Here is a 72,089-nt window from a genome sequence, read left to right as displayed (position 1 = left end):
AAGGGCCCGCAGTGGAGCAGGCTGGGGCCCAGCCACCACCGGAACCGGTGGCGATCCTCTGGGGGTTTCAGGGGTTCCCCATGGACGTGGGTCCCCTGAAAAGGACAGAACCCGCTCGGGCAACTTGTGCTGGACTGGGGTCAAGAGGTGCTGCCTGTTTGCTTAGGGGCAGCATCAGGGCCAGGTTGTATGGGTGGGAGAGAGCGGAAGCCGTAACCGTTACGCAACGTTTTAAGTAAGAGTACCTCCAGATGTGGGAAGATGTTATTTTACTTGTAATCATTGTTTTACCGTTATCTTTTCCAGTTGTGAAAATAAAACCGGTGATGGACGGGCAGCCCGCTGACGGTCTGCATTTTACTAAGGGGGAATGTGGCGCCCTGGACAAGCCAGGGGCCACAGAGAACAACACCTACACACCCCACACTCTCGGTCAGGCACACCTAAGTCAGACACAAAACCCTTGTTGCCTTCCTCCAGGGGCTGATGTCCACACCAGGGGGTGGAGCCAGGCGGTTGGTCTCCGCCCACCGAGGAGTTCACAGTCCTGGAGGTAGGAAACTGTAATCAGTTTAGCTCAGGCAGAGTTTGAGTGCAGAGCAGAGTTAAGTGCAGCGAGTAAAAGTGTGCTGAGCTACTGCAGGTGTCCGGGTTGGAGCCCGGGCACGTCCAGCAAGGTTGGCAGACGGTGGTGACCGTCTGCAGGAGTGGCCTATTGGAGCTAACCGTAAGGACCGTGGACGGGCGGTGGCCCGGCGGTACCGGCCCGGTACCCAAAGAGAAGCCACCACCATCCGGCAGGGGCTTACGGACCCCGGCAAGACTAGGTGTCGCCGTGAATTTGCCAAATCCGTTAGCAAAGGGAACCTCCTCGGTTTCCCAGCAGCCAAGTCCCGACAGAAGGCAACCGTCCAACCGAGAGAGGGAAACACAGTCACCGCCAAGGCTAAAGTTCCCAGGGCCAGAGCCTGCGGGCAAAAGGGGCTCCTTCAGCACCCATCCAAGCTGGGGAGCGGGTTACCGGTGGGAACCCATTGGAACCGTTACACTACATAAGTGCAGGGAAAGGCAGTCACCATCAACCTGCCGGGAGAAACAACACCGCAGCCGTCTGTGGGACCCGTCCATCCAGCCGTGTGTTTTACCGAGAACTGTGTCCTCATCATTGGCTGAGTGAGTACCACCGTGCCGTGCGGCACAGCGCTGCCCCCGCGACCCTGCAGCTCACCAGGCCCTGTAACCCGCCTGTCATCCATCCCTACCCCATCACCGGGTCTCAGGACAACCAACCCCCTACCCACGGAGGGGAGAACTAACAACAAAGCTGCTCCTTGTCACCGCTCCCGGGATTCCCGTCTAGAGCAGCGGTGGTGTCACCAATATCACCACAACCGTGGGTGGCGTCACGGACAGAAATCAAATCCCCACAATCAAAACCCCCTTTTCACTCACGGGCGAGGAACGCCGCTCGAGTCCCCGGGATCCGGCCCACCGCTCGAGCCATCACCGAGCAGCAGCGGCAGCAGCAGCCGGACCCGAGCAGTGGGAGAGCGCAGCGTCCCCTCCTCCGCCCGCGACAGTGGCGCTACAAAGTATTAACTTACAGCGGATGAATAATATTGCACGCCCCAATTTTCAGTTATTTAATTTTTACAAAAATAAGCAATAAATGTCGTTCAACTTCACAATTGTGTCTGACTCGCCCACCCCAGGGCTATGGGACACCTGGTGCCGGGCCGGACCAGTCTGGGGGTTGTCAGTGGTGGCGGGGCCCGACTCAGTGGCCCTGGTGGGTGTCAGTTTAAATATGGCTGGTGACTTGGGAGCAATTAAAGTATTTGTTTCGTGACGCCACCTGTGGTTTGCGGCTATTAAGCCGCCGCTGCTGTGTGAGGCCTCCGGGGTGATGATATGGCAGCAATGGTGGTACTGCTCCCCACAGGTGGAGCCGTGCCCCGGTGACACTGTTGGTGCTCGTGAAAGTCTATGGTGTTGTGTGGATAACACGGTGCAGGGCCGACAGGCAATGAAAGAAACAGGCACAAACAACAGTCTTTTTACCTCCTCCTCTTTTACTTTAAGAACAGTCCAGTCCTGGGAGACCGTCACAGGTGGTGAAGGGGATCCGGTCGGCCTGGAAGTACTTTCCCTCTGTGGTAGGCTGCGCAGGCCCTCTCTGGTGCTTCTCTGCTGGAGTCCACACCGGGCCCTGATGAGGCAGCTGTACCTTCGGGCTGTTTATGGGCCAGGTGCTTGCAGCTCTCCTGCCCTTCGGATTCGGCTACCAGGAAGTATTTTAGGCCCTGGTGGCCACAGACTCCGATGTCCGAGTCTCTTCTGTGCCTCTCTGCTACTCCTGCTTCCCTGGGCCAAGCTGCTCCAGCTCTAGGCCCCAGATCCACAGGACAGCACACTCTGCGTCTGCTTGCTATCACTTCTCTCTACAGACTGAACACTACTTCCTCCCTCAGGTCGGACTTAAGGAATGCTCCCTGGAATTCCAGGTTCAGAGCTCCCCCTGCTGGCCGGAGGGAGAACTGCGTTGGATGTTAAACTTACTGGCCAATAGACTTCCCAATTAACTCTAGGCTCAGCATTAACCCTTTGGGAGGGCAATGCTGTTGTGGCGACCAGGTCCTGGGGCGCCACATGTCCACTTGTTGTTGATTCTTCACCAGAACATTAACATTTTTATCTTTATGTTTGAAGCCTGAAATCTGGGAAAGGTTGAAAAATTCAAGGGTCAGAATACTTTCGCAAGGCACTGTATATGCCTACTGTGCCCTTTGGCGATATAATAATTTAAAGGTAATGACCGAAAGGTATCTAATTTGTACAAGTCCGACCAGTAAGCACGATGTAAGGAATAGGACCTAAACTGTGATTATCTGCCAGGAAGATAATCCCAAGAGAATGTCCCAAGAGAATAAGAGAAGCGAGGAGGGAGGGTGTAGCAGAATTAGGTGGGGGTTGGTCTGTAGAGCTTAGCAGAAGACTCTTTAAGTAATTAACAGTGTAGGGCATCTTTTTATCACTACTATTATACAAGGTCTGTGTCTGGCATAACATGTACTTGAATGGGGGGGGGTCAAATACTTTTTCAAGGCACTGTAATATATACAGGAGCGTACATAGAAATCATAAGGCCCCATAGCAGAATTTCTAATTGGGCCCCGCCCCCCAAAAAAATAAATTAATAATAATAAATAAAAATATTCAGCTGGGACACAGAAGAGCATATTTCACAACTTTACAGCCCTTACCAAATAATTTTCCTCCTATTGAAGCCCCTAGATTCCCCTTTCATTGCAGCCATAAAATTTGATTACAACAAAAGTGCCCCCCAAACGCGGTCAGTATCTTACATCAGTATTTGTAGCCAAATCCAGGAGTGGGAGAATAATGCAGAAGTGGTGCCCGTGTTTCTATTATACTTTTCCTGTGATTGTTCCACTCCTGGTTTGGGCTACAAACACTGAGGTAAAATACTGACCAAATACCGTATTTTCGGACTATAAGACGCATCGGACTATAAGACGCATCGGACTATAAGACGCATCGGACTATAAGACGCACCCTGGTTTCAGAGGAGGAAAATAGGAAAATAAAATTTTAAGCAAAAAATGTGGTCAAGACACACTGTAATGGGGCGAGGATCTGCTGCTGACACTGTTATGGGGGTAATGTCCCCAAATTCTCTACTAAGGTGCCGCATCCTGGTAATGATCCTCCTGCCTTGTATATGATCTGCATCCTTGTATATATGTCCCTCATCCTGGTATAGCCCCCATCCTGATATATACCCCCATCCTGATAAATACACCCATCCGGATAAATACCCCCATCCGGATAAATACCCCCCATCCTGCTATATACCCCCATCCTACTCATATACCCCCATCCTGCTATATACCACCATCCTGCTCATATACCCCCCATCCTGTTCATATACCCCCCATCCTGCTCATATACCCCCATCCTGCTCATATACCCCCTATCCTGCTACTGTATATACCCCCATCCTGCTATATACCCCCCATCCTGCTCATATAACCCCCATCCTGCTCACATAACCCCATCCTGCTTATATACCCCCCATCCTGCTATATACTGCCATCCTGCTCATATACCCCCATCCTGGTATATGGCCTGTATTCTATGGCACACAAAAAATAAACGTTTATACTCACCTTTCCCCACTCCCTGCAGCATCGATCGTCTAGGTAGGACCCGGTAGGAGGGGCCGACTGTGGACAGAAGAAGACAGTAGTAGTAGTAGTAGTAAGACAGTGGAGGTGAAGGAGAGAAGGTGAACGGGAAGTGACTGTCCAGTAGTGAGCAGTAACCTGGAGCTCAGGAGAGTAGTTGCCGGTGGAGTACGATGGAGTACTCCCGGAACTACGCACCGACGGGGTACAGGACCCTAGGACAAGCAGAAGCTCCAGGCAGGCTTGTTAACACCTGCACAGCAATGGGACCATCAAGGACCTTGCTGACCCTAAGAATCCGAAGACTTAGTAGCAAAGGGAGAATCCGGGACAGGACCAGAGACTCCAACCCCACAGGGTTCACACTACCGTCAGGTGGACAGCAGTGCAACAACACCACCAGATGGGGACCCCCAGTTGCTCTACGCCACGAGGACCCACTAACCAGAGACAGGTGCAGGGGAAGAAGGCACCAGATTACTAACTGGCACTGGAAACAAGAGAACCTGGAGGTGAAACCAGCCGGCTTTGGCTAACCAGTTACCATCAGCAGTGAGTAAAAACCAGTTGCACTGAACTTTGGTGTGGACTCCCTTCTTCTAACATCTGTCACAAATCCTACCCTCTGGGGCCCGGGCCTGCTTGCGGAGGGCTTACCATCCAGGCTGCCATTAACACCAGCCCCAGCAGTGGTCATTGTGCAGCGGTGGCTCCATACACATAGCCGCAACACTGCAAGTGGCGTCACAAGTGAACACTATTCTAATCCCCTGTAAATATCCACCTTTACAAAAAGGGACCAGGGCACGGAACCGGGCAACGGCCACCAGAGTGACATTTCTGTTATACACCGAATATAAATGACTATAACATCCATCTTACTTATCAGGCTGATCGGAATTCTGTTGAATTCCTTGATGTTATTGTGAAACGTGACAATTCCAATTACCTTCATACTGACCTTTTCCGTAAAAAGACTGCGACTAATTCCCTCTTACATGCTGATTCTTCGCACCCCCCAGCTTTGATTAAGTCGATTCCCGTTGGACAATTCCTGCGGTTACGCAGGATTTGTTCAGGTGATATGGACTTCATCAAACAGTCTGCTGAACTCAGCGAGAGATTTCATGAGAGGGGTTATAGTCGCAGACTAATTAAAAAGGCATTTAATAGAGCCAAATCTACTCCAAGACAGAACTTATTATATAATTCTGAACCATGCAAAATTACAAACAACAAGGTGAGGTTTATTACAAAATTTAATTCACAATATTCCTCCCTGTACTCTTGTCTTGAGAGATTTTGGCCAATATTGACTACAGATCCAGTGTTCTCCCAGTACCTTAATACTAGACCCAACATTACCTTCAGGAGGTCGACTAATTTACGTGATAGATTAGTTCAAAGTCATTACACCAACAGATCTATCACCTTCCTTGACCAGTATCGTCCACCTTGGGGTTGCTCTCCTTGTGGGAATTGTGTTGCATGTGTGAATATTATTAAGGCCAAAACATTTACTGATTCAAAGGCCAATAGGATCTTTAATATTACACATTCCATCACATGTACCACTAAGGCTGTTGTATACTATGCCACGTGTCCATGTGGACTGATTTACGTTGGGCTCACCTCTCGCCAACTTAAGGTCAGAACACGCGAACATGTAAACGGAATTTTGGCAGCTAAAGACATTGTTGACATATCCACTTTAAAGACTATCCCGAAACATTTCAAACTTCACCATAATTGTGATGCTTCACAATTTTTGGTGAGGGGGATAGATCATATTCGCCCCCACATAAGAGGTGGGAATGTTAAAAAACAACTAGCAAGACTTGAGGCCAAGTGGATATGGACTCTGAACACGGTTTCCCCCCTGGGACTCAATGAGAATCTCAGCTTTGTCCCCTTTTTGTGACCACTAGTGAGTCTATATCGTTTTCCATCATGTTATATGGTTTTAATTGATTTTAATCCATTTTGGTTTTTAATTTCTATATTTCTTATTTTCTTATTCAGTTTAGCACTTCTGATTATATACGATTGAGAATATTCGAGTTTGCTGTATGTATACATGTTGGGGAAATTGGATAATTATTCGGAAATACAACATTACGTCTGGACTATCTCTGGAATGGACTGAATGATCTATCAGATTGATTCTTCTTTATGCACCGCAATTTTAGTGCTGGTTTTAGTGGTAGTATAACTACTGGGATTTATTCTCTTATTGCTAGTGACACTATGCTTGCTTGATTGTGTGTTATTCATTTTGCATGTGTATGGGTGCGCGCATATATATATGTATATATATGTGTGTATATATATGCGTGCACATATGTATATTAATTCATCAGTTCGAATTGTGGTATGTGCTCCCTTGGTTCGGTGTGTTTCAACCTTGGGCCTTGGATTAATGTGCGCTCTTCCCTTTCACTTCCTCCGATTGCCACTTCCCTCCCCCACTGTCCCACACTATCACATAGGGATGAGCGCTGTTACTCCTTGGCCCTGATGTTGACGCTCCACTTTATATCCATTGAAATGTATTTAGCTGGATGTGCCTTGACCATACAGGTTTCCCCCCCCCCCCTTTTCTCCTCCCCCCCCCCCTTACCTTACATGTTATATATATTATATTTATTTATTTATTTATTTATATTCATTACCAGTCATATGTTCATATGTCCAAGCACTAATTTCAATTTCATCATTTTATTGGTTTCATATACACTCTATTTTATCCACTCTATTCTATTCTATTTTATTTATTTATTTATATATGAATGATTTCATTAGATAATTATATATATTTTTGCATCTCTCCACTAATCTCGTTATTATGCGTTTTCGCGTTTACTTCACCTGACCTTCTATATGCAGGCCTAATTGCACCAGTTATTAATATAAAACATATATATTCTTTATATGAGGTTTCACTTTGTCCATATAGGATATGCACAGTTTATCTGATACGTACGGCATGCTTTTTATTTAGCCTGTGACGTATTAATCACGTGGGCATATGTCCGGTAATTTATTCCTCCAGCTATGATGTGATACTATTTTCCTTGCTAGTCCCCTCCTCTTATGAGATACCTGTTCTATTTGCTTGTTCACACTATCCTTATTCCATTGCCATCTACACGTAATTTTCCGTTTCCACCTACCCACTGGATGACGTACACGGACTATTTTACATCTTATTTGACATATATGGCATGTGCCCGCCTAGTATATGACGTGTTTATCACGTGATATATGCTGACCAATCACAATAATATCATGATGTTTTCATTAAAAGATGAACTGCAATTTTTCTATATATTAAGATTCAATTATGCTTGCTATGTTATAGTGCACGTAAAATCTGTCCGGATGAACTAAGGTGTTATTACTTATGCTATTTCCTATGTCCCGCTTGTGACTATACTACCCTGTTGTATCTTCATGTCCATCTCCCTGTCTCTAACCAATGATTGGATGGTTCAGCCATGACACTCGCTGACACCTTCCCCACGTGACCTCTTACGAGTACGATCTAAGACGCATGCGCACAATCTTTGCGCTTATTGGTCGCGTGTATACACTTAAGCTTAGGCATCTCGTAATGACTCCACCCCCTTGAGGAAGTCGCTACGAAACGTGCGCGCGTCGGGGCAGGCGTCGCATAACAGGAGGTGGTCGTGCTCCGTGGCCATTGGTAATTACATTAGTGCTTTATATTATTGCTTAATATTTCTATTGACCTTTACTGTGTCGATTCTGACACTTGCTCAATGCTATACAGACTTGAGTATACCTTTTTCTCCTCTGGCCATTAATATCTGAGCCGCCCTCCTCCTATATCTCACCTGCTTTTTTAGGCCATTGGCTTAGTAGTTTGTGGAATTCATGCATAATATGCTTATAATGTGTCAGCAGCTGTAATGTTTCTGATTATAAACTATATATATTTTGTAAATTTTACTGATGATAGTTCCATTGTGATATTACTGCTGCTATAAACCTTTTGCACTTGACACTTTATTCCATACATATATATACATATATAATTTATTGTTTACTACGCACATAGCCTCTGAATTCCCATATACTACCCTCTGTCCTATTGTACTTGTCTGAGAAACTATGATTAATTAATATTGTTATCACATGATATGCAGGTTTTTGACGCCGTTTTTCCAGTTCACAGCTTTGTGTCTTTTAATATTTATTTTATTTATTTGTGTGTATTTTTACATTAATAAAGATATATGAAGTGACCATATTGTTCGGTTTTTCTTCTTTGGTTCAAAAAGGGCCCAGGGCACGGAACCGGCCACCAGAGTGACATTTCTCAGTTATACACCGCCCGGGACCGAGTACCCCATAACCCTGGGCGACACAACCCTTTTTCCTGGCGTTATGAACAGGATTGAACTGGACTCGGCTAAACCGGGTGACATGTGCCTTCAAGGGAAGGTGTCGTCCAACAAAAAGAAAAAGTCAACTGAAAAGATGTGAAGTATTAATGTTTTAATGTTTTGCTTAAATATTATTATTTGTTTTTAATTGAGCAAAATATAAAAAAAATAAAACGTTTGATATTTTCCACTCTTAAACACTAAAAAATGCTGATCCCAGGAGGCCAAACGAACCAGATGGCCCCTTTTCCAACACCTTGGTAGCTATGACCCGTTGCACTACCGCTTGTTTGTTTATTGTTGACTGTTCCAGATAAATGTGTGCTGAAAAGTTTTGAGTTGATAAAAATTGACCCAGGCTGCAGGACTGGCAGCAGCCAAAAACATTAAATGTAAAAAGTTGCACCAATTGTGCATCACCACAGTACACCCTAACCAGTGGACCCTGTTAACACCGCCTCCAAGCAGAGGAAGATGGGAGGAAAGGTCTGCGGTGGAGTAGGCCGAGACCTGGTCACCAAAGAGACCGCTGACCTTCCTCCGAGAGGGTTCTGGGAGCAGGACTTTTGGGTGGTGGGTGAAGGGAAAGGGGTACTCCAGTTTATGAAACGTTAAAGTCTGAACCTTCCCTGAGTGGGAAGACCTGTTATGTTATGCGTGAAAAATAAAAAGTGTAACCTGTATCACTTGCAGCCCGAGGACGTGCTGGAATTAACCAAGGGGGAATGTAGTGCCCTTGAAGCCATCAGTGAGCTACAAGGAACTGCATCCCCACCGGGATGCAGGGCATACTCCCTAGGGATCCAGAAAACCAGTGCCGGTAACACACAAACACTCCAGAAAATCCCAGTTTTTCCTCAGGTATCTCCCATAGAATGGTATAAGGCTAGGGTCGGACCAATGGATGGCCGCCTAGAGGTGGAGCCATACCAGTCCACTAGACAACCAGGTGGGAGGGGCGGACGGTGAGGAGTCAGACAGAGGAGACAGTGAAGAAGTGACCTGAGGGCCTAGGCGGTTAGTTGCCGGTGGAGTACTCCCGGAACTATGCATCAATGGGGTACAGAATCCTAGGTCAGGCAAAAACTCCAGGCAGACCTGATAAAATCTGCACAGTTAGGGGACCATCAAGGACCTCACTAACCTTGAAGTTCGGGACTCAGTAGCAAAGGGAGAATCGGGGACAGGATAAGAGACTCCAACCCCACAGGGTTCACGCTATCGTCATACGGACTGCTGAAGAAGACAACCAGGAGGGGACCCCCAGCCGCTCTACGCCACGGGGACCCACCAACCAAAGACAAGTGCAGGGGAAAGAAGCCACCAGGTCACTAAACCGACACTGAGACTAAGGGTACCTGCGGTTAAGACCAGCCAGTCTCGGGTGACCAGTTACCAGCGTGCAGTGAGCAAAAAGAACCAGTTACACCAAACTCCCATTATGGCCTACCTTCTTTCAACACCCACCTGCAACACCTATCCTCTGGGGTCTGGCCCTGCTTGCGAAGGGCCTAACATCCAGGCTGCAATTACCACCAGCCCCAGTTGTGAACATTGTGCAGCGGCGGCTCCATCCACATAGCCGCAACACCGCAAGTGGCGATACGCAGGGCCGGACTGGGACTAAAATTCAGCCCTGGCATTTGGGGGTGCACACGCCCACGTTTCGCGTGTTGAATGTGTAATATCTTTGTGCACTTGTAGATTGTGTAACACGACCATATAAGATGTAGTCACGGCTGTGTCCAGTATTACAGCTCAGGCCTATTTATTGCTCTTAGTAGCAGGACCTGGTGAAGCCGCTATTTTCCCTACAGAGCTGGGTCTCGCAGATAATGAATCGGATGCTGCTCTCCATATAATTCTGCAGTCCAGTGGCGTAACTAGAGTTTGAAGGGCCCCGGTGCAAAGTTTGGACCTGGGCCCCCCCTCTACGTACACTGACACTCGGGGTATGGGATAGTGTCGCTGACACTTGGCTCTTTCCTTCAGCACCCAGGTTTCCCATGATCTGAAATCTTTTTCTATCAGCAGCTTTCCTATGTTCTGCTTTACATCTTGTCCTCATCATGTACCTTCCCCATGCTCTGCTATACATCTTTCCCTCAGCACCCAGCTTTCCCATGCTCTACTATACATCTTTCCCTCAGCACCCAGCTTTCCCATGCTCTGCTATACATTTTTCCCTCAGCACCCAGCTTTCCCACGCTCTACTATACATCTTTCCCTCAGAACCCAGCTTTCCCATGCTCTGCTATACATCATTCCCTCAGCACCCAGCTTTCCCATGCTCTGCTATACATCATTCCCTCAGCACCCAGCTTTCCCATGCTCTGCTATACATCTTTCCCTCAGCACCCAGCTTTCCCATGATATAAGAGCATGAGAAAGCTGGATGCTGAGGTGCTGAGGGAAAGAGCTTCTTTTCCTCAGCACAAAACCTTCCCATGCCATGCTTTATCTTTGTCCCCTTCATATATAGTTCTCCAAACACTATATTGACCCCCACATACCCTTCCATATAGTATAAAGGGTCCCACATAAACCTTCATATATTAGAATGCACCTCTCATAGTCCTCCATGTATTATAATACACTTCACATAGTCCTCCATATAATACACATCCCACAGTCCTCGATTTAAGATAATACACATCCCATAGTCCTCCATACAGTATAATGCACACTCCATAATCCTCCATATAGTATAATGCACACTCCATAATCCTCCATATAGTATAATGCACACACCATAATCCTCCATATACTGTAGCAAAATGCACACTCCATAATCCTCCATATAAATGCACACCCCATATTCCTCCATATAGTATAATGCACACTCCATAATCCTCCATATAGTATAATGCACACCCCTATAATCCTCCGTATAGTATAATGCACACCCTATAATCCTCCATATAGTATAATGCACACCCTATAATCCTCCATATAGTATAATGCACACACCATAATCCTCCATATAGTATAATGCACACACCATAATCCTCCATATAGTATAATGCACCCCCATAGACTTCTGGCCACCGTTTACTCATTGATTAAAAAAAATAAAAACATGTCCTCACCAGAGGCGTAGCTTGCGTTTCAGCTCAGAGCTTGTGTAGACACCCGTATTTTTGGCCCGAGTGTGATCTGACAAAACATCGGATCGCACTCGGACCAATGTTATCAATGAGGCCGTGGTTATGTTCAATTTTGTTCTTGGATCGAGTGGTCTGGGAAAACAAATTGCAGCGTGCATGCGCACAATGATACAGTTAAGTGTAGCGGCAGGGCCGTAGTTGGGGTTCATGCTGCCCCTACCAGTAAGTCAGTCTAAAGCCTCATGCCGATGTGGCTAGAAGTATGCAAATCGCACACTTGTGGTCACATGACGGCCGCTCTCACCGCCGGCACTGGAAAACCCTGACAGCTCGCTGTGCGCATGCAATGAGGATTTACATGTCTGCAGTCACAGGCCATTAAACTGCCAATCAGCTTCATATAATCAAATGGTCAATGATCATTTAAAGGGAATCTGACAGCAGGTATTTTCCCTCTAATCTGAGAGCAGCATAACATAGGGGCAGAGATCCTGATTCCAGCAATGTGTCATTACTGGGGTGCTTAGTGTAGTTTTGATGAAATCACTGATTAATCAGCAGCAGATTATAATTACAGGACTACTTGGCCTGATGCCAGGTAGTCCAGCATATTCATGAGCTTTTATCTGCAGCAGAGAAAACATTGATTTTATCAAAATGACAGAAAACAGTTCAGTAAGTGACACGTCGCTGGAATCAGGGTCTCTGTCTCTACATTATCCTGCTCTCACATGGGGGAGCAAATCCTGGTGACAGATTCCCTTTAAAGGAGGCGATTGTCCAGTATAAATGGTCCCTTAGATCCAGGTACCTTATTGGTGACTTCTCAGATTGTAATGGTCTCATCCCATTCTTCTTCATCTGGTCCAGACGCCATGATGACCTTGGACATCCACAGCTCGTCTCAGCACACTTCCATCTTCTCTGGTTTTCCACAACTTATCATAACATGATGCCCTAAAAAATTAGTGTCATTATTACACCTAAATAAAAAATATCCATACATACTGTGCACTAAATAACCCGTATACTGTGCACTAAATAACCCGTATACTGTGCACTAAATAACCCGTATACTGTGCACCTGAAAAAAATAATTCCCCCACTATGCTCCCTGACAAAAAAGTGACCCCGCATTGTCCCCCTTATGATACATGGCCTCCACACTGCCCCACTCATATACTATGACCACTGCACCATTCCTCCACCATGAATTATGCCCCCCACACTGTCTTTCCTTATGAATAATATTCGTAAAACCATCCCATCTCATTAACCCCTTCACCCCCGGGCGATTTTCCATTTTTGTTTTTTGCGCCCTTCTTTGAAGAGCCGTAACTTTTTTATTTTTCCGTCAATCTTGCCACATAAGGGCTTATTTTTTGCGGGACGTGTTGCTCTTTTAAATGAAACCATAAATTTTATCATATAGTGTGCTGGAAAATGGCAAACAAATTCCAAGTGCGGAAGAATTTTAAAAGAAAGTGTGATTGCAAGATTGTTTTTAGGATATTTTATTCACCGTGTTCACTATATGGTAAAACTGTTGTGTGGGTGTCGCTGTGATGCCTCAGTTCGGTGCGAGTTTGTTGACACTAAACATGTATAGGTTTACTGTTATCTAAGGGGTTAAAAAAAATCAGACGTTTGTCCAAAAAAAGTTGCACATTTTTTGCGCCATTTTCCAAAAACCGTAGTGCTCTCATTTTTCGGGATCTATGGCTCAGTGATGACTTAATTTTTGCGTCTTGAGCTGATGTTTTTAATGATACCATTGTTGGGCAGATGCTATATTTTTATCATCAATGAAATAGGCTGGCAGCACGCACCGATAAAACATTGCTTTTATTCATGCTTCATTCATGCATACAAAAGGGGGGAGGGAGCACGCTGGGCAACGGCACCGTTTCACACCACTAGGGGTGCTTCCACGGGTCCATCACACACACACACACTACACCCCCATATGTCACACATCCTGCTCCCCATACAGCCTGCACCCCCATATCACACACACTACACCCGCATATCTCACACACCCTGCTCCTCATACAGCCTGCACCCCCATATCACACACACTACCCCCGCATATCTCACACATCCTGCTCCCCATACAGCCTGCACCCCCATATCACACACACTACACCCCCATGTCACACATCCTGCTCCTCATACAGCCTGCACCCCCATATCACACACACTACCCCCGCATATCTCACACACCCTGCTCCTCATACAGCCTGCACCCCCATATCACACACACTACACCCCCATGTCACACATCCTGCTCCTCATACAGCCTGCACCCCCATATCACACACACTACACCCCCATATGTCACACATCCTGCTCCCCATACAGCCTGCACCCCCATATCACACACACTACACCCCCATGTCACACATCCTGCTCCCCATACAGTCTGCACCCCCCATAACACACACTACACCCGCATATCTCACACACCCTGCTCCTCATACAGCCTGCACCCCCATATCACACACACTACACCCCCATGTCACACATCCTGCTCCCCATACAGCCTGCACCCCCATATCACACACACTACACCCCCATGTCACACATCCTGCTCCCCATACAGCCTGCACCCCCATATCACACACACTACACCCCCATGTCACACATACTGCTCCCCATACAGCCTGCACCCCCATATCACACACACTACACCCGCATATCTCACACACCCTGCTCCTCATACAGCCTGCACCCCCATATCACACACACTACACCCCCATGTCACACATCCTGCTCCCCATACAGCCTGCACCCCCATATCACACACACTACACCCCCATGTCACACATCCTGCTCCCCATACAGCCTGCACCCCCATATCACACACACTACACCCCCATGTCACACATCCTGCTCCCCATACAGCCTGCACCCCCATATCACACACACTACACCCCCATATCCCACACACCCTGCTCCACATACCTCACCCTGCATGTAATCCAATTTACCCCTCTCAAAAACTCTGCACCCCTTCACATGCTTCTGTCACAGTCTGTAGGCCTCATATGCCCCTCACCCTGCACCCCCTCCCCCTCATGTCCCCTCTTTTCTCATTACCAGTCATGTGTCCCAATCTCTTTCAGGAATCGATATCAGTATCTTCTGTTTCTTTCTGCCGGCATCCTGTGTCTCCTCCCGCACAGTCACATGGGCACATGACATCATCGCAGGTCCTGGAAGGATGGCTTCCGTCTGCTAGAGCACTTCTGCTCTGCCGCACGTCAGAAACGCCTGGTGGCCTCTCCAGGTCAGGGGGCCCCTCTGTCCCCTGATGTCACCGGGCCCCCCCTGACTCACAGGCCGCCCCCCCACCCCTGACTCACAGGCCGCCCCCCCCCTGACTCACAGGCCGCCCCCCCCCCCTGACTCACAGGCCGCCCCCCCCCTGACTCACAGGCCGCCCCCCCCCCCTGACTCACAGGCCTCCCCCCCCCCCCTGACTCACAGGCCGCCCCCCCCCGACTCACAGGCCGACCCCCCCTGACTCACAGGCCTCCCCCCCCCCCCTGACTCACAGGCCGCCCCCCCCCCTGACTCACAGGCCGACCCCCCCTGACTCACAGGCCGGCCCCTGGCGGTCGCGTAGTAAAATATCCCCCCTCACACACACACTGCCCCTCTGGATAAAGTACTCCCTATTATGTGCCCTAATCCCCTCCTCACCCATCCACAGTGATTAAACCTTTCATCTTCGGCTCCTCCATGGAGCGCGCAGCCTGACGTGTCCCTGCGGCGACAGCAGCAGGGTGATGATGTCATCACGCAGCTGCACGTCGAAGCCCCTGTCCCGGCAGGGTTGCGTCTAGTTCAGAGTTGATTTTTTTGTGGTCCTCAAAAAATCAACTCTGATCTAGCTGCTTCAGTAGTGAGCCGGCTATATCGGAGTTGATTTTTGGAGGCCTCATTTTTTCCACTCTGATTTTGCCGGCTACAGTGCGGGAGAGGCGGGGGGCGGCCCCCCCACCCCTCCACCGGCCAGCCCACCGGGAGAAGTCCCGCCCCTCCCGCCTGTCAGTCCGGGCCTGGCGATACGTATAAACTTTATTCAAGAATCCCCTGTAAATATCCCCTTTTCAAAAAGCACCCAGGGCACGGGACCAGGCAACGGCCACCAAAGGGACATTCTCCAGTTATACACCGCCCGGGACCGAGTACCCCATAACCCTGGACGACACACTTGCACTGGGGCCCACGAGCTTTGTCACCACACTGCTTACATACAGGACAATGTGATGCTCCATAACTCTTCCTGCAGAGGTCGGGGGCTTCCCATTACTATTATAGTAAGTTGCTACTACTGTGCCAAAAAATAAAATAATATCTCCCCTCAGCTGCCTGAGATTCACATGACACAAACCTCAGCTGCTGCAGAACATCATAATACACACTGCAGGTGTTGTCAGTCTGAGTTGAAGAGGTTCTGCAGCAGTTGAATTGTGTATTGTTTAACAATAGTGTAGCACCCACAAGTAACATTATAAAGAAATAGTTGTAGTACCCGGCGTTTCCCAGGATAGTAACTGTCTCCCAGTCTCCGTCTCCGTCTCTGTCTCTTTCCATGTCTCTGTCCCTGTCTGCCTCTGTCCCTGTCTCTTTCCCTGCCTGTCTGTCTCTTTCCCTGGCTGAATTGTAACACGCCAACATTCTTCTGACGTTCTGGCTGCATTGTGGCTCCCAGCTCCATTGACTTTAATGGAGGCAGGTTTTTTGTCGAATAACTGGAAAGCGCGAGGTTAAAATTTCCCCTAAAAACATACTCTATGATGTTCCCTGAGTCACATGGAGTGTCTGTGCAAAATTTCGTGATTGTACATGCGACAGTGTGGATTCCTTTAGCGGACACACAAACACACACACACGCACGCACACACACACTTAGCTGTATATAATAGATATTCCCCATAGACATCTAATGTTTAATAATTAACAATTTATACAATAAATAATATATATTATCTACCAAGCAAAATATTTACTATTTACAAACAATGAGAAAACCTGTTTATATAAATCTTTTCCAATGCACAGATTTATATACATTTATATTATAAAAAAACAGACAGAATATTTATATTCCACATTCTCTGACAACATTCATCGGTTGGCAGCAAACATCGCGGCAGGCTGCTGTGATGTCACAATGCTCGGGGTTCTATATGATGATGTCATAATGGAATGGAATGCCGGAGGGTATATAAGCCCCCCGCACAGTGACATCACTGCCATTTCTTGAGTTGATGCTTTTGCTGACACTTCACTTTGGTTCTGGAAGAGTGATCTAGTTTGTGCTCCACATCTAGTGTTTACTTCCTATTACTTGTTATTGATCTTTGATCAGGGCACAATAATACCGGTGCCCGGAGAGCTCAATTCTCCAAATTCTATCAGCTTCAGGTACCTAAGACATGAGTGCCCGGGAGCTGCGTCAGCTGATCGCTGACAATGAAGCATGGCTGCGCCGACCACAAAATCGAGGTAAGTGAAATATTTGGGGACGAGAGACAATATTCACACCCTATAGGGCAGGGGGCTCAAACTCGGCTGGGTATAAGGGCCACACAGAAATAAACAATTGGGGGCCGGACTCTTTTCAGGACAAAGTGACATTTTTATTGGTACCATATTTTTTTCTATACAGCTTTGGATCATCATTTTTGAACTTTGTTTAGTTTATTAGAACAATGTACAGTTTTTGTTTTTTTTAAAAAAATAAAAGATATATAGTATATATACATACATATATATATATATATATATATATATATATATACACACACACACACACACACACACACATTTTTGCTGGTAAAAAAATAACAATCATGCTTTTTTTATATATTTGAGCCCATTTTTGTAAGTAATACAGATTTACAATTGGCACCATATAGTAATTTTTGCCAACATTTTGTAGTAGTGTTCCAGTCGTGGTCCTCATCTTTTAGTACTGTCACTATCCTGCTAACCATTCTGTAGTAATATGCCCATTCTTGTCTCCTTGTAGTAATGTGCTTATCTTTGTCCCCATCCTGTAGTAATGTGCAAATTCTTGTCCCCATCCTGTAGTAATGTCCCCATCCTGTAGTAATGTGCCCATTCTTGTTCCCTTCTTGTAGTAATGTGCCCTTGTGCCCAGTCCCTGTCCCCATCGTGGTCCTCACCCTGTAGTAATGTGCCCATCCTTGTCTCCATCCTGTAGTAATGTACCCATCCTTGTCCCCTTCTTGTATTATTGTGCCTCATCCTTGTTCCCATCCCGTAGTAATGTGCCCCATTGTGGTCCTCATCCTGTAGTAATGTGCCCATCCTTGTCCCCTTCTTGTTGTAATGTGCCCATCCTGGTCCTCATCTTGTAGTAATATGCCCATCCTGGTCCCCATCCTGAAGTAATGTGCCCCATCCTTGTGCCCATCCTGTAGTAATGTGCCCATCCTTGTCTCCATCCTGTAGTAATGAACCCATCCTGGTCCACTTCTTGTAGTAATGTGCCCCATCCTTGTCCCCATCCCATAGTAATGTGCCCCATTGTGGTCCTCATCCTGTAGTAATGTGCCCATCCTTGTCCCCTTCTTGTAGTAATGTGCCCATCCTGGTCCCCATCCTGAAGTAATGTGCCCCATCCTTGTGGCCATCCTGTAGTAATGTGCCCATGCAGGTCCTCTTCTTGTAGTAATGTCCCCTTTACTGGACCTCTTCTTGTAGCAATGTCCCATCCTGGTCCCCTGTTGTGCTATTCTACGCGGCTTGCAGGCACGTAGACCTGGTAATGTTCGCAGCCATTGTCAGAGCTTCATCTGAAATTCAGATAAATGTTCTGCCGGCGCAGCACAAGTCAAGTTCTCTCTGCCCAACTATTCCAATAGCGGCCGCTGGCCAATCAGAGGCAAGCAACTGAGGTCAAATAGGTCAGTTGCTTGCTTGCTTCACAGCTCCAGAAAAACGTTCATCTGAAAAAAAGCACTGACGGCTGCGGCCCCTGCACCGGCTGCGATCGTTACTGATCCACGTGCCTGCTGGCCGCAAGAAGCAGCCTGAGGATCTGCATGCAGCCCGCAGCCACATGTTTGAGATCTCTGCTACAGGGCATTCCTGGGAGGATATATCATGGTGTATGATGGGCCACATTTTAGGATAGAAACTGCAGGTAAACTAAAGTCCAAAATAAGGCAATTTGTTTCTAGTGTTCTCCTCTCCCTAAACACAGCAGCAGCAGATGGGCTGATCCCTATAGGCCATAAGTATTTTACAAAATTGGAAATAATTGTGATAATTTATCATTTCTTTATAGGTCAGGCCATAACTGTCCATAGGTTGAGGTCTCAAGAAAGACATCAGAGAAGACCTCCCCGTGGACATCAGAGAGACAGCAATGCTGTCACTGAGAGGAGAGGGAGACCTGCCAGAGATCCTCTACACCGTAGGGGACAAGAGGGCAGGGAAAGAAGCCGCTCTCCTCTAAGACCAGCCTCTGCCGAACCCTCCAGCTCAACAGCGGAGGGCAGCAGTGGCAGGAGTAGAGAAAGAAGCCGTTCTCCTCCTAGACCAGCCCCTGCCGGGCCCTCCAGCTCAACAACAGAGGGCAGCAGGGGCAGGAGCAGAGAAAGAAGCCGCTCTCCTCCTAGACCAGCCCCTGCCGGGCCCTCCAGCTCAACAGCAGAGGGCAGCAGTGGCAGGAGTAGAGATAGAAGCCGCTCTCCTCCTAGACCAGCCCCTGCCGGGCCCTCCAGCTCAACAGCAGAGGGCAGCAGTGGCAGGAGTAGAGAAAGAAGCCGATCTCCTCTAAGACCAGCCCCTGCGGGGCCATCACCATCCATCAACGCACCTATTCAACCGCAGGCAGAGCCTGTGATCCCACCACCACTGCCACAGGTGGAGCCACCTGTACAAAATGTACCTGTGCCGAGGAGAAGGCGTGGTAGGATTAGCTGGAGAGCTCGCCAAATTGCGAGACTCCCAACAAGGAATGTAACCTCACAGGAGGAGGGCGAGAGATGTCCCATATGTATAGAGGACTATCAGATCGGAGAGCAGCTCACAGTCATCCCGTGCAACCACTTCTTCCATCCAGGTTGCATTTCTGACTGGCTGCGCTCCAGCCCTCACTGCCCCCTGTGCCGTAACCATTGCTTCAGACGCGCACCACAATGACATCTTAAGATGTCCATGGTGCGGGCAGTGAAAGAGACCATCTTGAATTCCAGCCCAGGTAAGGGACCCTGCATTCATTACAACTAATTTGAAGGCTATAAAAAAAAATGTCGTCTTTAACTTCTTGCTGTTCTGTTCTCTAGTTTACCATCAGCTTTGGTCAATATCTAACATGAAGGGCTAAACACAGGACATACCCCAAACACCGGACGGTAAGTCATCACTCACCCCTCTGTCCAGTCATATGTATATTACATGTAACAGAAATAATCGCTGCTTTCTCCTCTTTGTAGAAGGAAAGTCAAAAAAAGTTTGGAAAACAAAGAATAATTAGATCAGAACAACCTGTACTTCATGTAAGTAAATATTAGGATTCCATTTCTTTTAGTCTCCAGCTCATTTTACTAGGAATTTATTCATATGATAAAATCAGGGGTGGAACGATCATGGTCGGGACCTCTGCGGGGCCTGGGGGGTACAGAGTGCTGTATAATACCAGAATAGGGACAAAGATACAAGCATGGGTTAGGAAAACTCTGAGTGAAAGAAGTGCTTTCCCTCATCACCCAGCTTTCCCATGGTCTACTCTATACATATTTCTCTCAACACCCAGCTTTTCCATGCTCTGCTATACATCTTTCAGCATCCAGCTTTCCCATGCTCTGCTATACATCTTTTAGCACCCAACTTTCCCATGCTCTGCTATACATCTTTCTCTCAGCACCCAACTTTCCCATGCTCTGCTATATATTTTTATTTCATCACCCAGCTTTCCTATGCTCTACTCTATACATATTTCTCTCAGAACCCAGCTTTTCCATGCTCTGCTATACATCTTTCAGCATCCAGCTTTCCCATGCTCTGCTATACATCTTTATCTCATCACTCAACTTTCCCATGCCCTGCTATACATTTTTTTTCATCAACCAGATTTCTCATGCTCTGCTATACATCTTTCTTTTATCCCCCAGCTTTCCCATGCCCTGCTATACATCTTTCAGAATCCAGCTTTCCCATGCTCTGCTATACATCTTTATCTCAGCACTCAACTTTCCCATGCCCTGCTATACATTTTTTTTTCATCAACCAGATTTCTCATGCTCTGCTATACATCTTTCTTTTATCAGCCAGCTTTCCCATGCTCTGCAATACATCTTTCTCACAGCACCCAACATTCTCATGTTCTGATATCATGGGAAAGCTGGGTGCTGAAAGATATATAGCAGAGGATAGGAAACCTGGGTGGTGAGAAAAAAATGTATAGCAAAGCATGGAAAAGCTGGATGCTGAGAGAAAGACATATAGCAGAGCATAAGAAAGCTGGGTGCTGAGGAAAAGATATAAAGCAGGGATTTAGGAAAGCTGGGTGCTGAGGGAAAGATGTATAGCAAAGCATGGAAAACCAGGTGCTGAGGGAAAGCGGTTAAGCAGAGCATGGGAAGATGGGGGGGTGAGGTCCAAAACTTACAGCGGGGCCCATCGAACTCTAGTTGCGCCACTGGATATAATGATTTGTCATTTTCTCTTCACAGAAATCTACATTATTTTGAAGGCTGGACAAAAATCCTCTTTATCTTCCTGTTGTTCTGGTCTCTTTGGTCACTTCTCACCAAGCATGAAGGACCATGAACATGGACATCCCAAAACAGCGGATGGTGAGTTCCCCTCATTTCCTCTTCTCTCTCCGCCCCATGATCTGTATATTACATGCAATATAATATTGTTTTTTTTTCCTTTTTACAGACAGAAGGTCCAAGTCTATAAACCATTGAGGAATTGGATCAGAGCGACCTGCGCTTCATGTAAGTAGATATTAGAATTTGCTTCTTTTCTTCCAGTCTTCAGCTCCTTTGTATTTCCTTTAGGAATCTGTTGATGGGATGTAATATCTTGTCGTCTTCTCTTTCCAGAAATCTACACAAGTTCCAGGTCATTTCCATCAAGATCCACAGATTCTCATCGGCTCAATGGAGACAGATCCATCATGTGCAGAGATCCTGAGATCGGCTGCAGCTCCAGACGATGTTCTCACATATTCCACATACGGGCGGCACGGTGGCTCAGTGGTTAGCACTGCAGTCTTGCAGCGCTGGGGTCCTGGGTTTAAATCCCACCAAGGACACCATCTGCAAGGAGTTTGTATGTTCTCCCCGTGTTTGCGTGGGTTTCCTCCGGGTTCTCCGGTTTCCTCCCACACTGCAAAAACATTCTGATAGGGAATTTACATAAAATATTCATAAAAATAAATCATATTAACCGTCTCTATGTCTGGTTGTGACTTTACTGTATAGAATTATGTTACATAATGATAAGTGACTGGAGGGAGTATTCGGGAGTAGGGATGAGCGGACCGCTGGATGTTCGTGTTCACTGGGTTCTGCCAAACTGTAGTTAAAAGTCCAGCTCGGCACCTGAACTTGACCCCGGACCTCAAACCCCATAGGAGTCAATAGGTGCAGAACCTATATAGGTTGGTGAGGGACATCAGGAGCCAGCGGTAGGCCTCGTGGTCCCTCACCCTAGACACAAGATTTCCTAGTGTTCTGTTTAAAGCACAGAGAGCATCATGAAGACCAAGGAACACAACAGGCAGGTCCATGATACTGTTGTGGAGAAGTTTAAAGCCGAAATTTGGTTACAAAAAGGATTACCAAAACTGGAAACATCCTAAGAAGCACTGTGCAAGCGATCATATTGAAATGGAAGGAGTATCATACCACTGCAAATCTACCAAGACCCGGCTGTCCATCCAAACTTTCATCTCAAACAATGAGAAGACTGATCAGAGATGCAGCCAAGAGGCCCATGATCACTCTGGATGAACTGCAGAGATCTACAGCTGAGGTGGGAGAGTCTGTCCATAGGACAACGATCAGTCGTACACTGCACAAAACTGGCCTTTATGGAAGAGTGGCAAGAAGAAAGCCATTTCTCAAAGATATCCATAAAAGTGTTCTTTACAGTTTGCCACAAGCCACCTGGGAGACACCAAACATGTGGAGGAAGGTGCTCTGGTCAGATGAAACCAAAATCGAACTATTTGAGCACAATGCCAAACGATAAGTTTGGCGTAAAAGCAACACAGCTCATCACCCGGAACACACCATCCCCACTGTCAAACATGGTGGTGGCCTCCTCATGGTTTGTGCCTGCTTTTCTTCAGCAGGCATAGGGAAGATGGTTAAAATTGATGGGAAGATGGAGGGAGCCAAATACAGGGCCAATCTTGAAGAAAACCTGTTGTAGTCTGTAAAAGACCTGAGACTAGGACGGAGATTTGTCTTCCAACAAGACAATGATCCCAAACATAAGGCAAAATCTACAATGAAATGGTTCACAGATAAATGTATCCAGGTGTTAGAATGGCCAAGTCACAGTCCAGACCTGAATCTAATCGAGAATCTGTGGAAAGAGCTGAAAACTGCTGTTCACAAACGCTCTCCATCCAACCTCACTCAGCTCCAGCTGTTTACAAAGGAAGAATGGGTGAGAATTTCAGTCTCTGGATGTGCAAAACTGATAGACACAAACCCCAAGCGACTGCAGCTGCAATCGCAGAAAAAGGTGGTGTGGCGCCCTGGACAAGCCAGGGGCCACAGAGAACAACATCTACACACCCCACACTCCCGGTCAGGCACACCTAAGTCAGACACAAAACCCTTGTTGCCTTCCTCCAGGGGCTGATGTCCACACCAGGAGGTGGAGCCACGCGGTTGGTCTCCTCCCACCGAGGAGTTCACAGTCCTGGAGGCAGGAAACTGTAGTCAGTTTAGCTCAGGCAGAGCTTGAGTGCAGAGCAGAGTTAAGTGCAGCGAGTAAAAGTGTGCTGAGCTACTGCAGGTGTCCGGGTTGGAGCCCGGGCACGTCCAGCAAGGTTGGCAGACGGTGGTGACCGTCTGCAGCAGTGGCCTATTGGAGCTAACCGTAGGGACCGTGGACGGGCGGTGGCCCGGCGGTACCGGACCGGTAAGCAAAGAGAAGCCAGCACCATCCGGCAGGGGCTTACGGACCCCGGCAAGGCTAGGAGTTGCCGTGAATTTGCCAAATACGTTAGCGAAAAGAACCTCCTGGGTTTCCCAGCAGCCAAGTCCCGACAGAAGGCAACCGTCCAACCGAGAGAGGGAAACACAGTCACCGCCAAGGCTAAAGTTCCCAGGGCCAGAGCCTTCGCGCAAAAGGGGCTCCTTCAGCACCCATCCAAGCTGGGGAGCGGGTTACCGGTGGGAACCCATTGGAACCGTTACACTACATAGGTGCAGGGAAAGGCAGTCACCATCAACCTGCCGGGAGAAACAACACCGCAGCTGTCTGTGGGACCCGTCCATCCAGCCGTGTGTTTTACCGAGAACTGTGTCCTCATCATTGGCTGAGTGAGTACCACCGAGCCGTGCAGCACAGCGCTGCCCCCGCGACCCTGCACCTCACCAGGCCCTGTAACCCGCCTGTCATCCATCCCTACCCCATCACAGGGCCCCGGGACAACCAACCCCCTACCCACGGACAGGAGAACTAACAACAAAGCTGCTCCTTGTCACCGCTCCCGGGTTTCCCGTCTAGAGCAGCGGTGGTGTCACCAATATCACCACAACCGTGGGTGGCGTCACGGACAATAACCAAATCCCCACAATCAAAACCCCCTTTTCACTCACGGGCGAGGAACGCCGCTCGAGTCCCCGGGATCCGGCCCACCGCTCGAGCCACCATAGAGCAGCAGCAGCAGCCGGACCCGAGCAGTGGGAGAACACAGCGTCCCCTCCTCCGCCCGCGACAACTTGGCGTCACGAACAGGATCCTACCGTTCTACCAACTAGTGGAACTGCGCCTTGTGTGAACACCAGAGGTGTCCGGCCGGAAATTTGGAGAAGCCGCCATCTTGGGCGCGAAAAATTCCCGCTCGAGCGTCTCGTCGAGCAGTGGAGGCGCGAAGGCCCAAACCCCGCCCCTATAGAGGAGGAGCCGGAAAGAGACTAAGGGAGACGGAAGCAAGATGTCTGCGCCCGACGGAGCCACTGGAGATGCGGTGGTCGCAGTCGCGGGGGCACCCGTAGATGGGAATGGGCCTGCCCAGGTCCCGGCCGCGCTGGCGGGGGGCGCCGCGGCCCCAGCTCTCGCTCAGGTGATGCCGTTCTCCTTGCCCTATGTGCCCGGAGCTGCCTGGCTACCGCAGTACGATGGGAAACCTGATGCCTTGCAGGTTTTCCGGAAGAAGCTTAGTCCGCTACTGGAACTGTACCCCCTGACTGATAAGCAACGTGCAGCGCTAGTGCTGGGGCAGCTAACCGGCGCGGCTGAGCAGGAGGCGGAGACAGGGGCCGAGGGGGACCGGTCTTCTGTAGCCACCATCTTTGAGAAGCTGCAGACGGCCTTTGAGACCCGTACCGGCGCAGAGTTGCGGATGCAGTTCTATCAATGTCGGCAACGGCCCGCGGGATAGCATTCGGGACTATGCCTTGCGCCTGCAAACCGCACTCCGGTATGGACCCCCAATCTGTTACAGGTGCAGCAAACCCGGCCACTACTCCCGACGGTGTCCGTTAAACGAGCAACCCCTGGGGCCACGGGCCAATTCTCAGGAGTAGAACCCCATGGCCCCCCAGACTGGCGGGACCGGTACATCGGGGCCCGGACCATCATCCCTGTGGCCGTGGACGGCATACCGGTGATGGCTCTCCTGGACACTGGATCACAGGTAACCACTATACCATACACACTGTATCAACGGTACTGGGGAAAGGACGAACTGGCTCCCCCAGATGCCAGCATAACACTGATTGCTGCTGATGGACTCCCATTGACCCAAGTGGGGTACAAACAAGTGGCCATGACTGTGGGGCGAGCTGAACTGCAACACCAGGGTATGATTGTGATAATGAATGAGCCCAGTGATCATAACCCGAAGGTAGTGCTAAGGACTAACGTGATGGAGCACTGTATGAGTGACGTGCTGACCCTACTGCAGCAGCTGGCCACCACGGCGGCGGGGAGCCGACAGAGCTGTGCAGCGTGAGATCCGAGCCCTGATGTACCGCCAACATGTGAGTTCGAAAGGAGGAGAGATTGGCGGGGTGCGAGTGATGGATGTTGCCCCTTTGATTGTACCTCCCCGGAGTGAGATGATGATTTGGTGCAGGGCAGCAGTAGGGCCACAGGGGCGAGACTACCCCGCCATGATAGAGCCCATGCCCTCGGAACACTGGCCCACAGTAATGGCCACCCGCGGAGTGGTAGATGTAAACAAGGGGAGAGAGCCCGTGAGGGTGCTGAACTGCGAGGAGGAAGAAGTCAGGCTTCCCCGGTACGCTACCCTTGCTAAGTTGCTCACTCTGGATCCCCACACCATCCACGAGGCCGTTCCCCCAACCTCACCACTTACTGCCAGCACTCACCCATCCCCAGGGGAGTTAGACGAGTGGTGCCGACAGCTACACATAGGCACTGACGATACCCCTACACATCACAAAGAAGGGGTATACCGGGTGGTACAGGAGTATGAGCAGGTTTTTAACAAGCACCCCCTAGACTTTGGGCAGATTAAAGGGGTCCAACACCATATCCCCACCGGTGAGCACCCCCCTATCAAAGAGAGGTACAGGCCTATTCCTCCTGCACACTACCAATGTGCTAAGGACATGTTGAGGAACATGAAGGAGGCAGGGGTTATTAGGGACAGCTGTAGTCCCTGGGCCGCCCCGTTGGTACTGGTTAAGAAGAAGGATGGCACCATGCGGATGTGTGTGGATTACCAAAAAATTAACCAGATAACACATAAGGATGCTTACCCTCTGCCCCGCATTGAGGAGTCCCTGGCTGCTCTGAGAACCGCTAACTACTTCTCCACCCTTGACCTCACCAGTGGGTACTGGCAGGTGGCTGTGGCACCAGAAGACCGAGAGAAAACTTCATTTACCACCCCTATGGGACTCTGCGAGTTTAATAGCATGCCGTTCGGGCTGTGCAATGCCCCTGGAACCTTCCAACGGCTGATGGAATGCTGCCTGGGGCATTTGAACTTCGAGACCGTCTTGCTGTACCTGGATGATGTGATTGTGTACTCCCAGACATATGAAGCCCATCTGGAGCACCTAGCCGAGGTGTTTGCGTCCCTTGCTAAATATGGGATGAAGTTGAAGCCCTCCAAGTGTCATCTGCTGAAACCCAGAGTGCAGTACCTAGGGCATGTGGTTGGAGCGGAGGGTGTCGCCCCAGGCCCCGAGAAAATCACCGCCATCCAGGACTGGCCGAGGCCGACTACGGTGAGGGAAGTGAGGCAGTTCCTGGGCCTGGTGGGGTATTACCGTCGCTTCATCAAGGGGTACACGAAGATGGCTGCCCCCATTCAAGACCTCCTCGTGGGACAGACCAAAGGTGGTAAGCCCCTAGGGGCCCCACTGGTGTGGGAAGAAAGGCATGAGGAATCCTTCCGCCAGCTGAGACCGGCCCTGACCGGAGAAGAAATCCTAGCCTACCCTGATTACAGCCACCCCTTCATCCTCTACACCGATGCCAGCAATGTAGGCTTGGGGGCAGTTCTCTCCCAGGTCCAAGACGGGAAGGAAAAAGTGATTGCTTATGGTAGCCGAAAGCTCCGACCGACAGAGGAACCCTGAGAACTACAGCTCTTTCAAACTAGAGCTCCTGGCACTCGTGTGGGCTATCACCGAGCGATTCCGCCATTACCTGGCCGCAGCTAAGTTCACCGCTTTCACGGATAATAACCCGCTGACCCACCTGGATACAGCCAAGCTAGGCGCGCTGGAGCAGCGGTGGGTGGCCAGGCTAGCCAATTACGATTTCACCATCAAATACAGGGCCGGCCGTACCAACGTTAATGCCGATGCAATCTCTCGCATGCCCCACCTGTCGGAAGAAGGGCCCGAGGATGACGACCTCGAGGAGGTTGAGTTGCCTGCATTTCATCGGCTGCCGACTGAGAAGGTGCATGTCCATCAACAACTGGTAAACCTGGACCCACTGCCCAGCCAGGAGTGGCAAGAAGCTCAGGACCAAGTGCCCGCTGTCCGCCTAGTCAAGATCCTAGTGGAGCAAGGTGCTGTTGGGATAGACCCCGCTGCCCCAGCCGAAGCTCAACGCCTGTGCCGGGAACGAACCCGGCTGTATCTGCACCAGGGGAAATTGTACCGTGAGCTGATAAACCCAAAGACCCATGAGAAGATCCGCCAGTTGGTGATTCCCCAAGCTAATGTGCCCACCATCCTGCAGGCATACCATGATGATGCTGGACACTTCGGATGGAAGAAGCTAGAGATGCTGTTGAGAGAGCGGTTCTATTGGAGCGGAATGTGGGAATCTGTGTAGGCCTGGTGCCGGGAATGTGGCCCTTGTACGCTGAGAAGGAAGGACGAGGCCAGCCAGAAGGCGCCCCTACACCCGATCGTTACACATCAGCCGCTGGAGCTGGTCGCCCTGGACCATGTAAAGCTCACCCCCAGCCGAAGTGGGTACACCTACGCTCTAACCATCGTAGACCACTATTCAAGGTTCATGGTGGTTGTCCCAGTCAAGGACCTAACCGGCTGCACCGCCGCTAGAGCGTTCCAGGCTTATTTCTGCCGACCACATGGACACCCTGAGAAGGTGCTTACTGACCAAGGCATGGCCTTTGAAGCGGATGTATTCCAGGAATTTTGCCAGTTGTACGGCTGCAAGAAGACCCGGACCACGCCTTACCACGCCCAAACCAATGGCATGTGTGAAAAGATGAACCACCTGGTCCTGGGCCTCCTTAAGACGCTGCCACTAGAAGAGCAGAACCTGTGGCCGGAAAAGCTACCTGACCTGGTCGATATGTACAACAATATCCCGTCCAGCTCAACGAAATGCACCCCAGCATACTTGATGAGGGCTCGCCCCGGCCGGCTGCCGATGGATTTGGACATGGGGTTGGAAGCCCCAGAAGCACTCCCTTCGACAGCTGAATGGGACACCCGGCGGAGGGTGCAGTACCGACAAATCTAGGAGTATGTTGAAAAGAATTTGAGTCGGAGCCGGGAACAGCAGGAGCAGCGCTTTAACCAGAAGGCGTCTGCCGTTCCTTTCCAGCCTGGAGATGTGGTACTGAAACGAAAAATGAGAACCCACAAGCTGGATGATCAGTGGGAGCAAACCCCGTATGTCATACAGCCCACAGGATGAGAGAATGGGAAGGCTTACCAGATCAGTCGTGACCAGGGGGGAACTCTGGTCACGGTTTCCCGGGACCATCTAAAAAGGTGCCCACCAGCATTGAGGGTGGAGGCTGAGGCTCCGCTTCCCGGACCGACAGAGAAGGCAAAAGAGGTAATCCACACCATGATGGGTGATTTTCCAGCAGACTGGCCTACGCAGAACGGCGTGGTGATTCTTCCAGTGATACTGTTCCCACAACCCGTGGATGAGGAAGTGATGGAAGTGGTCAACCATGAGCCAGTGCCCAGGGATGAACCTGTACCCAGCTCCCCTACGCCTCCGCCTGCCCCACACGATAGCAGGGAAGAGGAACTGATGGTTTCCTCTGCCCCACTGCCTGCCACCACTGACACCGGACCTCGAAGGTCCACTCGTCCCAACCTAGGTAGACCCCCACTTAGGTACCGGGAAACTACTCTTTAGAGGGGAACTCCGTATGTGTTAAAAAGTACCGTTTAACTGTTTTCAAAAGAATGATAAGTGAATGATTAACCGAAGATTTACCTGATTGTCAGCCCGATTGAAACCGGTCGTTGCCGGCACCGTTGTCCCCGTGGGGACTGTCTACAAGTTTTTGCATAAGGGACTCCTTATGGACAAGCCTGAGAACTAGCAAGGCAACCACGAACTAGTGGTCTGTAAATAAAAATGTTATTTTAAGGCTTTCACCGTTACCGCCTCCGGAGAGGCGGATTGGAGGAAGGGCCCGCAGTGGAGCAGGCTGGGGCCCAGCCACCACCGGAACCGGTGGCGATCCTCTGGGGGTTTCAGGGGTTCCCCATGGACGTGGGTCCCCTGAAAAGGACAGAACCCGCTCGGGCAACTTGTGCTGGACTGGGGTCAAGGGGTGCTGCCTGTTTGCTTAGGGGCAGCATCAGGGCCAGATTGTTTGGGTGGGAGAGAGCGGAAGCCGTAACCGTTACGCAACAGTTTAAGTAAGAGTACCTCCCGATGTGGGAAAATGTTATTTTACTTGTAATCATTGTTTTACCGTTATCTTTTCCAGTTGTGAAAATAAAACCGGTGATGGACGGGCAGCCCGCTGACGGTCTGCATTTTACTAAGGGGGAATGTGGTGCCCTGGACAAGCCAGGGGCCACAGAGAACAACACCTACACACCCCACACTCCCGGTCAGGCACACCTAAGTCAGACACAAAACCCTTGTTGCCTTCCTCCAGGGGCTGATGTCCACACCAGGGGGTGGAGCCAGGCGGTTGGTCTCCGCCCACTGAGGAGTTCACAGTCCTGGAAGCAGGAAACTGTAGTCAGTTTAGCTCAGGCAGAGCTTGAGTGCAGAGTAGAGTAAAGTGCAGCGAGTAAAAGTGTGCTGAGCTACTGCAGGTGTCCGGGTTGGAGCCCGGGCACGTCCAGCAAGGTTGGCAGACGGTGGTGACCGTCTGCTGGAGTGGCCTATTGGAGCTAACCGTAAGGACCGTGGACGGGCGGTGGCCCGGTGGTACCGGACCGGTACGCAAAGAGAAGCCAGCACCATCCGGCAGGGACTTACAGACCCCGGCAAGGCTAGGAGTCGCCGTGAATTTGCCAAATCCGTTAGCGAAGGGAACCTCCTGGGTTTCCCAGCAGCCAAGTCCCGACAGAAGGCAACCGTCCAACCGAGAGAGGGAAACACAGTCACCGCCAAGGCTAAAGTTCCCAGGGCCAGAGCCTGCGGGCAAAAGGGGCTCCTTCAGCACCCATCCAAGCTGGGGAGCGGGTTACCGGTGGGAACCCATTGGAACCGTTACACTACATAGGTGCAGGGAAAGGCAGTCACCATCAACCTGCCAGGAGAAACAACACCGCAGCCGTCTGTGGGACCCGTCCATCCAGCCGTGTGTTTTACCGAGAACTGTGTCCTCATCATTGGCTGAGTGAGTACCACCGTGCCGTGCGGCACAGCGCTGCCCCCGCGACCCTGCACCTCACCAGGGGCCCTGTAACCCGCCTGTCATCCATCCCTACCCCATCACCGGGCCCCAGGACAACCAACCCCCTACCCACAGAGGGGAGAACTAACAACAAAGCTGCTCCCTGTCACCGCTCCCGGGATTCCCGTCTAGAGCAGCGGTGGTGTCACCAATAAAACCACAACCGTGGGTGGCCTCACGGACAGAAATCAAATCCCCACAATCAAAACCCCCTTTTCACTCATGGGCGAGGAACGCCGCTCGAGTCCCCAGGATCTGGCCCACCGCTCGAGCCACCACCGAGCAGCAGCAGCAGCAGCCGGACCCGAGCAGTGGGAGAGCGCAGCGTCCCCTCCTCCGCCCGCGACAGTGGCGCTACAAAGTATTAACTTACAGCGGATGAATAATATTGCACGCCCCAATTTTCAGTTATTTAATTTTTACAAAAATAAGCAATAAATATCGTTCAACTTCACAATTGTGTCTGACTCGCCCACCCCAGGGCTATGGGACACCCGGTGCCAAGCCGGACCAGTCCGGGGGTTGTCAGTGGTGGCGGGGCCCGACTCCGTGGCCCTGGTGGGTGTCAGTTTAAATATGGCTGGTGACTTGGGAGCAATTAAAGTATTTGTTTTGTGACGCCACCTGTGGTTTGCGGCTATTAAGCCGCCGCTGCTGTGTGAGGCCTCCGGGGTGATGATATGGCAGCAATGGTGGTACTGCTCCCCACAGGTGGAGCGGTGCCCCGGGGACACTGTTGGTGCTCGTGAAAGTCTATGGTGTTGTGTGGATAACACGGTGCAGGGCCGACAGGCAATGAAAGAAACAGGCACAAACAACAGTCTTTTTACCTTCTCCTCTTTTACTTTAAGAACAGTCCAGTCGTGGGAGACCGTCACAGGTGGTGAAGGGGATCCGGTCGGCCTGGAAGTACTTGGGGTGATCTTTTTGGCCAGCTGAGTATGAGGCCTACTCCTGTTCTTTTCTTTACTATTATAGGACCCTGCTCTCTGGATTTAGCAATGGCCCTCTTGCTGCTGGGACCTGTGGTACGTCCCTTTCCTTCTGTGGTAGGCTGCGCAGGCCCTCTCTGGTGCTTCTCTGCTGGAGTCCACACCGGGCCCTGATGATGCAGCTGTACCTTCGGGCTGTTAATGGGCCAGGTGCTTGCAGCTCTCCTGCCCTTCGGATTCGGCTACAAGGAAGTATTTTAGGACCTGGTGGCCACAGACTCCGATGTCCGAGTCTCTTCTGTGCCTCTCTGCTACTCCTGCTTCCCTGGGCCAAGCTGCTCCAACTCTAGGCCCTAGATCCACAGGACAGCACACTCTGCGTCTGCTTGCTATCACTTCTCTCTACAGACTGAACACTACTTCCTCCCTCAGGTCAGACTTAAGGAATGCTCCCTGGAATTCCAGGTTCAGAGATCCCCCTGCTGGCCGGAGGGAGAACTGCGTTGGATGTTAAACTTACTGGCCAATAGACCTCCCAATTACCTCCAGGCTCAGCATTAACCCTTTGGGAGGGCAATGCTGTTGTGGCGACCAGGTCCTGGGGCGCCACACTCCCCCTTAGTTAAATTCAGTACTCCCGGACTGTAGAAACAAACATAACATGTTAGAACATTTCATCCCATTATGGGAGGCGCTTACTTAAACGTTACAAACTTAAACACTACTATAAGAGTCCAGTGTGGCTCCCTGCCGGGTGTCCATTACACTGCTCCATGGGGGACCCGCCGCTATCAAACCCCCAACGTAGGCTCTGGGCGTGCTTCAGAGCATTGATGACCCCACTCTATGCACGCCGGACGGGTTTTTCTTCAGGGGTGTGGAGCACACTGGTGCTAACTATGTACAATTAGAGTGTTGGCCACCCATAGTCCAGTGGCCCAATTGTCCATTTACTTAGTCACCCAAAACAAAACATTACATACAAGACATTTTCACATAACTATTTACACTCTGTTAGATATTTTACTTTCTATCTTCTATACCTTGGAGGGGGCTGTCCCCGAGTGCTACGTTGGGACCGGCGTAGCTCTGGGGTTTGTCCCTGACTACTTGGAGTGTCTTCCCCCCCCGTGTTATTGGTAGGCCTAACTCTGACAGGGATGCATGTTGGTTGCCTACGGGGTCTCAGATTCGCCAAGGGTACGGCAGGTTCACCACTGGCAGGGGGTTGAGCCCCCTGTTCTACTGCTGGCATGTCATCTTGTGTTGGAGCGGACGGTTCTTTAGGTGGATCTGGAACCTCTTCTGTTTCTGGCTCGACCAACTGCGGGAACGTCAAGACTGGTACCACTATGGCATTGTTTATTCGGGTCCAAGTTTTGGGGAATTTTCCAAGGATTGTTTGGATCATCTCTTTCTCTTTTTCTTGACTTTGGGGACTTTCTTGTACTTCTTCTACTTCTTTTTGGATTCTGCACCGTTCAGGGCACGCATTCAGGCGGTCTCGAGAAACTGCTTGATAGGTCTTGCCTTCATCTTTGCTTATGAGGCATACCTTACTATTGTCAAAGTTGGAGGGAATAATGGTGTAGGGTTCATTCTCCCACTGATCATCTAATTTATGCGCCCTCCGCTTTTTCTTGAGGACCTGTTCTCCAGGTGCTAAGGGAGTTGCCGGGGCTGTTTGATTGTAGTTCTGCTCTTGTCTCGTTCTTACTTGGGACAGGCTCCTTTCTACGCATTCCTGGACTTTGCGGTACTGCTGTTGTCGCTCTGTATCCCAATCTTCTATCTCCTGAACCGCTTCAGGTGACACAGTTCCCATCTCAAAGTCTACAGGTAACTTGCCAGGTCTTCCTCGCATCAGGTAAGCAGGGCTGCAGTTGGTCGAATTTACTGGGATATGGTTGTACAGGTCTACCAGATCTGGTAACTTCTCTGGCCATTGGTTTCTTTCTTCCAGAGGTAGAGTCTTCAGCATATCAATAACCACATGGTTCATCTTCTCGCACAATCCATTGGTTTGGGGGTGGTTCGGTGTTGTTCGGATTTTCTTACAGCCGTACATGTTACAGAACTCTTGGAACACTTCGGCCTCGAATGCAGGACCTTGATCAGTCAGTACCGTTTCCGGATAACCGTGAGGCTGACAAAAGTATGCCTGGAATGCTTTAGCTGCTGTTCTGGCTGTCTGGTCCTTCACAGGCACTACTACCAGGAAACGAGAGTAATGGTCCACAATGGTGAGGGCGTACACATAGCCTGACCGGCTTGGTGTTAACTTCACGTGGTCCAGGGCCACCAACTCCAGGGGCTGCTTCGTGACAATTGGCTGTAGGGGAGACCTCTGGCTGGCATCATCCTTCCGCCTCAGGTTACACGGACCACAGTCTCGGCACCACTTCTCGATCGTCTTTCTCATGTGCACCCAGTAGAACCGATCGCGGAGTAGGGTCTCCAACTTCTTCCACCCGAAGTGTCCTGCTTTATCATGGTAAGCTGCTAGGACCATTGGAGCATCCCTCTGTGGGACCACTATCTGCCAGACGAGTTCATTCGTTCGCCAGTTGACATATCTCTTGCAGAGCTTGCCTTGTTAGGTGAACAGTCGTCCCCTCTCCTTCCACAACTGCTGGGCTTCTTGTGGAGCGTCTGGACCGAGATGGGTCTAAGCTTGTGCTAGCTTTTCCTTGACCAATCGCACGGCCGGGTCACCGTTCTGTGTCTCTTCCCAATTATGGTGGAGTAATGGGTTGACCGAGACCTCGTGCTGGCTCGAGCGCTTCACTCCTACAGCATGCTCACACTGGGAAACACCTTGGTGATGGAAAGCCGGTAACTCTATCTCTTCGAGTTCATCCAGGTCTTCTCCAGACTCGGGTAAGTGAGGCATTCTGGACAGCGCATCAGCATTGTTATTCTTCTTGCCAGTCCGGTACTTGATGGTAAAGTCAAAGTTAGACAGCCGGGCCATCCATCGCTGTTCCAACGCACCTAACTTGGCTGTTGCCAGATGTGTCAACGGATTGTTGTCCGTGAAGATGGTGAACTTGGCCGATGCCAGATAGTGCTTGAAGCGTTCAGTCACTGCCCAAACAATAGCGAGGAACTCTAGCTTGAAAGAACTGTAGTTTTCTGGATTCCTTTCTGTGGGCCGAAGCTTCCTACTGGCGTAAGCTATCACCTTCTCTCTGCCTCCCTGCACCTGGGACAGAACTGCTCCCAGTCCCACGTTGCTGGCGTCTGTATACAGTACAAACGGCTGGCTGTAGTCAGGGTAGGCCAGAATTTCTTCTCCCATGAGAGCCCCTTTCAGCTGGACAAAAGATGTTTCTATTTGGCTGTTCCATTCAAATGGAGGGCTCTGCTTCTTAGCCTGCTTTGGCTGGCCCACCAGGAGATCTTGAAGAGGCGCTGCTATCTTTGTGAAACCATCAATGAACCTTCGGTAGTAGCCCACCAGCCCAAGGAACTGCCGCACCTCCTTTACCGTGGTGGGTCTTGGCCAGTCCTTGATTACGGTGACTTTCTCCGGATCAGGTGCCACACCTTCTGCGCTGACCACATGACCCAGGTACTGTACCTTTGGCTTCAAGAGGTGACATTTGGACGGCTTTATCTTCAGGCCATGCTCCGACAGGGACTCAAACACTTTTGCTAAGTGCCTCAGGTGATCTTCATAGGTCTTGGAGTAGACTATGACGTCATCCAGGTACAATAGCACGGTTTCAAAGTTGTGATGGCCCAAGCAGCACTCCATCAATCTCTGAAATGTCCCTGGGGCATTGCAGAGCCCGAACGGCATACAATTGAACTCGCAGAGACCCATTGGTGTCGTGAATGCAGTCTTCTCTTTGTCCGCCTCTGCCACGGGAACCTGCCAATACCCACTGGTGAGATCCAGGGTGGAGAAATAATTAGCTGATTTTAAGGCCGTTAGTGACTCTTCTATTCTGGGTAGTGGATAAGCATCTTTATGTGTAATGCGGTTAATTTGTCTGTAATCTACGCACATTCTCATTGTACCATCTTTTTTCTTTACGAGCACTAGTGGAGCTGCCCAAGGGCTACAGCTATCTCTGATAACCCCAGCCTCCTTCATCTCCCGTAACATTTCTTTGGCACGCTGATACTGTGCTGGGGGTACAGGGCGGTATCTCTCTTTAATGGGATGATGATCACCCGTGGGGATTTGATGTTTAACCCCTTTTACCTGCCCAAAATCTAGGGGGTGTTTGCTGAAGACCCGCTCGTACTCCTGTACCACCCGGTAAACCCCATGCTTTTGGTGTGAGGGTGTGGAGTCGGTGCCCACATGTAATTTTTGGCACCAGTCTTCCAGCTGCCCCTTGGAGCCATTGTCTTCCGCCTGGTCGGACGGGATCAAGGGTTCCACTGCTTTGATGGTATTGTTACTGACAGTGTACAGTTTTGCTACAGTGGCGTATTGGGGAAATTTGGCTTCCTCCTCCCCACAATTCAGGACACGGACGGGCACTCTCCCCTTGCGGACGTCTGCTACCCCTCTGGCTATCAGGACTCCAGGCCTACTTTCTGAATACACCGGTTCTACCAAGGCCTGGTAATCCTGACCCTTGAGCCTATTGCTGCCCGACACCATATCAACATTTCACTTCTTGGGGGTATTGCAATGGGGAGGGGGTCACTTACCCTCACACTGCCAATTTCTCCTCCGGCCAGCTCTACCTGCTGCCTTCTCATCAGGGCTCTGATCTCCCTCTGTAGGGCACGCTGCTGCCCGGAGCTGGCAGTTTCAGACGCCTGTTGCAACAAAATTATCACTTCGGCAATACAATTTTCTATCACATTTGTACCAATGGTTAGCAGTGGGTTAGATTCTTTGCGATCAATATCTACAATTATCATCCCCTGACATGGCAATTCTACCCGCCCCACTTTAATGGTTACTTCTTTATACCCAATTTGAGGCAAGGGCTGACCATTACTGGCCACAATTGTTAAATCATCACCTGGGCCATGGTCAATGTCTGAATCAGCCCAATATCTTTTGTACAGCTTATAAGGGATGGTTGTTACCTGGGACCCCGTATCCAGGAGGGCATTCAAACGGATCCCATCCAGCACAATAGGAAGGACCGGTCGTCCTCCCACATACTTGCTGCGACTGGGGGTTGAGCCGGGCTTCCTTACACCTGGGGGTTGGCTCCTGGCCCCAGGTTCGGCCCATTTAAAGGACAGTGTCGTGCAATGTGGCCCGCCTGGCTGCAACGGCGGCAGATCGGTTGTCCCGTTGAATCATACCGGTCTGTGTCTTTTCCTCGGGTCGGCGGAATCCTCCTCTGTCGCATCCATGGGACGTCATCTGGGCTGGAGGCCAACTCGATTCTTGCAGGCGATGGGGTCACTTGTAGAGACTGCACGGTCTTGGCAAGGGCAGCTACAGTCTTGGTCAGCTCCTGGACCTGCTGTCTGAGCTCTGCAGCGGGATCCTTATCCACGGACTGCGCCTCAGCCCCTGCAGTGGCTCGTGTTGCAGGCACCACCCCGGGGTACGTGATAGCAAGAGGCCGGAGAGGTACTGGGTCATTCGGTGTAGATTCCCTCAGTACCCGGATGGCCTGGTCCTTAAACTTTGCAAAGTCCAGAGCAGGGTTCTGCAGGACCATGATACGCAGCTGCATCCTGTGGGCATCTGACAGGAGCCCTTCTATGAACTGCTCAGTTAGGAGTTTGTCTTCTTCACGTACACTCGCTGGGTCCACCTGTTTAATTGCTTTCAGGGCCTCCTGCAAGTTTAAGGCATAGTCCCTTATGCTGTCTGTGGCCCGTTGTTTGCACCCAAAGAATCTCATCTTTATTTCTGCTGCGGTGCGGGTGTCGAAAGTACTCTTTAACTTGGCCAGTATCTGGGTTGCTGTCCTTTTATCTGTATCAGGCCAGGACTTCACTTCACGCTGGGCCGCGCCGGCTAGCTGCCCCATTAATATGCCCACCTTCTGGCTCTCAGTCAGCAGGTACACCCGGAACAAGCTGTGCAGCCTTTCTATGAAGTCGCTCAGGGTATGTGACTCCCCGGAGTACTGCGGCAGCCATTCTGCTCCCGGGATGTACGGCATTGTGATCGGCATTACCGGCGCTACCGCGGGGGCTGGAGCGACGGCGACTGGGATTACATCGGCCGGTGCTGCTGCGTCTTGAACTACTACAGCCACCGGCTCTCCCTCGGTGTCGGACATCTTCCTCCCCCTTAGTGAACCTTACCAGGCTCCGCTTTCTTTTTACAATCTCTTCCGGGTAGCGCGGGGTTAACGACCCTCCGCTCTGATGGCGCGCTCCCTTCTTCCCTCTTTTTCGGGCACGCCCCCCTTCTTCCTGCACTCAGCGAAGCTAATGGCGGCGGCAGTCTTCAAACAGTAAACACACAGTCTTTTCAAAGGCGCACAGTACCCGGTGGGCGCCAGGCACGAAATCCTGTTCGTGACGCCAAAAGTTGACTCGCCCACCCCAGGGCTATGGGACACCCGGTGCCGGGCCGGACCAGTCCGGGGGTTGTCAGTGGTGAAAGCCCGACTCCGTGGCCCTGGTGGGTGTCAGTTTAAATATGGCTGGTGACTTGGGAGCATATAAAGTATTTGTTTCGTGACGCCACCTGTGGTTTGCGGCTATTAAGCCGCTGCTGCTGTGTAAGGCCTCCGGGGTGATGATATGGCAGCAATGGTGGTACTGCTCCCCACAGGTGGAGCGGTGCCCCGGGGACACTGTTGGTGCTCGTGAAAGTCTATGGTGTTGTGTGGATAACACGGTGCAGGGCCGACAGGCAATGAAAGAAACAGGCACAAACAACAGTCTTTTTACCTTCTCCTCTTTTACTTAAAGAACAGTCCAGTCCTGGGAGACTGTCACAGGTGGTGAAGGGGATCCGGTCGGCCTGGAAGTACTTTCCCTCTGTGGTAGGCTGCGCAGGCCCTCTCTGGTGCTTCTCTGCTGGAGTCCACACCGGGCCCTGATGAGGCAGCTGTACCTTCAGGCTGTTTATGGGCCAGGTGCTTGCAGCTCTCCTGCCCTTCGGATTCGGCTACCAGGAAGTATTTTAGGCCCTGGTGGCCACAGACTCCGATGTCCGAGTCTCTTCTGTGCCTCTCTGCTACTCCTGCTTCCCTGGGCCAAGCTGCTCCAGCTCTTGGCCCCAGATCCACAGGACAGCAAACTCTGCGTCTGCTTGCTGTCACTTCTCTCTACAGACTGAACACTACTTCCTCCCTCAGGTCAGACATAAGGAATGCTCCCTGGAATTCCAGGTTCAGAGCTCCCCCTGCTGGCCGGAGGGAGAACTGCGTTGGATGTTAAACTTACTGGCCAATAGACTTCCCAATTACCTCCAGGCTCAGCATTAACCCTTTGGGAGGGCAATGCTGTTGTGGCGACCAGGTCCTGGGGCGCCACATGTCCACTTGTTGTTGATTCTTCACCAGAACATTAACATTTTTATCTTTATGTTTGAAGCCTGAAATCTGGGAAAGGTTGAAAAATTCAAGGGGCAGAATACTTTCGCAAGGCACTGTATATGCCTACTGTGCCCTTTGGCGATATAATAATTTAAAGGTAATGACCGAAAGGTATCTAATTTGTACAAGTCCGACCAGTAAGCACGATGTAAGGGATAGGACCTAAACTGTGATTATCTGCCAGGAAGTCCCAAGAGAATAAGAGAAGCGAGGAGGGAGGGTGTAGCAGAATTAGGTGGGGGTTGGTCTGTAGAGCTTAGCAGAAGACTCTTTAAGTAATTAACAGTGTAGGGCATCTTTTTATCACTACTATTATACAAGGTCTGTGTCTGGCATAACATGTACTTGAATGGGGGGGGGTCAAATACTTTTTCAAGGCACTGTAATATATACAGGAGCGTACATAGAAATCATGGGGCCCCATAGCAGAATTTCTAATTGGGCCCCGCCCCCCCAAAAAATAAATTAATAATAATAAATAAAAATATTCAGCTGGGACACAGAAGAGCATATTTCACAACTTTACAGCCCTTACCAAATAATTTTCCTCCTATTGAAGCCCCTAGATTCCCCTTTCATTGCAGCCATAAAATTTGATTACAACAAAAGTGCCCCCCAAACGCGGTCAGTATCTTACATCAGTATCTGTAGCCAAATCCAGGAGTGGGAGACTAATACAGAAGTGGTGCCGTGTTTCTATTCTACTTTTCCTGTGATTGTTCCACTCCTGGTTTGGGCTACAAACACTGAGGTAAAATACTGACCAAATACTGTATTTTCGGACTATAAGACGCATCGGACTATAAGACGCATCGGACTATAAGACGCATCGGACTATAAGACGCACCCTGGTTTCAGAGGAGGAAAATAGGAAAATAAAATTTTAAGCAAAAAATGTGGTCAAGACACACTGTAATGGGGCGAGGATCTGCTGCTGACACTGTTATGGGGGTAATGTCCCCAAATTCTCTACTAAGGTGCCGCATCCTGGTAATGATCCTCCTGCCTTGTATATGATCTGCATCCTTTTATATATGTCCCTCATCCTGGTATAGCCCCCATCCTGATATATACCCCCATCCTGATAAATACACCCATCCGGATAAATACCCCCATCCGGATAAATACCCCCCATACTGCTATATACCCCCATCCTACTCATATACCCCCATCCTGCTATATACCACCATCCTGCTCATATACCCCCCATCCTGCTCATATACCCCCCATCCTGCTCATATACCCCTATCCTGCTCATATACCCCCTATCCTGCTACTGTATATACCCCCATCCTGCTATATACCCCCCATCCTGCTCATATAACCCCCATCCTGCTCATATAACCCCATCCTGCTCATATACCCCCCATCCTGCTATATACTGCCATCCTGCTCATATACCCCCATCCTGGTATATGGCCTGTATTCTATGGCACACAAAAAATAAACGTTTATACTCACCTTTCCCCACTCCCTGCAGCATCGATCATCTAGGTAGGACCCGGTAGGAGGGGCAGACTGTGGACAGAATAAGACAGTAGTAGTAGTAGTAGTAGTAAGACAGTGGAGGTGAAGGAGAGAAGGTGAATGGGAAGTGACTGTCCAGTAGTGAGCAGTAACCTGGAGCTCAGGAGAGTAGTTGCCGGTGGAGTACGATGGAGTACTCCCGGAACTACGCACCAACGGGGTACAGGACCCTAGGACAAGCAGAAGCTCCAGGCAGGCTTGTTAACACCTGTACAGCCACGGGACCATCAAGGACCTTGCTGACCCTAAGAATCCGAAGACTTAGTAGCAAAGGGAGAATCCGGGACAGGACCAGAGACTCCAACCCCACAGGGTTCACACTACCGTCAGGTGGACAGCAGTGCAACAACACCACCAGATGGGGACCCCCAGTTGCTCTACGCCACGAGGACCCACTAACCAGAGACAGGTGCAGGGGAAGAAGGCACCAGATTACTAACTGGCACTGGAAACAAGAGAACCTGGAGGTGAAACCAGCCGGCTTTGGCTAACCAGTTATCATCAGTAGTGAGTAAAAACCAGTTGCACTGAACTTTGGTGTGGACTCCCTTCTTCTAACATCTGTCACAAATCCTACCCTCTAGGGCCGGCCCTGCTTGCGGAGGGCTTACCATCCAGGCTGCCATTAACACCAGCCCCAGCAGTGGGCATTGTGCAGCGGTGGCTCCATTCACATAGCCGCAACACTGCAAGTGGCGTCACAAGTGAACACTAGTCTAATCCCCTGTAAATATCCACCTTTACCAAAAAGGGCCCAGGGCACGGAACCGGGCAACGGCCACCAGAGTGACATTTCTCAGTTATACACTGCCCGGGACCGAGTACCCCATAACCCTGGGCGACACAACCCTTTTTCCTGGCGTTATGAACAGGATTGAACTGGACTCGGGTAAACCGGGTGACATGTGCCTTAAAGGGAAGGTGTAAGCCAACAAAAAGAAAAAGTCAACTGAAAAGATGTGAAGTATTAATGTTTTAATGTTTTGCTTAAATATTATTATTTGTTTTTAATTGAGCAAAATATAAAAAAAAATAAAACGTTTGATATTTTCCACTCTTAAACACTAAAAATGCTGATCGCAGGAGGCCAAATGAACCAGATGGCCCCTTTCCAACACCTTGGTTGCTATGACCCGTTGCACTACCGCTTGTTTGTTTATTGTTGACTGTTTCAGATAAATGTGTGCTGAAAAGTTAACAAGTTTTGAGTTGATGAAAATTGACCCAGGCTGCAGGACTGGCAGCAGCCAAAAACATTAAATGTAAAAAGTTGCACCAATTGTGCATCACCACAGTACACCCTAAACAGTGGACCCTGTTAACACCGCCTCCAAGCAGAGGAAGATGGGAGGAAAGGTCTGCGGTGGAGTAGGCCGAGACCTGGTCACCAAAGAGACCGCTGACCTTCCTCCGAGAGGGTTCTGGGACCAGGACTTTTGGGTGGTGGGTGAAGGGAAAGGGGTACTCCAGTTTATGAAACGTTAAAGTCTGAACCTCCCCTGAGTGGGAAGACCTGTTATGTTATGCGTGAAAAATAAAAAGTGTAACCTGTATCACTTGCAGCCCGAGGACGTGCTGGAATTAACCAAGGGGGAATGTAGTGCCCTTGAAGCCATCAGTGAGCTACAAGGAACTGCATCCCCATCGGGATGCAGGGCATACTCCCTAGGGATCCAGAAAATCAGTGCCGGTAACACACAAACACTCTAGAAAATCCCAGTTTTTCCTCAGGTATCTACCATAGAATGGTATAAAGCTAGGGTCGGACCAATGGATGGCCGCCTAGAGGTGGAGCAATACCAGTCCACTAGACAACCAGGTGGGAGGGGCGGACGGTGAGGAGTCAGACAGAGGAGACAGTGAAGAAGTGACCTGAGGGCCTAGGCGGTTAGTTGCCGGTGGAGTACTCCCGGAACTATGCATCAATGGGGTACAGAATCCTAGGTCAGGCAAAAACTCCAGGCAGACCTGATAAAATCTGCACAGTTAGGGGACCATCAAGGACCTCACTAACCTTGAAGTTCGGGACTCAGTAGCAAAGGGAGAATCGGGGACAGGATAAGAGACTTCAACCCCACAGGGTTCACGCTACCGTCATAAGGACTGCTGAAGAAGACAACCAGGAGGGGACCCCCAGCCGCTCTACGCCACGGGGACCCACCAACCAAAGACAGGTGCAGGGGAAAGAAGCCACCAGGTCACTAAACCGACACTGAGCCTAAGGGTACCTGCGGTTAAGACCAGCCAGTCTCGGGTGACCAGTTACCAGCGTGCAGTGAGTAAAAAGAACCAGTTACACCAAACTCCCATTATGGCCTACCTTCTTTCAACACCCACCTGCAACACCTATCCTCTGGGGTCTGGCCCTGCTTGCGAAGGGCCTAACATCCAGGCTGCAATTACCACCAGCCCCAGTTGTGAACATTGTGCAGCGGCGGCTCTATCCACATAGCCGCAACACCGCAAGTGGCGATACGTATAAACTTTATTCAAGAATCCCCTGTAAATATCCCCTTTTCAAAAAGCACCCAGGGCACGGGACCAGGCAACGGCCACCAAAGGGACATTCTCCAGCTATACACCGCCCGGGACCGAGTACCCCATAACCCTGGACGACACACTTGCACTGGGGCCCACGAGCTTTGTCACCACACTGCTTACATATAGGACAATGTGATGCTCCATAACTCTTCCTGCAGAGGTCGGGGGCTTCTCATTACTATTATAGTAAGTTGCTACTACTGTGCCAAAAAATAAAATAATATCTCCCCTCAGCTGCCTGAGATTCACATGACACAAACCTCAGCTGCTGCAGAACATCATAATACACACTGCAGGTGTTGTCAGTCTGAGTTGAAGAGGTTCTGCAGCAGTTGAATTGTGTATTGTTTAACAATAGTGTAGCACCCACAAGTAATATTATAAAGAAATAGTTGTAGTACCCGGCGTTTCCCAGGATAGTAACTGTCTCCCAGTCTCCGTCTCCGTCTCTGTCTCTTTCCATGTCTCTGTCCCTGTCTGCCTCTGTCCCTGTCTGCCTCTGTCCCTGTCTCTTTCCCTGCCTGTCTGTCTCTTTCCCTGGCTGAATTGTAACACGCCAACATTCTTCTAACGTTCTGGCTGCACTGTGGCTCCCAGCTCCATTGACTTTAATGGAGGCAGGTTTTTTGGCGAATAACTGGAAAGCACGAGGTTAAAATTTCCCCTAAAAACATACTCTATGATGTTCCCTGAGTCACATGGAGTGTCTGTGCAAAATTTCGTGATTGTACATGCGACAGTGTGGATTCCTTTAGCGGACACACAAACACACACACACGCACACACACACTTAGCTTTATATAATAGATATTCCCCATAGACATCTAATGTTTAATAATTAACAATTTATACAATAAATAATATATATTATCTATCAAGCAAAATATTTACTATTTACAAACAATGAGAAAACCTGTTTATATAAATCTTTTCCAATGCACAGATTTATATACATTTATATTATAAAAAAACAGACAGAATATTTATATTCCACATTCTCTGACAACATTCATCGGTTGGCAGCAAACATGGCGGCCGGCTGCTGTGATGTCACAATGCTCGGGGTTCTATATGATGATGTCATAATGGAATGGAATGCCGGAGGGTATATAAGCCCCCCGCACAGTGACATCACTGCCATTTCTTGAGTTGATGCTTTTGCTGACACTTCACTTTGGTTCTGGAAGAGTGATCTAGTTTGTGCTCCACATCTAGTGTTTACTTCCTATTACTTGTTATTGATCTTTGATCAGGGCACAATAATACCGGTGCCCGGAGAGCTCAATTCTCCAAATTCTATCAGCTTCAGGTACATAAGACATGAGTGCCCGGGAGCTGCGTCAGCTGATTGCTGACAATGAAGCATGGCTGCGCCGACCACAAAATCGAGGTAAGTGAAATATTTGGGGACAAGAGACAATATTCACACCCTATAGGGCAGGGGGCTCAAACTCGGCTGGGTATAAGGGCCACACAGAAATAAACAATTGGGGGCCGCACTCTTTTCAGGACAAAGTGACATTTTTATTGGTACCATATTTTTTTCTATACAGCTTTGGATCATCATTTTTGAACTTTGTTTAGTTTATTAGAACAATGTACAGTTTTTGTTTTTTTTTAAAAAATAAAAGATATATAGTATATATACATACATATACATATATATATATATATATATATATATATATATATATACACACACACACACACACACACACACACACACATTTTTGCTGGTAAAAAAATAACAATCATGCTTTTTTTATATATTTGAGCCCATTTTTGTAAGTAATACAGATTTACAATTGGCACCATATAGTAATTTTTGCCAACATTTTGTAGTAGTGTTCCAGTCGTGGTCCTCATCTTTTAGTACTGTCACTATCCTGCTAACCATTCTGTAGTAATATGCCCATTCTTGTCTCCTTGTAGTAATGTGCTTATCTTTGTCCCCATCCTGTAGTAATGTGCAAATTCTTGTCCCCATCCTGTAGTAATGTCCCCATCCTGTAGTAATGTGCCCATTCTTGTTCCCTTCTTGTAGTAATGTGCCCTTGTGCCCAGTCCCTGTCCCCATCGTGGTCCTCACCCTGTAGTAATGTGCCCATCCTTGTCTCCATCCTGTAGTAATGTACCCATCCTTGTCCCCTTCTTGTATTATTGTGCCTCATCCTTGTTCCCATCCCGTAGTAATGTGCCCCATTGTGGTCCTCATCCTGTAGTAATGTGCCCATCCTTGTCCCCTTCTTGTTGTAATGTGCCCATCCTGGTCCTCATCTTGTAGTAATATGCCCATCCTGGTCCCCATCCTGAAGTAATGTGCCCCATCCTTGTGCCCATCCTGTAGTAATGTGCCCATCCTTGTCTCCATCCTGTAGTAATGAACCCATCCTGGTCCACTTCTTGTAGTAATGTGCCCCATCCTTGTCCCCATCCCATAGTAATGTGCCCCATTGTGGTCCTCATCATGTAGTAATGTGCCCATCCTTGTCCCCTTCTTGTAGTAATGTGCCCATCCTGGTCCCCATCCTGAAGTAATGTGCCCCATCCTTGTGGCCATCCTGTAGTAATGTGCCCATGCAGGTCTTCTTCTTGTAGTAATGTCCCCTTTACTGGACCTCTTCTTGTAGCAATGTCCCATCCTGGTCCCCTGTTGTGCTATTCTACGCGGCTTGCAGGCACGTAGACCTGGTAATGTTCGCAGCCATTGTCAGAGCTTCATCTGAAATTCAGATAAATGTTCTGCCGGCGCTGCACAAGTCAAGTTCTCTTTGCCCAACTATTCCAATAGCGGCCGCTGGCCAATCAGAGGCAAGCAACTGAGGTCAAATAGGTCAGTTGCTTGCTTGCTTCACAGCTCCAGAAAAACGTTCATCTGAAAAAAAGCACTGACGGCTGCGGCCCCTGCACCGGCTGCGATCGTTACTGATCCACGTGCCTGCTGGCCGCAAGAAGCAGCCTGAGGGGCTGCATGCAGCCCGCAGCCACATGTTTGAGATCTCTGCTATAGGGCATTCCTGGGAGGATATATCATGGTGTATGATGGGCCACATTTTAGGATAGAAACTGCAGGTAAACTAAAGTCCACAATAAGGCAATTTGTTTCTAGTGTTCTCCTCTCCCTAAACACAGCAGCAGCAGATGGGCTGATCCCTATAGGCCATAAGTATTTTACAAAATTGGAAATAATTGTGATAATTTATCATTTCTTTATAGGTCAGGCCATAACTGTCCATAGGTTGAGGTCTCAAGAAAGACATCAGAGAAGACCTCCCCGTGGACATCAGAGAGACAGCAATGCTGTCACTCAGAGGAGAGGGAGACCTGCCAGAGATCCTCTACACCGTAGGGGACAAGAGGGCAGGGAAAGAAGCCGCTCTCCTCTAAGACCAGCCTCTGCCGAACCCTCCAGCTCAACAGCGGAGGGCAGCAGTGGCAGGAGTAGAGAAAGAAGCCGCTCTCCTCCTAGACCAGCCCCTGCCGGGCCCTCCAGCTCAACAACAGAGGGCAGCAGGGGCAGGAGCAGAGAAAGAAGCCGCTCTCCTCTAACACCAGCCCCTGCCGGGCCCTCCAGCTCAACAGCAGAGGGCAGCAGTGGCAGGAGTAGAGATAGAAGCCGCTCTCCTCTAAGACCAGCCCCTGCGGGGCCATCACCATCCATCAACGCACCTATTCAACCGCAGGCAGAGCCTGTGATCCCACCACCACTGCCACAGGTGGAGCCACCTGTACAAAATGTACCTGTGCCGAGGAGAAGGCGTGGTAGGATTAGCTGGAGAGCTCGCCAAATTGCGAGACTCCCAACAAGGAATGTAACCTCACAGGAGGAGGGCGAGAGATGTCCCATATGTATAGAGGACTATCAGATCGGAGAGCAGCTCACAGTCATCCCGTGCAACCACTTCTTCCATCCAGGTTGCATTTCTGACTGGCTGCGCTCCAGCCCTCACTGCCCCCTGTGCCGTAACCACTGCTTCAGACGCGCACCACAATGACATCTTAAGATGTCCATGGTGCGGGCAGTGGAAGAGACCATCTTGAATTCCAGCCCAGGTAAGGGACCCTGCATTCATTACAACTAATTTGAAGGCTATAAAAAAAAAATGTCGTCTTTAACTTCTTGCTGTTCTGTTCTCTAGTTTACCATCAGCTTTGGTCAATATCTAACATGAAGGGCTAAACACAGGACATACCCCTAACACCGGACGGTAAGTCATCACTCACCCCTCTGTCCAGTCATATGTATATTACATGTAACATAGAAATAATCGCTGCTTTCTCCTCTTTGTAGAAGGAAAGTCAAAAAAAGTTTGGAAAACAAAGAATAATTAGATCACAACAACCTGTACTTCATGTAAGTAAATATTAGGATTCCATTTCTTTTAGTCTCCAGCTCATTTTACTAGGAATTTATTCATATGATAAAATCAGGGGTGGAACGATCATGGTCGGGACCTCTGCGGGGCCTGGGGGGTACAGGGTGCTATATAATACCAGAATAGGGACAAAGATACAAGCATGGGTTAGGAAAGCTGGTTACTGAGTGAAAGAAGTGCTTTCCCTCAGCACCCAGCTTTTCCATGCTCTGCTATACATCTTTCAGCATCCAGATTTCCCATGCTCTGCTATACATCTTTCTCTCAGCACCCAACTTTCCCATGCTCTGCTATATATTTTTCTTTCATCACCCAGCTTTCCTATGCTCTACTCTATACATATTTCTCTCAGAACCCAGCTTTTCCATGCTCTGCTATACATCTTTCAGCATCCAGCTTTCCCATGCTCTGCTATACATCTTTATCTCATCACTCAACTTTCCCATGCCCTGCTATACATTTTTTTTTCATCAACCAGATTTCTCATGCTCTGCTATACATCTTTCTTTTATCAGCCAGCTTTCCCATGCTCTGCAATACATCTTTCTCACAGCACCCAACGTTCTCATTTTCTGATATCATGGGAAAGCTGGGTGCTGAAAGATATATAGCAGAGGATAGGAAAGCTGGGTGGTGAGAGAAAAATGTATAACAAAGCATGGGAAAGCTGGATGCTGAGAGAAAGACATATAGCAGAGCATAAGAAAGCTGGGTGCTGAGGAAAAGATTAAAGCAGGGATTTAGGAAAGCTGGGTGCTGAGGGAAAGATGTATAGCAAAGCATGGAAAACCAGGTGCTGAGGGAAAGCGGTTAAGCAGAGCATGGGAAGATGGGGGGGTGAGGTCCAAAACTTACAGCGGGGCCCATCGAACTCTAGTTGCGCCACTGGATATAATGATTTGTCATTTTCTCTTCACAGAAATCTGCATTATTTTGAAGGCTGGACAAAAATCCTCTTTATCTTCCTGTTGTTCTGGTCTCTTTGGTCACTTCTCACCAAGCATGAAGGACCATGAACATGGACATCCCAAAACAGCGGATGGTGAGTTCCCCTCATTTCCTCTTCTCTCTCCGCCCCATGATCTGTAGATTACATGCAATATAATATTGGGTTTTTTTTCCTTTTTACAGACAGAAGGTCCAAGTCTATAAACCATTGAGGAATTGGATCAGAGCGACCTGCGCTTCATGTAAGTAGATATTAGAATTTGCTTCTTTTCTTCCAGTCTTCAGCTCCTTTGTATTTCCTTTAGGAATCTGTTGATGGGATGTAATATCTTGTCGTCTTCTCTTTCCAGAAATCTACACAAGTTCCAGGTCATTTCCATCAAGATCCACAGATTCTCATCGGCTCCATGGAGACAGATCCATCATGTGCAGAGATCCTGAGATCGGCTGCAGCTCCAAACGATGTTCTCACATATTCCACATACGGGCGGCACGGTGGCTCAGTGGTTAGCACTGCAGTCTTGCAGCAGTGGGGTCCTGGGTTTAAATCCCACCAAGGACACCATCTGCAAGGAGTTTGTATGTTCTCCCCGTGTTTGCGTGGGTTTCCTCCGGGTTCTCCGGTTTCCTCCCACACTGCAAAAACATTCTGATAGGGAATTTACATAAAATATTCATAAAAATAAATCATATTAACAGTCTCTATGTCTGGTTGTGACTTTAATGTATAGAATTATGTTACATAATGATAAGTGACTGGAGGGAGTATTCGGGAGGAGGGATGAGCGGACCTCTGGATGTTCGTGTTCACTGGGTTCTGCCAAACTGTAGTTAAAAGTCCAGCTCGGCACGTGAACTTGACCCCGGACCTCAAACCCCATAGGAGTCAATAGGTGCAGAACCTATATAGGTTGGTGAGGGACATCAGGAGCCAGCGGTAGGCCTCGTGGTCCCTCACCCTAGACACAAGATTTCCTAGTGTTCTGTTTAAAGCACAGAAAGCATCATGAAGGCCAAGGAACACAACAGGAAGGTCCATGATACTGTTGTGGAGAAGTTTAAAGCCGAAATTTGGTTCCAAAAAGGATTACCAAAACTTGAAACATCCCAAGAAGCACTGTGCAAGCGATCATATTGAAATGGAAGGAGTATCATACCACTGCAAATCTACCAAGACCCGGCTGTCCATCCAAACATTCATCTCAAACAATGAGAAGACTGATCAGAGATGCAGCCAAGAGGCCCATGATCACTCTGGATGAACTGCAGAGATCTACAGCTGAGGTGGGAGAGTCTGTCCATAGGACAACAATCAGTCGTACACTGCACAAAACTGGCCTTTATAGAAGAGTGGCAAGAAGAAAGCCATTTGTCAAAGATATCCATAAAAAGTGTTCTTTACAGTTTGCCACAAGCCACCTGGGAGACACCAAACATGTGGAGGAAGGTGCTCTGGTCAGATGAAACCAAAATCGAACTATTTGAGCACAATGCCAAACGATAAGTTTGGCGTAAAAGCAACACAGCTCATCACCCTGAACACACCATCCCCACTGTCAAACATGGTGGTGGCCTCCTCATGGTTTGGGCCTGCTTTTCTTCAGCAGGCATAGGGAAGATGGTTAAAATTGATGGGAAGATGGAGGGAGCCAAATACAGGACCATTCTTGAAGAAAACCTGTTGTAGTCTGTAAAAGACCTGAGAGTAGGACGGAGATTTGTCTTCCAACAAGACAATGATCCCAAACATAAGGCAAAATCTACAATGAAATGGTTCACAAATAAATGTATCCAGGTGTTAGAATGGCCAAGTCACAGTCCAGACCTGAATCCAATCGAGAATCTGTGGAAAGAGGTGAAAACTGCTGTTCACAAACGCTCTCCATCCAACCTCACTCAGCTCCAGCTGTTTACAAAGGAAGAATGGGCGAGAATTTCAGTCTCTGGATGTGCAAAACTGATAGACACAAGCCCCAAGCGACTGCAGCTGTAATCGCAGAAAAAGGTCGTGTGGCACCCTGGACAAGCCAGGGGCCACAGAGAACAACATCTACACACCCCACACTCCCGGTCAGGCACACCTAAGTCAGACACAAAACCCTTGTTGCCTTCCTCCAGGGGCTGATGTCCACACTAGGAGGTGGAGCCAGGCGGTTGGTCTCCGCCCACCGAGGAGTTCACAGTCCTGGAGGCAGGAAACTGTAGTCAGTTTAGCTCAGGCAGAGCTTGAGTGCAGAGCAAAGTTAAGTGCAGCGAGTAAAAGTGTGCTGAGCTACTGCAGGTGTCCGGGTTGGAGCCCGGGCACGTCCAGCAAGGTTGGCAGACGGTGGTGACCGTCTGCAGCAGTGGCCTATTGGAGCTAACCGTAAGGACCGTGGACGGGCGGAGGCCCGGCGGTACCGGACCGGTACGCAAAGAGAAGCCAGCACCATCCGGCAGGGGCTTACGGACCCTGACAAGGCTAGGAGTCGCCGTGAATTTGCCAAATCCGTTAGCGAAGGGAACCTCCTGGGTTTCCCAGCAGCCAAGTCCCGACAGAAGGCAACCGTCCAACCGAGAGAGGGAAACAGTCACCGCCAAGGCTAAAGTTCCCAGGGCCAGAGCCTGCGGGCAAAAGGGGCTCCTTTGTAATAACCTGCAGGTAAAGGGAGACGCAAGGACTGCACGGAACCACGGGGGTTAATCAATGCAAATTTAATAACATATTGCACAACACAGGTGGAGGAATAGTGCAGGAAAGGAGGGGAAGAAAAGCGGGAAGGTGCACAGCAGTAGATATAATGTAATATACATACAACCACTTTGAATAGCTTGTCAAGGGTGGGAAGCCTCAGATTGTACTCCCAAAAGCAAAACACAGGAAATCCTTATTAAGCAAAAAAAAACGCAGGGTCCTTGTTACCTTACTCGTATAACAGAGTGCAGAGTCTTTTCCTATCTGTCCCTAACTAAAAGTAGTGTGCACACTTAACTGCAGGTTTCAGCGTGGGGTACCTCGTCACCGTTGGGGCCCATATTCCGCCGCAGACACCTCTAAAGTTCAGTCTTTGTCCCGGATCTGTAATTTGCCCGTGCTGTCTGGCACCTCGCTCCACATCCAGCCTTGCTTGGATCTGTGTCTTTGGGAGATGTCACGCAACACTCAGGTACTTGGACCTTGTTCAGCAGGGCAGAATGCGGCCTTGCCTTCTTCAGCACGTCCGAACACACACCTCTCTGCATAAAACAGCTACCAAACAAAACTAGCTCCTCTTCACATCCTGTTCAGGACTGTACCAAGTAAATCAAGCAGCAGGGGGTTTGTGCCCGCTGTTCTTTGTTCTGACAGCAGGTGGCAGCACAACAAGGAAAAGTCCACAGTCTTCTAATCTATATATGTAAATGTTAACAGGTCTTACACCTTCAGCACCCATCCAAGCTGGGGAGCGGGTTACCGGTGGGAACCCATTGAAACCGTTACACTACATAGGTGCAGGGAAAGGCAGTCACCATCAACCTGCCGGGAGAAACAATACCGCAGCTGTCTGTGGGACCCGTCCATCCAGCCGTGTGTTTTACCGAGAACTGTGTCCTCATCATTGGCTGAGTGAGTACCACCGTGCCGTGCGGCACAGCGCTGCCCCCGCGACCCTGCACCTCAACAGGCCCTGTAACCCGCCTGTCATCCATCCCTACCCCATCACCGGGCCCCGGGACAACCAACCCCCTACCCACGGACAGGAGAACTAACAACAAAGCTGCTCCTTGTCACCGCTCCTGGGATTCCCGTCTAGAGCAGCGGTGGTGTCACCAATATCACCACAAACGTGGGTGGCGTCACGGACAATAACCAAATCCCCACAATCAAAACCCCCTTTTCACTCACGGGCGAGGAACGCCGCTCGAGTCCCCGGGATCCGGCCCACGGCTCGAGCCACCACCGAGCAGCAGCAGCAGCAGCTGGACCCGAGCAGTGGGAGAGCGCAGCGTCCCCTCCTCCGCCCGCGACAACTTGGCGTCACGAACAGGATCCTACCGTTCTACCAACTGGTGGAACTACGCCTTGTGTGACCGCCAGAGGTGTCCGGCCGGAAATTTGGAGAAGCCGCCATCTTGGGCGCGAAAAATTCCCACTCGAGCGTCTGGCACCTGAGGGTTAGGCGGAGACTATAGAGCTGGATGGCTGGATGGCTCTGAGATAACCCAGGAACTCTGGGAACCGGTCACGTGTGTTGGGACACGTCAGACCGGACGACAACCCGATTAGCGTTTTGGTGCACCTAGCGCTACAGCAACCACGTGTGCAGGAAACACGTCAGGCCGGGTGGTAACCAGGTAGCGTTGACCGGAAGACCGCCACGAAAGCGCCCTGTCGGCCACGTGTGTAGGACACGTCAGGCCGAGCGGTCCTCTGATTAGCGTTTCTGGCCACGTCTCGACTGGCCACGTGTGTGTAGGACACGTCAGGCCAGATGGGTACACCAGTAGCGTTGACCGGGAAGCCGAGGAGGATAAGGAACACCCTGTTAACTCCACAGGGGTCCTGGGGTACACTGTCCGTGCGCGTAGGGGGCACAACCGGACAGGTGGCGCAGCAGGTGCGTTGTCCGTGTGCGTAGGGGGCACAATCGGACAGGTGGCGCAGCAGGTGCGTTGTCCATGTGCGTAGGGGGCACAATCGGACAGGTGGCACAGCAGGTGCGTTGTCCGTGTGCAAAGGGGGCACAATCGGACAGGTGGCGCAGCAGGTGCGTTGTCCGTGTGCGTAGGGGGCACAATCGGACAGGTGGCGCAGCAGGTGCGTTGTCCGTGTGCGTAGGGAGCACAATCGGAAAGGAAGTACAGCAGCCGCAGCCCAGTTAACGCCACTGGGCTGCTATAGCAAGACTGGAATGGCAGGAGGGAAGCACGGCGCCTGACCCTGATGTGCCGAGCCACGAATCTTGGCGTCACAGGCACCGTTCGCCTAACCCTACCTACCGCTTCCCAACATAGGCTTATGCCGCAATGAGGCTCTAACATGGAGGTGTGCTCTGACTGAGCAAAAGTGAAGACTGCGCACCTCCATGTTGTCTCCAGCCCCTTTTATAACCTGGGTCCGCCTCCATCCCAGGGTGGAACCACCAAGGTCCAATGGCAGAGTGCCATGTCATCAGTGACGTCACATGCGACTTATCCGGAACCGCCACGTCATTGATGACCTCATGGCAGCCACGCCCCAAACACTTCACCAGTCATCGTCTGACGACCAATACTGAGGTGCCAGATCATAGGGGCGGGCCTCTGCGAGCCAGTCCGGAGTTGCCACGTCATCAGGACACCTGACACCCTCTGCCCTATCAGGACCTGCCACCTCACGGACATACTCAGTGAGGTCCTTACCGGACCTAGCCTCTGATGCACTAAGTGCCTGAGAATGCTCAGTAGCCTGAGCCACAGGCTTAGAAAGCAGACTATCAGTTTGAGCATGCTCAGTAGCCTGAACTGAGGACTTAGTCTCAGACATAACACAAACAGGCTGAGCATGCTCACTATGCAAAACACCGGGCTTAAACTCTGGCTGGGGTAAATCGGCGCACGCATGCGCACTAGCTGCCTCTCCACACTTAGACGTGGTAGAAGGAACAGCCAACTGGACGACCCGAGGCATGGCCAAGAATGGCAGCCGGCGCCTGGGCGCAACAGGAACCGCAGCAAGCTGCTTGCGGCTATGGTGGCGCCGGTTCGTAACAGTACCCCCCCCTCTAGCGGCCCTCCCACTCGAATGGTCTATAGTCGCCACAGATACCACTGAGCGACGGGCGGAAGATGGAGACATGCAGTGGGAGCTACAAGACTCGCTCCACCGCGTAATCACCCCAGACGACCAGTCGATATGTGGGGAATGCCGCTTCAACCAAGGAATACCCAGCAGAATATCATCTGCACCCTTAGGGAGAACCAGAAATGAAATGGTCTCCCTATGCCCATATGACATGGCAAGGGTAATGGGCACTGTCCGCTGGTGAATTACTTTGGGCAACAAGGACCCATCCACCACACGGACTCTCACTGGCCTTGGCATTTGCACCAGCGGGATGGCATGCCGCCGGGCAAAAGAGGAGGAGATGAAACTATCCCCAGCACCTGTGTCCACACTTGCCCTTGTGGACCATGTTGACCCCTTAAAGGAAATGGACGCGGGAAACGTCACCCTAATGGATGACGCAGAGTCCAGTCTACTTCCAGCTATGGTCACCAATCATGGTCGCTTATCCTGACGCTTTGGGCAACGGTTGGCATAATGACCATACTGCCCACAAGCGAAACAGGAAATGCCCTTGCGACTCGAAGACCTAGCAACACCAACCCTAGAGATGTCCATAGGGACAGAGATGTCCTCTAAGGGAGGTGCAGTAGGAGAGACCACGACAGTGGCTGAACGACCCTCTGACCTGCGCTCCAGCTGACGTTCGGAGGTCCGCACGTCAATGCGGGTAGCCAGAGTCATGAGGCCCTCAAGGGTAGTTGGTACCTCACGCGACGCTAATGCGTCCTTCACGTGCGAGGCTAATCCCCTCCAGAACAGTGGAATGAGAGTCCTCTCTGACCACCCCAGTTCTGCAGCAAGTGTCCTGAAACTCACAGCATATTGACTTGAGGAGGTACGCCCCCTGCTCCAAAGTCAGTAGCTGTAGGGCCGAGTCGTGAGTGACCTGAGGCCCCAGGAACACTTGTCGCAAGGACTCCAAAAACTCCTTAGAGTCCTGTACTATGGGGTCATTCCTCTCCCACAATGGTGTAGCCCACTCCAGTGCTCTATCAGAGAGCAAGGAGATGATAAACCCCACCTTCGACCTCTCTGTAGGAAACCGTGCAGCCAACAGCTCTAGATGGACTGAGCACTGGTTCACGAATCCCCTACATGCCTTGCTGTTCCCCGTAAACTTGTTGGGCAGCGAGAGGTGAGGGAGGGTTGGAGTAGGCTTGGTGACTGACACCATTGCAGCCGCTTGAGCCACCACATCATCCATATCAGCAGCAAGAGCAGACTTCTCCAGAGACCTCACTCTGGCATCAAGCTGCAGCATGAACTGACGTAGCTGCTCCATCTCCGCCATGCCAGCCAGACCCTGGCGCAGTCTTACTGTTACGGGGGGACCGGCAGATTAGGACCAGGGGGTATATATCCTAATCGCCAGTCGGGGCCCACCGTGCTCCAGATGACAAAGGAGCTGCTGGCACCTGAGGGTTAGGCGGAGACTATAGAGCTGGATGGCTCTGAGATAACCCAGGATCTCTGGGAACCGGTCACGTGTGTTGGGGCACGTCAGACCGGACGACAACCCGATTAGCGTTTTGGTGCACCTAGCGCTACACCAACCACGTGTGCAGGAAACACGTCAGGCCGGGTGGTAACCAGGTAGCGTTGACCGGAAGACCGCCACGAAAGCGCCCTGTCGGCCACGTGTGTAGGACACGTCAGGCCGAGCGGTCCTCTGATTAGCGTTTGTGGCCACCTCTCGACTGGCCACGTGTGTGTAGGACACGTCAGGCCAGATGGGTACACCAGTAGCGTTGACCGGGAAGCCGAGGAGGATAAGGAACACCCTGTTAACTCCACAGGGGTCCTGGGGTACACTGTCCGTGCGCGTAGGGGGCACAACCGGACAGGTGGCGCAGCAGGTGCGTTGTCCGTGTGCGTAGGGGGCATAATCGGACAGGTGGCGCAGCAGGTGCGTTGTCCGTGTGCGTAGGGGGCACAATCGGACAGGTGGCACAGCAGGTGCGTTGTCCGTGTGCGTAGGGGGCACAATCGGACAAGTGGCGCAGCAGGTGCGTTGTCCGTGTGCGTAGGGGGCACAATCGGACAGGTGGCGCAGCAGGTGCGTTGTCTGTGAGCGTAGGGAGCACAATCGGAAAGGAAGTACAGCAGCCGCAGCCCAGTTAACGCCACTGGGCTGCTATAGCAAGACTGGAATGGCAGGAGGGAAGCACGGCGCCTGACCCTGATGTGCCGAGCCACGAATCTTGGCGTGACAGGCACCGTTCGCCTAACCCTACCTACCGCTTCCCAACATAGGCTTATGCCGCAATGAGGCTCTAACATGGAGGTGTGCTCTGACTGAGCAAAAGTGAAGACTGCACACCTCCATGTTGTCTCCAGCCCCTTTTATAACCTGGGTCCGCCTCAAACCCAGGGTGGAACCACCAAGGTCCAATAGCAGAGTGCCATGTCATCAGTGACGTCACATGCGACCTATCCGGAACCGCCACGTCATTGATGACCTCATGGCAGCCACGCCCCAAACACGTCACCAGTAATCGTCTGACGACCAATACTGAGGTGCCAGATCATAGGGGCGGGCCTCTGCGAGCCAGTCCGGAGTTGCCACGTCATCAGGACACCTGACACCCTCTGCCCTATCAGGACCTGCCACCTCACGGACATGCTCAGTGAGGTCCTTACCGGACCTAGCCTCTGATGCACTAAGTGCCTGAGAATGCTCAGTAGCCTGAGCCACAGGCTTAGAAAGCAGACTATCAGTTTGAGCATGCTCAGTAGCCTGAACTGAGGACTTAGTCTCAGACATAACACAAACAGGCTGAGCATGCTCACTATGCAAAACACCGGGCTTAAACTCTGGCTGGGGTAAATCGGCGCACGCATGCGCACTAGCTGCCTCTCCACACTTAGACGTGGTAGAAGGAACAGCCAACTGGACGACCCGAGGCATGGCCAAGAATGGCAGCCGGCGCCTGGGCGCAACAGGAACCGCAGCAAGCTGCTTGCGGCTATGGTGGCGCCGGTTCGTAACAGTACCCCCCCCTCTAGCGGCCCTCCCACTCGAATGGTCTATAGTCGCCACAGATACCACTGAGCGACGGGCGGAAGATGGAGACATGCAGTGGGAGCTACAAGACTCGCTCCACCGCGTAATCACCCCAGACGACCAGTCGATATGTGGGGAATGCCGCTTCAACCAAGGAATACCCAGCAGAATATCATCTGCACCCTTAGGGAGAACCAGAAATGAAATGGTCTCCCTATGCCCATATGACATGGCAAGGGTAATGGGCACTGTCCGCTGGTGAATTACTTTGGGCAACAAGGACCCATCCACCACACGGACTCTCACTGGCCTTGGCATTTGCACCAGCGGGATGGCATGCCGCCGGGCAAAAGAGGAGGAGATGAAACTATCCCCAGCACCTGTGTCCACACTTGCCCTTGTGGACCATGTTGACCCCTTAAAGGAAATGGACGCGGGAAACGTCACCCTAATGGATGACGCAGAGTCCAGTCTACTTCCAGCTATGGTCACCAATCATGGTCGCTTATCCTGACGCTTTGGGCAACGGTTGGCATAATGACCATACTGCCCACAAGCGAAACAGGAAATGCCCTTGCGACTCGAAGACCTAGCAACACCAACCCTAGAGATGTCCATAGGGACAGAGATGTCCTCTAAGGGAGGTGCAGTAGGAGAGACCACGACAGTGGCTGAACGACCCTCTGACCTGCGCTCCAGCTGACGTTCGGAGGTCCGCACGTCAATGCGGGTAGCCAGAGTCATGAGGCCCTCAAGGGTAGTTGGTACCTCACGCGACGCTAATGCGTCCTTCACGTGCGAGGCTAATCCCCTCCAGAACAGTGGAATGAGAGTCCTCTCTGACCACCCCAGTTCTGCAGCAAGTGTCCTGAAACTCACAGCATATTGACTTGAGGAGGTACGCCCCCTGCTCCAAAGTCAGTAGCTGTAGGGCCGAGTCGTGAGTGACCTGAGGCCCCAGGAACACTTGTCGCAAGGACTCCAAAAACTCCTTAGAGTCCTGTACTATGGGGTCATTCCTCTCCCACAATGGTGTAGCCCACTCCAGTGCTCTATCAGAGAGCAAGGAGATGATAAACCCCACCTTCGACCTCTCTGTAGGAAACCGTGCAGCCAACAGCTCTAGATGGACTGAGCACTGGTTCACGAATCCCCTACATGCCTTGCTGTTCCCCGTAAACTTGTTGGGCAGCGAGAGGTGAGGGAGGGTTGGAGTAGGCTTGGTGACTGACACCATTGCAGCCGCTTGAGCCACCACATCATCCATATCAGCAGCAAGAGCAGACTTCTCCAGAGACCTCACTCTGGCATCAAGCTGCAGCATGAACTGACGTAGCTGCTCCATCTCCGCCATGCCAGCCAGACCCTGGCGCAGTCTTACTGTTACGGGGGGACCGGCAGATTAGGACCAGGGGGTATATATCCTAATCGCCAGTCGGGGCCCACCGTGCTCCAGATGACAAAGGAGCTGCTGGCACCTGAGGGTTAGGCGGAGACTATAGAGCTGGATGGCTCTGAGATAACCCAGGATCTCTGGGAACCGGTCACGTGTGTTGGGGCACGTCAGACCGGACGACAACCCGATTAGCGTTTTGGTGCACCTAGCGCTACACCAACCACGTGTGCAGGAAACACGTCAGGCCGGGTGGTAACCAGGTAGCGTTGACCGGAAGACCGCCACGAAAGCGCCCTGTCGGCCACGTGTGTAGGACACGTCAGGCCGAGCGGTCCTCTGATTAGCGTTTGTGGCCACCTCTCGACTGGCCACGTGTGTGTAGGACACGTCAGGCCAGATGGGTACACCAGTAGCGTTGACCGGGAAGCCGAGGAGGATAAGGAACACCCTGTTAACTCCACAGGGGTCCTGGGGTACACTGTCCGTGCGCGTAGGGGGCACAACCGGACAGGTGGCGCAGCAGGTGCGTTGTCCGTGTGCGTAGGGGGCATAATCGGACAGGTGGCGCAGCAGGTGCGTTGTCCGTGTGCGTAGGGGGCACAATCGGACAGGTGGCACAGCAGGTGCGTTGTCCGTGTGCGTAGGGGGCACAATCGGACAAGTGGCGCAGCAGGTGCGTTGTCCGTGTGCGTAGGGGGCACAATCGGACAGGTGGCGCAGCAGGTGCGTTGTCTGTGAGCGTAGGGAGCACAATCGGAAAGGAAGTACAGCAGCCGCAGCCCAGTTAACGCCACTGGGCTGCTATAGCAAGACTGGAATGGCAGGAGGGAAGCACGGCGCCTGACCCTGATGTGCCGAGCCACGAATCTTGGCGTGACAGGCACCGTTCGCCTAACCCTACCTACCGTTTCCCAACATAGGCTTATGCCGCAATGAGGCTCTAACATGGAGGTGTGCTCTGACTGAGCAAAAGTGAAGACTGCACACCTCCATGTTGTCTCCAGCCCCTTTTATAACCTGGGTCCGCCTCAAACCCAGGGTGGAACCACCAAGGTCCAATAGCAGAGTGCCATGTCATCAGTGACGTCACATGCGACCTATCCGGAACCGCCACGTCATTGATGACCTCATGGCAGCCACGCCCCAAACACGTCACCAGTAATCGTCTGACGACCAATACTGAGGTGCCAGATCATAGGGGCGGGCCTCTGCGAGCCAGTCCGGAGTTGCCACGTCATCAGGACACCTGACACCCTCTGCCCTATCAGGACCTGCCACCTCACGGACATGCTCAGTGAGGTCCTTACCGGACCTAGCCTCTGATGCACTAAGTGCCTGAGAATGCTCAGTAGCCTGAGCCACAGGCTTAGAAAGCAGACTATCAGTTTGAGCATGCTCAGTAGCCTGAACTGAGGACTTAGTCTCAGACATAACACAAACAGGCTGAGCATGCTCACTATGCAAAACACCGGGCTTAAACTCTGGCTGGGGTAAATCGGCGCACGCATGCGCACTAGCTGCCTCTCCACACTTAGACGTGGTGGAAGGAACAGCCAACTGGACGACCCGAGGCACGGCCAAGAATGGCAGCCGGCGCCTGGGCGCAACAGGAACCGCAGCAGGCTGCTTGCGGCTATGGCGGCGCCGGTTCGTAACACTGGAGATGTGGTACTGAAACGAAAAAGGAGAACCCACAAGCTGGATGATCAGTGGGAGTAAACCCCGTATGTCATACAGCCCACAGGATGGGAGAATGGGAAGGCTTACCAGATCAGTCGTGACCAGGGGGGAACTCTGGTCACGGTTTCCCGGGACCATCTAAAAAGGTGCCTACCAGCATTGAGGGTGGAGGCTGAGGCTCCGCTTCCCGGACCGACAGAGAAGACAAAAGAGGTAATCCACACCATGATGGGTGATTTTCCAGCAGACTGGCCTACGCAGAACGGCGCGGTGATTCTTCCAGTGATACTGTTCCCACAACCCGTGGATGAGGAAGTGATGGAAGTGGTCAACCATGAGCCAGTGCCCAGGGATGAACCTGTACCCAGCTCCCCTACGCCTCCGCCTGCCCCACACGATAGCAGGGAAGAGGAACTGATGGTTTCCTCTGCCCCACTGCCTGCCACCACTGACACCGGACCTCGAAAGTCCACTCGTCCCAACCTAGGTAGACCCCCACTTAGGTACCGGGAAACTATTTTTTAGAGGGGAACTCGGTATGTGTTAAAAAGTACCGTTTAACTGTTTTGAAAGAATGATAAGTGAATGATTAACCGAAGATTTACCTGATTGTCAGCCCGATTGAAACCGGTCGTTACCGGCACCGTTGTCCCCGTGGGGACTGTCTACAAGTTTTTGCATAAGGGACTCCTTATGACAAGCCTGAGAACTAGCAAGGCAACCACGAACTTGTGGTCTGTAAATAAAAATGTTATTTTAAGGCTTTCACCGTTACCACCTACGGAGAGGCAGATTGGAGGAAGGGCCCGCAGTGGAGCAGGCTGGGGCCCAGCCACCACCGGAACCGGTGGCGATCCTCTGGGGGTTTCAGGGGTTCCCCATGGACGTGGGTCCCCTGAAAAGGACAGAACCCGCTCGGGCAACTTGTGCTGGACTGGGGTCAAGGGGTGCTGCCTGTTTGCTTAGGGGCAGCATCAGGGCCAGGTTGCTTGGGTGGGAGAGAGTGGAAGCCGTAACTGTTACGCAACGTTTTAAGTAAGAGTACCTCCCGATGTGGGAAGATGTTATTTTACTTGTAATCATTGTTTTACCGTTATCTTTTCCAGTTGTGAAAATAAAACCGGTGATGGATGGGCAGCCCGCTGACGGTCTGCATTTTACTAAGGGGGAATGTGGTGCCCTGGACAAGCCAGGGGCCACAGAAAACAACACCTACACACCCCACACTCCCGGTCAGGCACACCTAAGTCAGACACAAAACCCTTGTTGCCTTCCTCCAGGGGCTGATGTCCACACCAGGGGGTGGAGCCAGGCGGTTGGTCTCCGCCCACCGAGGAGTTCACAGTCCTGGAGGCAGGAAACTGTAGTCAGTTTAGCTCAGGCAGAGCTTGAGTGCAGAGTAGAGTAAAGTGCAGCGAGTAAAAGTGTGCTGAGCTACTGCAGGTGTCCGGGTTGGAGCCCGGGCACGTCCAGCAAGATTGGCAGACGGTGGTGACCGTCTGCTGGAGTGGCCTATTGGAGCTAACCGTAAGGACCGTGGACGGGCGGTGGTCCGGTGGTACCGGACCGGTACGCAAAGAGAAGCCAGCACCATCCGGCAGGGGCTTACGGACCCCGGCAAGGCTAGGAGTCGCCGTGAATTTGCCAAATCCGTTAGCGAAGGGAACCTCCTGGGTTTCCCAGCAGCCAAGTCCCGACAGAAGGCAACCGTCCAACCGAGAGAGGGAAACACAGTCACCGCCAAGGCTAAAGTTCCCAGGGCCAGAGCCTTCGGGCAAAAGGGGAGCTGGGGAGCGGGTTACCGGTGGGAACCCATTGGAACCGTTACACTACATAGGTGCAGGGAAAGGCAGTGTCAGGTTTCCAGGTTTTCCAGTTCTCTTTTGAATGAGCTTGCCCTCGGTTAACATGGAGTTTACTGTTCTGTTGCCCTACTTCCTGTCCAGCTGCTTAAAAGGCCACCTCTAAGCCTAGTCCAGTGCCTGAGTATACTGCTTGCTGTGTGCTCCTGCTTTGCTGCTGCTAATCCTGTTTGCCTTGGGATCCTCCTAAAGACTACCGACCGACTCTGGACCTTACCCGGTTTCTCAAGCTGTGCCCGGATTCCGTCTGCCATCTTCGGTCAGCACTCTGCCCGGTTCTCTCTGGTTCGTAACCACTCTGGACATTTATTCCGTACGGACACTCCTGGACTTTTACCGCTTGCCCCTTGTGTCCCGGCTGCTGCGCATTTAGGCCTTCCGGGGTGATTGCCGGACAGTCCCTGTATAGGGGTTCGCTCTGGTGGTCTCCCTGGGGGAGTCCGGTGCGTGGCCCCGGGAATTCCCTTCGCTCCGTTTCGGGAAGGTATTGTGTGTATTTGTACCGCTGTGTTTTCCGTTGTGTATCTACCGTGGTTACATATTATAAAATATCTTGTACCAAGAACTCGTCTCTGATTGTCATTGCCCTACGCTATCGAAATCCTCAGAACATATATAAGTATTACATTATACTCAGGCCATAAGAGGATTTCGCTGGGGCAATGACTGAGACACGAGTAGATCAGCTCTTCTCCATGATTAACTCCCTGCAGCAGGAGATGGAGGCGGTGCAGAATAAACTTAGAGATGTGGAGGCACAGCTGGGCCATGATCACCAGGTACTGGGGCCGGCTATACAGGATTTGCAAGTCAGAGTGGAGGCTCAGGAAGCCGTCCCCACTACGTCCGTATCAACTGCCGGTATGCCTAGGTTACCCCCATTCCGTTTCAATGGTGATCGTAGTCAGTTCCGTGGATTTGTTAACCAATGTATACTGTTTTTCGATGTACATTCTGATTATTACCGTTCTGATCGGTCAAAGGTGTTATGTATCATCATGTTATTAACCTCACGAGCACTGGCTTGGGCTAATCCCATGATAGAGAATCGGGACATCCGTTTGAATCACCTGGATGACTTTCTGAACGCAATGGCGCAAATGTTTGATGATCCGAATCGCCGTGCTACCGCTGAAGCGGCTCTCCTTTCCTTACGTCAGGGAAAGCGTTCTGTCGTTGAATACGCCAGAGTTCAAGAGGTTAGTGGTAGACACCGATTGGGGAAACAATGCTTTTTTGTCTGTTTTCAGAAAAGGTTTGTCCGGTACCATCAAGGACGAGTTAGCCCGTTCCGAATCTCCAGGGGATTTTGAACTGTTTCTCCAGCACTGTGTGCGCATTGATACCCGTTTGACGGAACGTAGACAGGAAAAATGGGCAGCTGTAAACCGTGTAAACAATATTGCGTTTCCTTCCAGAGAACCCGCTCTCAGGACGCCACGGGAGGCCGAGGACGTACCTATGCAAGTGGACTCTCTGCAAAAACGAGAGACCAATGAACGTCGTGAACACCGGCTCCGTGAGCGTTTGTGTTTCTATTGCGGTCAATCGGACCATTTCTTGATCGACTGCCCGAAACGTCCAAATCGCCCAAATAAGGTATTGGCAGCCATGGCAGAGTGTGACAACACGGACGCAGAGTCCGATATCTCTGAGGCAAGTGGACACTTGGATGCGGTGTTTCCCTTGACGGTAATGTCTACCTCACCGAAGGACTCAGAGGGGAAGTATACCCATTGCTCACTCCCCATTCAGATCCGTTGGGAGGGACAGCTAATTCCTACCTCTGCAATGATAGACTCTGGGGCAGGGGGAAATTTCATGGACTCTTCCTTTGCTAGGAAACACGGTATCCGGACTCAGCAAAGATCCTCACCGGTTACCATGGAGACGGTAGACGGATCTCCGTTAATCTCTGGACCTGTGGATCGGGAAACCGTACCGCTCGAATGCGTGATGAAGCCAGGTCAGCAGGGGACCCTTGTTTTCATGATAATTTCTTCTCCTCATTTTCCGATTATTTTAGGTATTCCGTGGCTACGGTCTACAAATCCCGTCATCGATTGGGAGACTAAAGAAATATCCTTCCCACCGCAGAGTGGTCCGACCATTTGTCCAACTGTTCCGGTTCCAGTAACATCAAATACGGAGGGCACTGTACAGGTACCTGTTTTACCCCCGGTTTACCGTGACTTCGCTGATATATGCAACAAAAGAAAAGCTGATCGGCTTCCCCCGCATAGACCGTATGATTGCCCCATAGACTTACTCCCAGGGGCGGAGATTCCGTTTGGTCATGTCTACCCGTTGGCGGCACTTGAGCTAGAAGCACTAAAAGAGTATATTGATGAAAGCCTAGCCAAGGGATTTATTCGTCCGTCTACCTCACCCGCAGGGGCACCCATCTTTTTCGTGAAAAAGAAGGAGGGGACTCTGAGACCCTGTATTGACTACCGGGAACTGAATAAGATAACCATCCGGAACCGGTATCAGTTACCGTTGATTCCTGAGCTATTGGAGAGGGTCCAACAGGCAAAAATATTCACCAAATTAGACCTCCGTGGGGCATATAATCTGCTTCGTATACGTCCCGGAGACGAGTGGAAGACCGCGTTCCGATGTCGGTACGGACATTTTGAGTACCTAGTGATGCCTTTTGGACTTTGTAACGCTCCCGCGGCATTTCAACATCTAGTTAACGATATTTTTAGGGATATCATGGACCAATTCATGGTGATCTATCTGGACGATATCCTAATCTTTTCTGATTCTTTACAGGAACACCAGGAGCACGTTAAGACCGTACTTACCTGGCTGAGGGAAAACCACCTGTACATTAAACTGGAGAAATGCGAGTTCCACTGCTCACAAATACAATTCTTAGGTTATGTCATCTCTCCTCAGGGACTGAACATGGAATCTAGCAAGATACAAGCCATTCTCGACTGGCCGGAACCGGGAAACATCAAAGAGGTACAACGCTTTGTCGGTTTTGCCAACTTTTACCGACGCTTTATCCGTAACTTTTCAGAGATTGTTCGTCCCATCACTCTGTTAACCAAAAAAGGACAGAAGTTTGTGTGGTCCGCCCAGGCCCAGGAAGCATTTCATCGTCTCAAGGTATGTTTTACCTCAGCGCCAATATTAGTACATCCGAATCCAGCACTTCCCTTTATCGTGGAGGTTGACGCTTCCGACTATGCATTAGGGGCCATTCTTTCTCAAAGGACTGGGGACAAGAGTCTCTTGCATCCGTGTGCCTTCTTTTCCCGCCGGTTGTCCCCTGCAGAAAGGAACTATGACATTGCGGACAAGGAATTATTGGCGATTATTTCCGCTTTCAAGGAATGGAGACACCACTTACAGGGAGCCGCGCAGCAAGTGATAGTACTCACAGATCATCGTAATCTGGAATTTCTTAAGTCTGCCAGGTGCCTGTCTCCACGGCAAGCCCGTTGGAGCCTATTTCTTAACCAATTCAATTTTATCGTTACCTACCGTCCAGGTTCACGTAATGGGAAAGCCGATGCCTTGTCCCGAATCCACGCCGTGGACTCCGTGCCTGGAACCCCGTCTCAGACCGTGTTATCGGATGCCAATTTCGTTGGAGTAATCCAGGACCAGGACTTGTGGAAGGACATCAAGCTGGCCTATGATGGTGACGTATTTCTTGCTGCCCCCCCGAATGATGTAACTCTTTTTCTTCGGAATGGTGTGTGGTTGAGAGAGCGACGCATTTATGTCCCGGAGGCCGTAAGACTTCGGGTTCTCAAATTGGTCCATGACTCCGTGTTGGCTGGTCATAGGGGGGTACTGAAGACGCAGGAATTTCTGAGCCGTTTTTTCTGGTGGCCTACCTGTTTAAAGGATGTGAAGGACTATGTCCACTCATGTGTGGTTTGTGCCCGGTGCAAGGTCCCTCGTGTGGCTCCTACGGGACTCCTCCAACCGTTACCCGTGCCATCTCGCCCTTGGGGGTCTATCTCCATGGATTTTATTGTGGAGTTGCCAGTCTCAGGCGGGCACAATACCATTTTAGTGGTGGTGGATCGATTGACTAAAGCTGCTCACTTCATTCCGTGTACCGGTCTTCCCTCAGCCGCAGAGACAGTGGATCTGGTTATCCAGAACGTATTCCGATTGCATGGGGTACCAGACGAGATCATCTCTGACCGGGGCGTGCAGTTCACGTCTAGATTCTGGAAGGGGTTTTGTACGGCACTCCAGATTGATGTCTGTTTGTCTTCTGCATACCATCCTCAGACAAATGGGCAAACCGAACGGACAAATCAAACCCTGGAACAATACCTTCGATGTTATGTCAGCCATCTCCAAGACGATTGGTTGAAGATGCTTCCGTTGGCGGAGTTCTCATACAACAACACTCAGAGCAGCTCCACTAAGGTAACGCCCTTTTTCGCTAACCTAGGTTACCATCCGACTGTTTTGCCTAGGTCACCGGTTGCGGTTTCGGTGCCAGCGGTGGAGGACAGATTGACAGAACTACGACAAAATCTGGAGGTTCTAAAGGACACTGTGGCTACGGCCCAGGAGCGTTACAAGAGGTCGGCAGACACTCACCGGAAACCGGCACCCATGTACAAGGTAGGGGACTCTGTATGGTTATCTACCAAAAACCTGAGATTGGGTGTTCCTTCGCAGAAGCTGGGACAAAAATTCATCGGTCCGTTTAAGATCACCGGGATCGTGAGCCCTGTGGCCTGTCGGCTACGGTTACCGCACCATCTAAAGGTACACCCGGTTTTTCATGTGTCTCTCCTCAAACCCGTTTCCCCTAATACGTTTCATGGTCGTGTTGTGCCTCCTCCTCCGCCTGTGATGGTCGACGGCGAGGAGCAGTTCGTGGTTGAGGACATTATTGACTCCCGGCTCCATCGTCGTCGGCTTCAGTATCTGGTACGTTGGCAGGGGTACGCCCCCGAGGACGATTCCTGGGAACCGGTGGGTAACATTCGGGCACCCCGGAAGATTGCTCAGTTTCATCGACGTTTCCCGGACAAGCCAGGCCCTGATCCGTCCTGAGGCCGTCTCTGGGGGGGGGGGAGTAATGTCAGGTTTCCAGGTTTTCCAGTTCTCTTTTGAATGAGCTTGCCCTCGGTTAACATGGAGTTTACTGTTCTGTTGCCCTACTTCCTGTCCAGCTGCTTAAAAGGCCGCCTCTAAGCCTAGTCCAGTGCCTGAGTATACTGCTTGCTGTGTGCTCCTGCTTTGCTGCTGCTAATCCTGTTTGCCTTTGGATCCTCCTAAAGACTACCGACCGACTCTGGACCTTACCCGGTTTCTCAAGCTGTGCCCGGATTCCGTCTGCCATCTTCGGTCAGCACTCTGCCCGGTTCTCTCTGGTTCGTAACCACTCTGGACATTTATTCCGTACGGACACTCCTGGACTTTTACCGCTTGCCCCTTGTGTCCCGGCTGCTGCGCATTTAGGCCTTCCGGGGTGATTGCCGGACAGTCCCTGTATAGGGGTTCGCTCTGGTGGTCTCCCTGGGGGAGTCCGGTGCGTGGCCCCGGGAATTCCCTTCGCTCCGTTTCGGGAAGGTATTGTGTGTATTTGTACCGCTGTGTTTTCCGTTGTGTATCTACCGTGGTTACATATTATAAAATATCTTGTACCAAGAACTCGTCTCTGATTGTCATTGCCCTACGCTATCGAAATCCTCAGAACATATATAAGTATTACAGGCAGTCACCATCAACCTGCCGGGAGAAACAACACCGCAGCTGTCTGTGGGACCCGTCCATCCAGCCGTGTGTTTTACCGAGAACTGTGTCCTCATCATTGACTGAGTGAGTACCACCGTGCCGTGCGGCACAGCGCTGCCCCCGCGACCCTGCACCTCACCAGGCCCTGTAACCCGCCTGTCATCCATCCCTACCCCATCACCGGGCCCCGGGACAACCAACTCCCTACCCACGGACAGGAGAACTAACAACAAAGCTGCTCCTTGTCACCGCTCCCGGGATTCCCGTCTAGAGCAGCGGTGGTGTCACCAATATCACCACAACCGTGGGTGGCGTCACGGACAATAACCAAATTCCCACAATCAAAACCCCCTTTTCACTCACGGGCGAGGAACGCCGCTCGAGTCCCCGGGATCCGGCCCACCGCTCGAGACACCACCGAGCAGCAGCAGCAGCCGGACCCGAGCAGTGGGAGAGCGCAGCGTCCCCTCCTCCGCCCGCGACAACTTGGCGTCACGAACAGGATCCTACCGTTCTACCAACTGGTGGAACTGCGCCTTGTGTGACCGCCAGAGGTGTCCGGCCGGAAATTTGGAGAAGCCGCCATCTTGGGCGCGAAAAATTCCCGCTCGAGCGTCTCCTCGAGCAGTGGAGGCGCGAAGGCCCAAACCCCGCCCCTATAGAGGAGGAGCCGGAAGGAGACTAAGGTGGACGTTAACAAGATGTCTGCGCCCGACAGAGCCACTGGAGATGCGGAAATGCTTAGTCCGCTACTGGAACTGTACCCCCTGACTGATAAGCAACGTGCAGCGCTAGTGCTGGGGCAGCTAACCGGCGCGGCTGAGCAGGAGGCGGAGACCTGGGCCGAGGGGGACCGGTCTTCTGTAGCCACCATCTTTGAGAAGCTGCAGACGGCCTTTGAGACCCGTACCGGGGCAGAGTTGCAGATGCAGTTCTATCAATGTCAGCAACGGCCCGCGGATAGCATTCGGGACTATGCCTTGTGCCTGCAAACCGCACTCCGCACACTGAAGCAGGTGGACACCATCAACAGTGCGGACAGCAACAAAATGTTGAGTGAGCAGTTTGTGCAGGGGATGAAGTCCTCAGAGGACCGCAAACAGCTTCGGCTGTGGGCCCTGGAACACCCTGATGTGGACTTTGCCGTGTTAAAAGAACGGGCCATCAAAGCTCTGCAACCCCCCGCATCTGAAGCCCCTGAGCCAGCCCCATGGCCGGTTGAGACTGCTCCCGTCGTGGTGGCCCCTACCCCACCAGCACCTCCAGTACCTGCAGCCCCAAACGAAACGATGGAAGAACTCGCTGCTCAGGTTCGCCGCATGGATGGGGACCTTGCTAAGATCCTCGCCGCACTCCAGCCTCCGACCAGATCCCAGGCCCCGGTGAAGATGCAACTCGCCGACAGCTCTGAGGACATCCCCTGGATGCAGCGGAGAAGGACCAATGAATCATGGAATGGACCCCCAATCTGTTACAGGTGCAGCAAACCCGGCCACTACTCCCGACGGTGTCCATTAAACGAGCAACCCCTGGGGCCACGAGCCAATCCTCAGGAGTAGAACCCCATGGCCCCCCAGACTGGCGGGACCGGTACATCGGGGCCCGGCCCATCATCCCTGTGGCCGTGGACGGCATACCGGTGATGGCTCTCCTGGACACTGGATCACAGGTAACCACTATACCATACACACTGTATCAACAGTACTGGGGAAAGGACGAACTGGCTCCCCCAGATGCCAGCATAACACTGATTGCTGCTGATGGACACCCATTGACCCAAGTGGGGTACAAACAAGGGGCCATGACTGTGGGGCGAGCTGAACTGCAACACCAGGGTATGATTGTGATAATGAATGAGCCCAGTGATCATAACCCGAAGGTAGTGCTAGGGACTAACATGATGGAGCACTGTATGAGTGACGTGCTGACCCTACTGCAGCAGCTGGCCGCTACGGCGGCGGGGAGCCGACAGAGAGCTGTGCAGCGTGAGATCCGAGCCCTGATGTACCGCCAACATGTGAGTTCGAAAGGAGGAGAGATTGGCGGGGTGCGAGTGATGGATGTTGCCCCTTTGATTGTACCTCCCCGGAGTGAGATGATGATTTGGTGCAGGGCAGCAGTAGGGCCACAGGGGCGAGACTACCCCGCCATGATAGAGCCCATGCCCTCGGAACACTGGCCCACAGTAATGGCCGCCCGCGGGGTGGTAGATGTAAAGGGGAGAGAGCCCGTGAGGGTGCTGAATTGCGGGGAGGAAGAAGTCAGGCTTACCCGGTACGCTACCCTTGCTAAGTTGTTCACTCTGGATCCCCACACCATCAACGAGGCCGTTCCCCCAACCTCACCACTTACTGCCAGCACTCACCAATCCCCAGGGGAGTTAGACGAGTGGTGCCGACAGCTACACATAGGCACTGACGATACCCCTACACATCACAAAGAAGGGGTATACCGGGAGGTACAGGAGTATGAGCAGGTTTTTAGCAAGCACCCCCTAGACTTTGGGCAGATTAAAGGGGTCCAACACCATATCCCCACCGGTGAGCACCCCCCTATCAAAGAGAAGTACAGGCCTATTCCCCCTGCACACTACCAATGTGCTAAGGACATGTTGAGGAACATGAAGGAGGCAGGATTATTAGGGACAGCTGTAGTCCCTGGGCCGCCCCGTTGGTACTAGTTTAGAAGAAGGATGGCACCATGCGGATGTGTGTGGATTACCGAAAAATTAACCAGATAACACATAAGGATGCTTACCCTCTGCCCCGCATTGAGGAGTCCCTGGCTGCGCTGAGAACCGCTAACTACTTCTCTACCCTTGACCTCACCAGTGGGTACTGGCAGGTGGCTGTGGCACCAGAAGACCGAGAGAAAAACATTTACCACCCCTATGGGACTCTGCGAGTTTAATAGCATGCCGTTCGGGCTGTGCAATGACCCTGGAACCTTCCAACGGCTGATGGAATGCTGCCTGGGGCATTTGAACTTACTTTTTTGCCCTTGAGAAAGTCACCAAGTGTGACGACACGCGTTGGGTGGGTAAGGTGATTCCCTGGACCTTCAAACAGCTTTGTGCTTTACATTATCCTGCTTTAACCCTTTGAACTTTGGTGCATAGACACACGAGTCAAGTCAAAATCTGTCTCCTTGAGGAGGGATTTTTTTTTTTTTTGCACTCATTTTCTCAGCCCAGGGCTAGGGATTATCAGACTGCAGCTCTGGGAATTGTGGTGCTCAGGTTTAACCTGGGGTTATGCTAGTTGAGATATTGGGGTTTCTATAATTTTTCTGCACAAGGCTGCTTTGTCTAAGTATCAAGGTATATTATGACTGCATTACAACCTGTTGCTGGGTTCAATATGTATAATTATTTGTGAAGTGCTACAGCACATTTTGTGATGTGTTTTTAAATGTTTTTAAAATTTGTCTATGGTTGTTGTGATACCATTTGGTGTTGTGTGACACAAATGTGCTTTTTATGTTCCTTGATATACAATAAAATATTTTTGATTAATTATGTATATGGTGATCCCTCAGTTTTTTGGCACTTCTTTTCTCTCTATTAACTATTAGCTTTCAGTGCCAGGGGTGATCCCAGGATTTGGTGCCCTCCTACTTCTTGAGTAAAGGGCATTTGAACTTCGAGACCGTCTTGCTGTACCTGGATGATGTGATTGTGTACTCCCAGACATATGAAGCCCATCTGGAGCACCTAGCCGAGGTGTTCGCGTCCCTTGCTAAATATGGGATGAAGTTGAAGCCCTCCAAGTGTCATCTGCTGAAACCCAGAGTGC

The 72,089-nt window shown here is 50.9% G+C and overlaps 2 long non-coding RNA genes across 2 annotated transcripts; both read left to right on the top strand.

Moving 5' to 3' along the window:
• Nucleotides 1-19,055: 19,055 nt before the first annotated feature.
• Nucleotides 19,056-21,713, top strand: LOC142255317 (uncharacterized). The gene is made up of 5 exons (XR_012727400.1): nt 19,056-19,969; nt 20,055-20,123; nt 20,205-20,267; nt 21,444-21,566; nt 21,655-21,713. It is a non-coding gene; the product is annotated as an uncharacterized LOC142255317 (long non-coding RNA).
• Nucleotides 21,714-47,804: 26,091 nt separating this feature from the next.
• Nucleotides 47,805-49,052, top strand: LOC142254575 (uncharacterized). The gene is made up of 3 exons (XR_012727261.1): nt 47,805-47,868; nt 48,810-48,932; nt 49,022-49,052. It is a non-coding gene; the product is annotated as an uncharacterized LOC142254575 (long non-coding RNA).
• The last annotated feature ends 23,037 nt before the right edge of the window (nt 49,053-72,089 follow it).

The sequence above is a fragment of the Anomaloglossus baeobatrachus genome, chromosome 10 (assembly GCF_048569485.1).
Source record: "Anomaloglossus baeobatrachus isolate aAnoBae1 chromosome 10, aAnoBae1.hap1, whole genome shotgun sequence".
Lineage (NCBI taxonomy): Eukaryota > Metazoa > Chordata > Amphibia > Anura > Aromobatidae > Anomaloglossus > Anomaloglossus baeobatrachus.
The sequence above is the reverse complement of the archived record's forward strand: the minus strand, read 5'-3'. Positions and strand labels throughout refer to the sequence as shown.